At 33.5% G+C, this 72,089-nt stretch overlaps 3 protein-coding genes across 6 annotated transcripts in view; 1 reads left to right on the top strand and 2 right to left on the bottom strand.

Moving 5' to 3' along the window:
- LOC112492205 (disease resistance protein RUN1-like) overlaps positions 1 to 2,103 on the bottom strand; it is a 3,649-nt gene extending 1,546 nt beyond the window's left edge. Inside the window, exons 1-2 of one of the 2 annotated variants that reach the window (XR_009638396.1) lie at positions 1,501 to 2,102; positions 1 to 555 (exon numbers count right to left, since the gene is read on the bottom strand). The exon at positions 1 to 555 is cut by the window's left edge and continues 629 nt beyond it. Coding sequence is in view for 1 of the 2 variants with exons in the window: in XM_060815975.1 (XP_060671958.1) it covers positions 1 to 555; positions 1,501 to 1,982 (1,037 nt within the window). In the remaining variant the exon portion in view is untranslated. Of the gene's footprint in view, positions 556 to 1,500 lie in introns of both variants that reach the window. The other variant, XM_060815975.1, reaches the window with a different exon arrangement.
- Positions 2,104 to 33,397: 31,294 nt separating this feature from the next.
- Positions 33,398 to 35,261, top strand: LOC107422323 (protein VACUOLELESS GAMETOPHYTES). Of its 2 annotated transcripts, XM_025075959.3 has the most exons (3): positions 33,555 to 33,693; positions 34,091 to 34,728; positions 34,898 to 35,261. In XM_025075959.3, exons 1-3 carry the CDS (start codon positions 33,669 to 33,671, stop codon positions 34,988 to 34,990), a joined length of 756 nt encoding a protein of 251 aa, XP_024931727.1. In that variant the 5' UTR covers positions 33,555 to 33,668; the 3' UTR covers positions 34,991 to 35,261. The 2 variants fall into 2 exon arrangements, with proteins under 2 accessions (XP_024931726.1, XP_024931727.1); XM_025075958.3 differs by having other exon boundaries at positions 33,398 to 34,728.
- Positions 35,262 to 36,057: 796 nt separating this feature from the next.
- Positions 36,058 to 46,462, bottom strand: LOC107422313 (disease resistance protein RUN1-like). 2 transcript variants are annotated; one of them, XR_009638257.1, is made up of 5 exons: positions 45,926 to 46,462; positions 39,109 to 39,732; positions 36,828 to 38,014; positions 36,691 to 36,734; positions 36,058 to 36,540 (listed from the first exon to the last, which is right to left on the bottom strand). XR_009638257.1 is itself a non-coding variant. In XM_060815565.1 (4 exons), exons 1-3 carry the CDS (start codon positions 46,429 to 46,431, stop codon positions 36,844 to 36,846), a joined length of 2,301 nt encoding a protein of 766 aa, XP_060671548.1. In that variant the 5' UTR covers positions 46,432 to 46,462; the 3' UTR covers positions 36,058 to 36,734; positions 36,828 to 36,843. The 2 variants fall into 2 exon arrangements, 1 of the variants encoding a protein (XP_060671548.1); XM_060815565.1 differs by having other exon boundaries at positions 36,058 to 36,734.
- Positions 46,463 to 72,089: the final 25,627 nt, after the last annotated feature.

Here is a 72,089-nt window from a genome sequence, read left to right as displayed (position 1 = left end):
CCAAACCAAGTAGCTTTCTTAGCTAATACCTTCAGTTGGTCCAATGTGTCCACATCATCAAGAACAATGAGAACTTTCTTATCGTACAAACTACTCTTTATCATGTCCATGCCACTACGAACATCCGCTATTGTAAACTTTTCTTCTAAAATGTCTGAAAGAAGTTGTGTTTGCAAGTAGACAAGACCATTAATGTTCTCCTTCTTTTCACAAACATTTTTCACATTTCTAAGGAAGCTCTTATATTGAAAATTGTTGGATATCGATCGGTAATAAACTTCAGCAAGAGTTGTCTTGCCAATTCCACTTATCCCACAAATTCCAATAAAACGAACATTGGCCAAAGATTCACAAAGAGATGAATGAAAATCATTTACAAGCGAATCCATTCCGGGTAAGCGCTCTACATCTACAGCTTTTATCTCTTGAACGTTTTTGTTTGATCTCTTGGCTGCTTTTTCTTTCTTGATAAGTGAAGTTTTTGTCTCTACAACATCAGAAACTCTTTTCCATATTAACTCTGTTACTTCTTGTATGATTTTCCATTCTGGATCACTTCAAATTACAACAATAGAGTTTTTAAAATTCTCTCCACAATTAACTAAACTAAATTTAATAAAGAGTAAATTTAGCCCAATGAAAATCTCATAGACTAGGATACATTTAGCTAAAATAATAAATTTAAATAGATATAGTCATTGAAATACCTATTCACTCAAATTAAAATAGGTGAAATGGATGCTTGATGTTTGTAGCACACTTTATTTATAAATATGTTATTAGCGCATGATCCATTGACACAAATATGAGCCGTATTAAGATGAAAGAATTAAAAATTTCGACTTGCATATATAGATCATATGTCAAAATTTTTAACCATAAAGCACTTTATATATAAATATATATACATCTCTGTTGTTACAGAGCACGCCCCTTAAATAAGGTTAAGATTACTGTATAAAGTGATATGCATGGTACCTAGCATTAGGGAAATCAAATTAATGTAGCTTTCATATGTTCAAAAACACTTAGCAAAATTTAAGTGTTTTGAAGATTTTTCAAAGTTTCCACAATTTCTCTACCATAAAAACCAGACAATAGAAGATCTAATTATGTATAGACTAACTTGTTCATTAACACGGGACATGACCAAACTAATTTGACAGTAAGGTTAAGTACTGCAGGAACAGTCTGACGGCGAAATTATTATTTTTTCCAGTGGATACAAATCCCCTTCACTCACAAGATATGGGGCGGAAAAAAAAAAAAAAAAAAAATTGGAAGGACAAAAAAGTGAATACTGTATAATAAACCACAAGTAATTTGTTCTAAACAAAAATAACTAAAACGATCAGTTTGAAGGCACCTAAAAAGTTAATGCTCCTAGTGTTATTATTATTATTAGATTATATGTGATACATATAAGATTTTCTTAAGATAGAATCAACCAATTACTCTTAAATATATAAGACAAAAAAGTTAATTAATTGAAATGTTTACCCTCCACGGTGTATATGATATCCAGCTATATCTGCGATTATTGTTAATGCAATCCTCCATCTTTGCACCTTTTCCAAGTTGGACCTAAAACGTTCTTCGTGTCTCCGGAATGCTTCTCCAAAACTTCCTTTCTGGTGCCGTACATCAGATGGTTTGACATGATAGAAAATTGGAAAAATCAACTTTCTAGAGTCTTTCATGCATTCAACAATCTTTACAAGTTCATCCAAACACCAAATTGAAGAAGCATAGTTTTTCGAGAGAATGACAAGGGAGCACTCTGATTCTTCGATCGCTTTCAACAATGTTGAGAAAACGTCTTCGCCTCTCTCAAGCATTTCATCATCCCTGAAGGTGAGAATTCCTCTTTGGCTCAAAGCATGATAGAGATAACCTGTGAAACTGCTTCGGGTGTCTTCACCTCTAAAACTCAAGAACACATCATAAGTTTTAATGGAGTTGGAAGAAGAAGGATTTTCCATTTTTCTTGGGCAGGAGAGAGGCGAAGGAAGGAGATCGAATAATGGTCTAATATTGATGTCTAAGTCGTGTTGGACTTGGTCGGAAAGGCAATTAAACAAAACTCCTGAAAGCTTATAATATAAATATTGTAATTGTATATGTAGTCGACCCCTATATGTATATTCTATAATTTTTTGAAATTGTTCTTGATTTGATCGGAACTTCTAAGTCAAAGGAAAGGAATACTTATATCATTTAGCTAACAACCCCCCTTTGCTTTACAAAATTTTGCATTTGTGTTTTATAAAATTATAAAACAGCCCATTAAATTTCGTTGTTCTTGCAATTTCATTCTTTATATATATATGTAGGCAAACTTTTAAGATTTGTACATGTAATCTAGTTGAAATGGAAATGAGGAAAAAAGTAAGTTTAATTGATTAATTGATTACACAGTAAAAGTTCTATAGTACTCATGGCACTCTCAATAGTTATTAATTGAAAGGGACAATCCGCTTAGCAATAAATGACTATTTATTAATTTTAAAATTTTTTTATATATATGTTTTTTTTGAAAAGTTAAGTTTAAATTTACCAATATAAATATATATATATATATATATATATATATTTATCTCTATTTACCGAAAATAAATATTTATTACTTATAAATAAAAATAATAATAAATGCAGTAAAAAATTAATATGTACATAGATAAAAATTAATATTATATTTAATCGAGAAGCAATAAATACCATTATTGATGATGATAATCCACGTGGCAATTGTTTTTTACTAATTGGTTTTTCAAAATGTGCCTTTTATATTATAGCAACTTTAAACGATTAGTTGCTACAAAATGGAAAAACTATGTCAAATTTGATGTATGCATAACAAATAATAAAAATAAGACCAAACTTTGGTTTAGGTACAAAGAAGAAGTAAAAAACTTTATATGCATATTTTATCAGAAAAAAGAAAGCAAAATTGGAAAAAAAAAAAAGACTAATTAAGTAAAATTTTCTTCACATGTATTGTAGATGTTTATATATAAGTTTTTCATACAAATTTAATAAATTATTAATTTATACATCTGATGAGTCTTAAAGAATTTTTAAAAAAATTTATAATATTATACATTTAAAAAAGTTATTTATTTAGTATACTAATCTAATGGAAACCGGATAACTTTATTTATTTAGCCAGACAATTTGTTTATCCGGTTTTAATGTATATGGAAATATAACAATTTATAAATGTTAAAATTTCAAAAAATTTTAAGTTGCTTGCTCAAGGCGATCGGCTAGCTGTCAAAAGAATTTTATTTTATTTTTTCCTAATCAGCTGTCCAACGAACTTAATTAAACAAGTGTTTGTCAAACGTCACGCAAAGCAAAAAGATAAAAAAGCGATAAATTTGACACGAAATAATAAATGCTAAATAATCATTTACATGGGAGTGAGAAGATAAAGACTAAGAGATATTTTATTTCTTTAAAAAAAAAATACTTTTCTTCTTATTTAATCTATCAATAATTTAAAATTTCAATATGTGGGTGCAATCTAAAATAAGCGAGGGAAAATGTTATAAACAAATATAAAAGAAATGATAGTTTAGTTTTTATTAATTTAAATTTTTGATGAAGTAATAATTTAATTTGATAAATAACAGAACATAAAAAATGAGCTAAAAAAATACTGATATATATGTGAAGGAGAATATAAAAAAAAATATATATATAAAATAAATGATAGTTCTATTATTATTTTAAATTTTTGAAAGAAATAATATTATAAAAAAATAAAAAAAATGATAGTCTATTTTTTATTAATTTAAATTTTTTAAAAAAATAATAATTTAATTTAGTAATGGATTTATGAGTCTTAAAGAATTTTTAAAAAAATTTATAATATTATACATTTAAAAAAGTTATTTATTTAGTATACTAATCTAATGGAAACCGGATAACTTTATTTATTTAGCCAGACAATTTGTTTATCCGGTTTTAATGTATATGGAAATATAACAATTTATAAATGTTAAAATTTCAAAAAATTTTAAGTTGCTTGCTCAAGGCGATCGGCTAGCTGTCAAAAGAATTTTATTTTATTTTTTCCTAATCAGCTGTCCAACGAACTTAATTAAACAAGTGTTTGTCAAACGTCACGCAAAGCAAAAAGATAAAAAAGCGATAAATTTGACACGAAATAATAAATGCTAAATAATCATTTACATGGGAGTGAGAAGATAAAGACTAAGAGATATTTTATTTCTTTAAAAAAAAAATACTTTTCTTCTTATTTAATCTATCAATAATTTAAAATTTCAATATGTGGGTGCAATCTAAAATAAGCGAGGGAAAATGTTATAAACAAATATAAAAGAAATGATAGTTTAGTTTTTATTAATTTAAATTTTTGATGAAGTAATAATTTAATTTGATAAATAACAGAACATAAAAAATGAGCTAAAAAAATACTGATATATATGTGAAGGAGAATATAAAAAAAAAATATATATAAAATAAATGATAGTTCTATTATTATTTTAAATTTTTGAAAGAAATAATATTATAAAAAAATAAAAAAAATGATAGTCTATTTTTTATTAATTTAAATTTTTTAAAAAAATAATAATTTAATTTAGTAATGGATTTTTTCTTTTTTTATTATTATTATTTTTTGATGCCCTAGGCACCCCACCCAAGGATCGAACCCCGCATTCAGTGTGGGTTGTGGCGTGCCAGCCATTTGAGCTGCCACTGTGACCTTTAATTTAGTAATAGATATGACATAAAAAATGAGATAAAAGAATACTGACATATATGTGACGGAGAATATTAAAATAAAAATATAAACAAATGATAGTCCATCTCTTATTATCTTAAATTTTTGTATGAAATGATAATTTCAACTAATCTTGATATACTATACTAACACATGAAATACTATTAGAAAAGTATATTTATTGTATGAGCCATAAATATGTATAGATTAATTGCATTTTTATATATTTGACTTTAGAGTCTTGCAATTTAAATTTTTAAATTTCCACTCAACAATTAAACACTTGGTTTTTCAATTTGTTGTAATGTGGACGTATTTACTTTTTACTAAAGTTTAATAAGTATCACATGTGATTGATATTAAACTATATTAAATTTCAAACGAAAATATATTAAAGTATAAAATTTTAAAATTAATTTTAAAAATCTACATTTTTAGTATTTTAAAGTATAAAATTTGATAGACTTTAATACTAGCCAGGTAACTTGCACTAATTTTTTTTTTGTTAAAAAAAAAAATAAAGGATAACAAAGCGTAAAATGTTAAAGTTTTGATAATTTGCCCCTTTAATATATATCTTCTATTTTGAAAATTAATATCAGTCATATGACAAAAGTTACACTTTATAGTCAAAGTCAAACATACTCTAAATTGTAATAAATTGAAAAATCAAGAGCCTATATTGCTAAGTCTAAAGGTAATGAGCCTGAATTACAAAATCTTAAAAGTGAAGGTTTCAAAGTGTAATTAACTATATATATATATAGCTTTTTCTTCATCTAGGATATTTTTGTTTTAAAAAACACATATCCACTTGTAATGAAGTATGCAATGATTTGTATAATGCCTCATGTAGAGAAGCATTTTCTTGAATAAATCCCAGACAAATTGTCCTAGATAAGAAAAAACCTATATTTGTGTGTGTGATGGATACTGCATAGTCGCGTATATTATAATGGACACTTGTATCTAATTATATGTAACTCACAGAATATTTTATTTGGAATTACATATAACTGGATGGTAACACATATCATGATGTGGATAACAACATCTATTATAGCAAAATCAACTATTATATATTATAAATATGTACGCATATCGATATATATATATATATATATATATAAACAATTTTGATATGTTAGAAATATATTCATATGACCCGTTCCGAGAACCCTCCTAGAATTTCAAAGTGGTCCAATCTAGGAAAGTCCCATTAAGCAATATTTAGGGAAAGCCAAATGAAACTTCTCCTGAACCATGAACAACCAATATATGTGATATAAAATAACACATTCGCATAAAAAAATAGAGCCATAATAGCATGAAAGTCCACAATTGTTGTAACAGTCCAGCCCAGACCATCCGCATGCAGATATTGTCCTCTTTGGGTCTGGGGAATCCTCTTACAACCCAGCCCTCAAGGTTTTAAAAGGCCTCTCAGTGATTAGGGGGAATCCTCTTCCAACCTCTACCTGCCAGTCCCATTGGCCCGAACCTCCCTGGCCCAACCGAGATATTGTCCGCTTTGGAAGCTAGGTGGTGAGCCCAATCCTACTTCTCACGGTTTTACGTTCCCTCATGGGAACACCTCTTCAAGGGAAAGGTATCCACACACTTATAAGCCATGTTTTGTTCTCCTTTCCAACCGATGTGGGATCTCACAATCCTCCCCCCTTGGGGCCCAGCGTCCTCGTTGGCACACCGATCCGGGTACTGGCTCTGATACCATCTGTAACAGCCCAGCCTAGACCACCCGCATGCAGATATTGTCCTCTTAGGACCGGGAGAATCCTCTTACAACCCAGCCCTCAAGGTTTTAAAAGGCCTCTTCAAGGGAAAGGTATCCACATGCTTATAAGCCATGCTTCGTTCCCCTTTCCAACCGATATGGGATCTCACAATTGTGGTCAACAATTATAGCTCGTCACACTACAGACTATTATTACGTATACATACTAGGGTCATTAATGTGTCCATACTTTATATCAAAGTATTCTAAGAGTAAATATAAATATAGGTTATACAAATGATACAAATGAGTCTAAAAAGATAAAGACAAAACAAGAAAAAATAAAATACTACTGATGCTGTGGAGAATTACAAAAATGATAAATGATGTACGAGGGAGACTGTTTGCTAAATGCTTGGAGATTGGGGAATTAATTTAAAAACAAATAAAAGTGAGATAAAGATATCTTAGTTAGTGGTAATCTACAATTGGAAAATAATATTTTATTTTTGTAAATAATTTTCTCAAGACCTCTTATTCTACTTTTTTGAAAAGTTCCCATTTTAAAGTATTTCACAAAACTCAATCATGTACCTCAAATCAATATCATAAAAATGGCACTTAAATATAACAAATCAATAACCATTAAAACATTATAAATCAGATCAATCACGATTGACTACTGGACATAAAATAATATAAATATAATTTTACAAAGTAATTATGGGAAATCAATAAAACAAATCCACAAATATAACATAAAAACAATAATGTAATTAGAAAAATAAACAATATACAATACAGTATACCTAATATTGCCAAGTGATGCACCACGTCCTGGAATACTACCAACAGTAATGAGAGAGAAACATAAACAAAAATCATGGGGTGAATCCATCTCATGACCTTTAATGTCCCGAAGATATTATGACAAGATATAAACCATAAGAATAACCCAACACATGACCCTTAACCTCCCAAAGGCCTTATGAAAATAGAGGAGCCAAAGGAAGAAAATACTATATGGTAAATCATTTAAAAACAAAGTATAGAATTCATAAAATATTTTTTCAAAATCATAACTTTTCATTTTTCCAAACAATACTCTACTATAAAACATAATTTAATATTCAAATCCAACCATTTACTTAAATATTCCAAAATTTCCAAATCACCATTTCATATTAAAACATAAATATCAATAGTGGCATATATATCACCATAACCATTTTTAAGCACTTTAAAATACAAATCACGAAAACATTTAAAAATATACAGTTTGCAATTCACTTTCTCAAAATCAATAGTTTTTTAAAGTGATTAAAACATCAATTCAACAACTGAGAAATTTAAATACCAAGATTTTTATGTTCATTTTGAACTCATTAGCATTTGAAACTATTTAAAATTTTGTCAAAAGTCATATAAATGATAACACATACATGTAAACGCAGATATTCATATACACATAAAATAAACATTTAAATTAAACCATATATATATATATATATATATATATATATATAATATTCAAACCATATGAAATTTTAGTGTGTAGACATCCGCATCTTATTATAGTAAGGACCTCTTTAAAGATGATAGTTTTTAAAAAAACTGTCATCTTTGTATATAGTATTGACAATGATTTTAAAGAAAAAATTATTTTTATGTATAGTATTTATGACGGTTTCCTCAAAAACCATCATCTTTGAAAATTTCCACACCGTAACAAGATGTAAACCTTCGTACCATAGACAACCTCTTTAAACCATATATACATTATATTAATATGCTCAAAACCATTTAAAAATATAAACCACTCACATATATCAACCCCCCGATAATCACTCTTGTTCCGCCATAGAATTATAATAAAATATTTCTTAGGCTCTAAAAATAAAACTAAAGATATTGGTGTATACCAAATGTCTTAGAATAATTTATACAGCTATAAAATTACATATATTAGATATTGAATGGCCAAATTATACTACAAACTTTTAGGACCAGGACCAAGTATCTAAAACTGGGGTTTTTCACCGAAGGCCAATTTCGTGAAGTTGAACCTTCCAATTTTGTCCTAAATTTCTAAACATAGTATAGTTTTACCAAAAATTTCATTAATTGATCCAAAAAAGGAAATATATTCAAACAGTGTCTAAAATTCATAAATTATATGTTAATAAAAAGCCCACGGGATGAGGAATGCATTCGTGTGCTCATCTTGGTCCAAAAGTCTTACCGTGGCTAGAAACATCCTCAAAGTTTTAGCCAAACTTGATATTGATAAATTTCTCAAACCGTGAAAAATTTCAACAAATGGAGATCAGATTCGAGCTTAGAAGGTTCAAATTAGAGGTGTCAAGCTATAATGGCCAAAAAATGGTCAACCCGCTAGAAATCCAACCATTAGCCACTGCTGTCACGACCCATCCAAGATTTCTCATCAGAACCCTAGACAAGCTCTGATTCTAGAGAAACCCTACCAAACCCTCCAATGAAAAATCTGCAGCATCTCTTCTAAGAGTTTGACTTACCATAAAATTTTCTGCACAGAAAATATATTTCTAACAATGTCTCATTATTGTTCCCGCCTTACTACAAATTATTTTCACAAATTCATAGTACTTCAAAATAATAAACAGGGAATCCGTGCAATATTAATTAAATATATCCAACATATTATAAAATCATTTAATAAAATTTCTAAGTACAAGAGTTATTACAACATGAAGTACAAAGAAATATTACAAGATAGGAATTAAAGAAAGGAAGACTTCTTGGAGTTTTAGCAACAAATAAAGAAGTCGAGCTTGCTCCCGGTCGATCGATGTCTATTAACCTGGGCCTAGGGGAACGAATTTAAAAACATGAGATGTTAATTATCTCAGTGCGTGACCCAATCTACTATACAATAATAGTAATAATAATAAAAATATAATAAACTTGATTAATTAATAATAAATAAGTAAATAAGCAATTGAAAATAATGTTTTCCCTCAAAATTTTTACTATTCACTCAGTTGGAAATGTTTCCCTTTTAAAATATTTTCACAAAAGCCAATATTTGTATACGTCGAAAAATCAAGGAAATCCATAAATAAACAAAATGGAAATAGAATACAAATAATTTGGAATTTAAAATTTATGTTGGAAATACTTTAAGAACAATTTATTAAATTTATAATAAAATATCATAAGGTAAAATAAAATCATAAATAAACTTGTACTAGAAAAATTTGGCATAAAACAAAAATAAGCTTAATATATAAATTATAAAATTTGTTTATTAAATCAATGAAATAATCAAGGAAATATTTTTATTAGTTTTAAACCTCATTTTGAATTAGATTATGAAATTTAATAAAAATCATGTTAAAACCTCAAATTGAAATAAATAATAAAAACATAATAAAATGTATTTAAAGGATCAATATAAAATAAGTAGAATAAATTAATTAATTCATAAAAGAAATATTTAAATCAATTTAAAACATCTATTTGAAATAAATGGTAAAAATATAATAAAATCCATTTTAAATCGTCAAATCAATTTAAATAATAAAATCACAATAAAATTCTTTTTAAAAATATTAATCTGAATATATGATGAAAACATAATTAAATATATTTTGATTTTAAATGCTTTTTTAAAACATTTTTATTTTGGAAATTGTATATAGAAAACCACTTGATGCACCAAACTATTAATGGTGCCCGACGGTACTTAGCATCCCCACTTTCGCTTGACGGAGAAGTTAAAGAGAGAAATCAGCATACAGTCGCTTCGGCATTCTAAAGCGCTGCTGCTATCAAAAGTCATCCCAACCATGGAGGAGAGTAGCTGATGTGCACTCTGCATTAAACCCTACCATCCCTCAGGTCCACAGCATCTCATAGGACAACCCTATAAACCTGCACGCTAATCATATCCTCATATACAATATAGAACACCAATATTGTATGATACATCTAAAAACCAATAAAATCATATGTTTTCCGAATCTTGAAATCTCATAAATACCAATTTTCAAATCCATTAATCCACATCACTTTTAAACCCATAAAATTTCCACATTTCTGTTTTAATCATCATCATAAATCCATCACTTAAAGTCCATCAATTTCAAATCCATCAACTTAAATCTATCAGTATAAATATGCAAAACTTCTAATGGCATCAAACCAAACCCTTAATATTTAAATGCATAAATATATTTTTGAAACATAATAATTTAAAACAATATTTTTTTCTCAAATCCTAAAAATCAATTTAAATCAAAGATATCCTTAAAACCATGTAAAATTAATGCATAGTTAAATTCCACAATTCATCAATGCATAATAATTTTAAAATAAATAATTTCTTTCAAATCCATAAAATCAATCCATACCAAAAATAATGTTAAAACCTCATGAAATTCATAAATTATTAAAATCATATAAATACATTCATTGTGCTCATAAATTCAACACTAAACTTAACAATAATTCATTAAAACTTTAAATCCGTAATTCTTTTAAATCTCAAAATATATGGACAACAGCACATATATTGAAATTGTTACAATTTGGCAAGATAAATTATATAACATTTTTACTAAATATCCAATGTATAAAACATATTTTTCAAATAATCAATTAACACGAAATATATATAATTTAACATCCCAAAATAATTTTGAAGGTGGTTCACTCACCTTAAGCACATAAATCAACCAAGATCCTTCACAGGATCAGTTCCACAACTCACTTGTGGTCCTAAAATATCAATGCCACAAAAGGCCAATTAAATTAATATTTTAATCGGATAAATTACATGCGGGTACTAGGGGGAGCTAATAGAAATGTTGACCAAAATTCACAAATGATATAACGAAACAAAGCTTACAATGCAAGGATTACAAATTGAGTCTTACCTTTCGGAGATCGTATCCGTGGTGGATGAAATCTCACCGAAAATGTTTTGGACTTAATGTCCTTGAGTCTTATAATCCATCAAGAATTGAAAGAAAAGGACCTCGGATTTGGATTCAAAAAGGTCATATTAGTGAGAAAAGATAGGTGGGATGATCGAAAACTCACTGGAATCAAGTTTTCCGCTGAGCTGCTTTGCCCACTAGAAAAAGCTCACTGCCAGCAACCCATCCGGTGGCCAATGGTTGTGATATTTGGTGGGGGGGTAGATCGGAGGATGGGTAACTCAAAGAGACTGACGATGTCAAAAACAAGTGGCTGGTTTGGGAGAAATCCACAAGAGAAAGAAATGGCACCACTGACGAAAAATGCCTCGATCCAGGCGCTTGTCAAAGGAAGGTGGCCAGAAAATGGGTAACGGCGGTTGGTTCCCACTCTCTGACCTCTTTCTCTTTCTTCCCTCTCGCCCCGACCACTCATTTCAGCCAATGAAAAATGCTTGTGGGTGCCACTATGCACTCATGGGTTGGCCCAAAAACGTGACATGTGGCACAGTGTCATTGGGCACAATCCAGACACTTATATCAGTCCACCTTAAACGCTATCTTGGAAAAATTTCGCAGGTCTGTATCTTTATAACTAAAAGTCTAAATTAGTCATGCCACTAGTCTATGAACTCGTATTGATGAGTACTTTACAACCATAGTGAATCAAAGCTAAATTTTACAAAGTAAAAAGTCAAACCCGACACCTTCAGACAGTTGAGACTACATCTTGTTTTGCTTATAATTTTCAAACCGTAACTCCATTTTCGACGTGCTATTAGTTTATGAACTTGAGTCGACGTGTGCTTTTCAACAGTGCCTCGGTCAACATAGAATTCCATCTGGATCAAAAATTTAAAATGGAACCCATTTTATCAATGGCAGTCAAACTTGGTCAACGCGATAAAATTTGGGCATACTCCGGGATGGGGTGTTCTACCTTTCGGCTTCGAACGGTTGATCCCTGGCCCATCCGGTGATGTTCTGACCTGAAAATTAGTGAGTAAGGCTGTCGACAGGTGGGCTTTCATGGTGATTGACATGTGGCTTGAATGATGGTTAGTCAAATCGACTTGACCTGATTGGAGGGTTTATCTAAGGAGTCAACTCGGTTTGGATCTCTCTTGGCTCTATTGGATTTTTCAAAGTTTTTGGGACTTTTTAGTTGTTTTTCAAATTGGTTAATGAAGGCACACTTCCCATGGCATATATATAAGGCTTGGGTCACTAATAGACAAAAATATAATACTGGTTTGCACACTATTATAATATTGATGCTTAAAATTTATTAGAACTATAACATTTCATTTATAACTCGAAACTAAGTGTGTCATTGCTCCATGAACTTATATCGACGTGCTCTATACAATGGTGTACTGGTCAAACTCAAAGTTTGACCATACAAAAAATTAAACTCGAGACCGATAAACGGTCACACCTTGTCCCTAATCACATCAAAAATTTTCGCATTGATCGGTTTGACCGCCATTGACCAAGTGGGGTTAAATTTTGGGTTTTTACTCCGGTAGAATTTTGTATTGATCGAGGTACCGTTGCAGAGTACACGTCGAGCTTAGTTCATATACTAGTAACATGTCAAAAATAGAGTTACAATTTGAAAGTTATGAGGGAAATAAGATGCGGTCTGAATTATTTGAAGGTGCCAAATTTGACTTTTTATTTTTGTAAAAGTTTGCTTTGACTCATGTATGGTTGTAAAGTACTCGTCGAGAAAAGTTCATAGACGAGTAACATGCCTAATTTGGCATTTGGTTAAAAAGTTATGGACCTACAAGTTTTTCAAATATAACATTATTTTATGTGTGTAAAACATGTGCATAATGCCCGCCAACATTGTGCCACATGTCATCTTCTCAACCAATCCCATGAGTGCACAGTGACACTCACGGGTGTTGTTTTGTGTCTTCCAAATGGCTTAGGGAAGGGGGGGGGGAGAGAAAGGGGGGAGAGAGAGAAAGAGAGAGAGAGAGAGAGAGAGAGAGAGAGCCACAATCAGCCACCTCCGATTAGCCTATTTCTGGCCACCCACCTTGTACACACACTTGATGACCACCATTGACCCTTTATTTCCAGTCGGCCACCGATGAGCCCAGATCGACCGATTTTCCAACGATGGCCAACTTTCCTTTTCCAGCAGATTTCTCCCAAACCAACCACCCATTTTTGACACCATCAGTTCGATTGTCTTACCCATCCTCAGATTTACCTCTCCATAAAAAATCAGGGCCATTGGTCACTGGACGCGCCACCAGTGGTGAGCTTTTCCGGTGGGTTGATGATTTACTGGAAAACTTAGTTTCTGCGAGTTTTTGATCACACCACCTACCTATTCCCCTTAATTTGACCTCCATGAATCCATATCCGAGATTTTTTTCCCTCAATTCTTGACGGATTGTGAAATTTAAGAATATTAAATCTGGAACATTTTTGGCCATATTCCGACCACCACAGGTCCGATCTCTGGAAGGTAAGACTTAATCCGTAATTCTCACTTCCTAAGTTTTGTTTTGGTATATTATATGTGAATTTCGGTGAAATATTTAAAAAGATGCCATTTTTGAATAAAATGTTATTTTAAATGTGGGAATCTGAAAAATGTACATGTCTAATGTTTAAATATAATATTTTATTGATGATGACACATGACACTTTATAAGCATGACACATGGTGCATCCCAACTGGTGACTCATGGCACAAATCAAAGACTTCTTTGAATATTCCACTATCAGGTAAAATCAGTCCTGGAGAAAAATAGGTATAATTTTACAGATCTATAATTTTTCTACCGCAGATCCAAATTAAGAATGTCGCTAGTTTATAGACTCATATCAATGAGACTTTAATATATCATATAGGTCAACACTAAAATCTATGTAAATGAATAGTCAACTCCAAACTCGTTGATAATTCCAGAACGCATCTTTTTTTGACCATAACTTTCTATTCTTAGCTCCGATTTTGGCATACTACTAGTTTACGAACTCATGTTGATGAGTACTTTGTCACAGTACCTTGGTTAACATAAAATTCCACCCACAGTAAAAGTTCAACCATAGGATTCACTTGGTTAACCTTGGTCAACCTTGGTCAAAAATTCAGATTTGGGTTATTTTCTCTAGTCGGGGTGTGATGAAAATCCGCTCGAACCCGCATAATCGATAACCTGTCGAGGTGCTGATCCATTATGGATGAAGTCCTGACCAATCTCTAGGGCTCAAGCTAAAAGATTTAAGAATAACCTGGCTGCCTTTATATAAGGAGTATTCAATTCTCAAAAGGGCTTGTCCAAATCCGAAGATACAGAGCTTGTTTTAAGCATTCAAGTGGTGGAGACTGTTATAGACCCGGGTAGCTGTTTTAGTGCAAATATGGACTCAGACAGCATGGAATGGTTCCAACACTTCATGGATTCAATGAACATCACTAAGAGATCATGGAATCAAGTCAAGTAGAATCAAAAGCATCTAAAATGGGCTTGTGCACATAGAGGGAAAACATGGTTGGTTTTGTTGTATTACCTACTGGCTTTACTGTATTTTGCTGAGTTGACATTTTCTCTTTGTTCCAAGCAAGGGCAATGCGTGGGACTCATTAATAATCCTATTTGATATCCTACATGGCATATGGGAGCTGATTTGGAGCCTTTACAAGCTGAAAATTGGTCAAAGATACCTTAATGATCAAACTAGTCAATTAGTTTTCCAATTTGATTTTGACTTTTTTGTTTTAGAAAATTAGTCTTTTATTTGGTTTTTATTTATTTACCTACTGGACAAATCAACTTAGGAAATTTATTATTTTATTATTTCCATTGTAAATTAATTAATTCCTAATTCAAAATAAAAGAATTAATTAATCCAATTTAGAATAGGAAATGATGCAAATTTTGGCCATATTAGGAAACTGACATTGTATGGCTAGTTTTTGTCACTTTAGCCTATCTAAGAACTTATTTTTTAGGGAGAACACACCTTCAATAATATTCAGAAATTTATTTTATGAGAAAGAATTTTCTTTGTTCTCTTTGAACACCTAAAACACCATTAGAGAGTGAGTGTTTTAGTTTTGACTTATCAATAGGACATCCATAACCTATTATGGCGTCTTCGTTATACCAATATTTCTAATAACAAGTTGGTTAATGATTAAGGTTTTTCTATAAGAGCTTGAACTTAATTAAGATAAAGGCTAATATAATACGGGGTTTAGGCGTGAGTCGACCTAGGTTCGTATCAGGGTGTTACAACAACAATCTAATGTCCCTAATTGGATGAAAAGTAGATAAGACCACTTTAATGACAGACAGATTCTCCAACGAGGTGATGAAGGAATGGTGAAAATGAAATGGAGCAAAGTGAAAATGACTTGATCCATATTAGAGAAACAGAGGGTCAAGATTCAAGATCAGGAAATATGGATCAACGGTCAAGATTAATCCAACATAAGGATCTGTTATGATTCTCGATGAAGTGCTTGCTTATAAGGTGATGAACATTTCTAAAGGTTTTAAATGTTAAAGTGATGGAAGTCAAGCTTGTTTACTTTATCAATATGAACCATTTTATATTCATAAAGTGGTAGGGAATGGAGCGAGGGGCTAATCATATGGAAACATTAAAGAAAGAATGAATGAAAGAACCCTTTTGATAGGGAATCTTATTTGGACCATCCTATATATTTAGCCAAGTGGGTTTATTCACCTTAAAGATGGGTATTGTGATTGGATAAAAATATTAATTAACTTTGAAAAGGAAGCCTTGGTGAGTGGCTTAAGTTTTAGAATATTCCAACCTCTACCCTATTCTACCCTTCATCCTACTTTATCCCATGTTTTATTCTAACCAATTTTATGATAACATATGAAGTGATATAAGGAGGGATGAGTGGTCTTATGCCGAGTGGATTTTATTAAATATAGTATTCCAACCTATCTATTCCTATTCATACTTATGCATATATTCCAACCTTATTAGTCTATGCATGTATTCCAACCTCATTAATGTATTCAGTACTAATCTTATGCTTCATACAAGAAGGCTGCATCGACTGATTTTTTACACAATAAGTCATTAATATATGGAAAGATGCGAATTTTGGATATCAACTAATTGATTAAGGAAAGTTCTTCTTTCCTAAAAGTAATAAATATTGCAGATCAAGGAAGAATACTAAAGAAGGAAGAAAAGATATGTAATTAAGGATAACTTCCATTAAGTGAAAGAAAGAGTATTTATTTGGTCTAGGCCATTAATGTGAAGTCCCACATCGGTTGGAAAGGAGAACGAAACACTCTTTATAAGTGGGTGTGGATACCTTTCCCTTGAGAGACCTTTTAAAACCTTGAGGGCTGGGTTGTAAGAGGATTCCCAAGGCCCAAAGAGGACAATATCTCATGTGGGTGGTCTGGGCTGTCACAGATGGTATCAGAGCTGGACTTGGATCGGTGTGCTAGTGAAGACGCTGAGCCCCAAGAGGGGAGGATTGTGAAGTCCCACATCAGTTGGAAAGGGAAACGGAACACTCTTTATAAGTGGGTGTGGATACCTTTCCTTTGAGAGGTCTTTTAACCTCGGTAAGGGCCTTCCAACTCCTCCACGGAATACTACTTCTGGCAACCCTGGCCTCCTGAATGTAACTTCCTTGCTGAAATAGTCTATAGATGCATGGTTCCTTGCCAACCAATCCATGCCCAAAATTACATCAAGTCCGAACAGATCCAACAGGATCAAGTCCGCCTCCATCACTTGATCTTCGATGCAGAAGAAACATTCCTTGATTAACTGGCTAGGCCACAAGGATTCTCCTACAGGAGTGGCTATCTCTACTAGACATCCTAAAGGAGTAGGGGTCATATATTCAACGTACCTGCCACGACGTCCGGCGTAGCTAAGGCCTCCTGCTGCGTCATCGCAAACACTCGACCCTGTCCTGTCTGCTGGGGCCTCCGTCCTCTACCCCTGCTCGGCCCAACAGGCTGTGGGACTGATCCCGATGAACCTCCTACTGCATAACTCCCTCGGGAACTCTGACCCCGCGATCCACTGGCCTGATGTGATGGTGGGCTCGCCCCTAACACTCCCGCCTCTCCATAAGGACAATTTCTCTTAATATGTCCTGCCTGTCCACACTGAAAGCACACACCCTCAAACTGGCAAATCCCATGGTGTGCTCTATTGCAACGTCTGCAGAATGGCTTGGGGTTAAACCCAGAGTGCTGATATGAGCTCGTGCCGCCGCTGATAGAATGGCACGCTGGTTGGGGCATACGATAGCCGCCTCTCCTCTGAAATCTGCCTTGAGGGCTGAACCCACCACTGTCTGAGCCTGAACTATGACTCTTCTTAGATGCCCCCTGTCGAGGTACCCCGCTGTACGAACCTTTGAACGGTCTGCACCTCGAGGGTCTGTGTATCTCCGCCTGTCTCTCTAGCTCGAGCGCTGCATCCCTGGCCGACTGATAGGTGGGGTGTACTGACCCAGAAAGGGTGTAGCCGATGCTCTCGTTCAACCCGTCTATGAACCTCACCTTCTTCGCGTGATCATTAGGAATCAGGTGCATGCAGAACTCTGACAGCTCTCGGAACCTCTTCTCGTACTCTGTCACCGTCATGTTTCCCTGGCGCAGTCCCTTGAACTCTCTCCTTCTCGCCTCACGGTAGGCAGGAGGACAGAACTCAGTAGAGAAGGCAATCTTGAACTGGTCCCACGTATGCCTTCTGCGGGTCTTCTCCATTTGCCACCACTTCCGGGCGTCTCCCTCTAACATGAACCCAAAAATCCTCACCATATCCTCATCGGGGCACTGCATCCCCTCTTCCAAGATTTTCTCCATGCTGGATAGCCACTTCAAGGCTGCAGCTGGGTCTTGGCTTCCATCGAACTCCACGGCTCCTAAACGTCGAGCCTGATCCACGGATCGGTTACTAGAGCTTGAACCTCCTAAGGCTCTAGTTAGCTGAGAGACCAGATCTCTAAGGCTTGATCGACTCCCGGAACTCTCAGCCGAGCGTTCCCGAGTTCTACGTGTGTCCCGCCGACTTATCGTAGCAGATTCTGAGGAAACAAACAAGAGTTTAGAAACAGGGACACTTAAGCACGATTACGAAAGGAAGGAATTTACGGATGGGCTGTACAGCAATGCACAGTCCCTTAGGATTACAAGAACCTATGCTCTGATACCAACTGTCAGGACCCGTCCAAAGTTCCCCACCGGAACCCTAGACAAGCCCTGATCCCAGGGAAACCCTACCGGACCCTTCTGTGGAAGATCCGGCAGAACCTCCCCTAAGGGATGGACTTACCACAAAATTCCCTGCACTGAAAACACACTTCTATAATTGTCCCCTTATTCCTCCCACAGTACTACAAACTGGTTCCACAAATTTCAGCACTCCAAAATAAAAATACAATAATCCAGTGCAATACAAATACATAAGTGTCCCATACAGTATACAGAGCTTTGTGAAGTACTACAAAATACAGAATACAGCAAGAGTGAAAGAAATATTACAACTGCAGTAAAAGAAGAACGAGGTACTGCATGAACAAATACAGCGAGGAAGATCAAGTCCGCTCCGAGTGAACACCGACAACCTGGTACCTAGAGGAACAGAATTTAAGAGTGTGAGATGCTAATCATCTCAGTGAGCGACCCTACTACTATGCAATATAATACCACGGTAATAGGTATATAAATAATAATTATTTGAAAATAATATTTTCTCTCAAAACCCTTACAATTCTCTTAGTTGGAAAGGTTCCCCTTTTAAAACATTTTCACAAAACCCTTTATTCATATTCCCCGAAAACCAAGACATCAAATAAATATCCAAACAGTAAATATTAATTTTAAATCCAATACAGTTTTAAAACATTTTATTTTTAAAACACAATTCCGAAATCAGTTGATGCACCCACTATATACCAGTGGCGCCAACAGTACCCAGCGTCCCGAGGTACCGCCAGACAGGAGGTTATAGAGAGAAACCGGCATACGGTCGCTTGGCGTCCCACTGCGCCGCTGCTAACCTGGTGTCCCGGCCAAAGGGGGGTGGCCACCCTCTCCGATGGCATCCACAGGACACCCTCATAATATCACCTGCGCGGTACTCACACCCACCTGCGCGCTAATCATATCCGTGTGCACAATATCCATATCACATAATCAGAACACCAGTACGTGCACGGTGCATCTAAAAATCATAAAATCCATAAATATAAATCGTAAAACAAATTTCACATTTTTCATAAGCATAGCGGGCATAATCCATCCGCGTGAACCGGGAAATTCTCCACAATTTCCTTATAATCAATGCCATAAATTCCATGATTTTCAAATCCACCAACTCCCAAAACCCATCAATTCAAATATCCACATTTTCCAAGCATAAATAATTTCTTGAAATATCATAATCAAATCTCAAAAATATTCCATGGGCATATTTTATAAAAAATTGAAACCACCAACATAACCAAATATTTGCTTTGAAATATTTGAAAATCAAATCATACCCAATTTAACATTAAAACCACACCAATTTCAAAATCCTCAAAACCATGAAATAATTTCACATGGCATAATTTTGTAAAATGCCCATTTTCTTAAATCCAATAAATTCATAAATAATTCCACAATAAATCCAGTAAATATTTGGCACATAGAAATTAATTTCCAAATATTTAAATCACACATAATATATTCACCAATTAAATTCTCCAAATAAATTTGAAGGTGGGTCACTCACCTTATGCACGTATCTCAATCAAGATCCTCCGCAGGATCGACTCCGCTACTCGCACGTGCACCTAAAACATCCACAGTACCAAACCACAAATATTAATATTTTATTCGGGTAATCCCTAAATGGGTACCCGGGGAGCGAACACCAAACGATAACTAAAATTTACGAATTATATACCGAATCGAAGCTCGAGTGATGCTAATCACAGATCCGGTCTTAATTTTCGATGATCGTACCCGACGGGGTCGGAATTTTTATCGGGAAGCTTTTCGGGTTTCGGCTACGCAATTCTCCCAAACCGTCGCGAATTGGCGGAAACGGATACCGGATTCGGGTTCAGGAGGTCGAACACAGCAGACTGGAGCTGGCTGGAAAACTGGGTACTCGTCGGAACAGTATTTTTCGGCGAGCCGCCGCGGTCACCGGCAACCATCGCCGGCGGCGGCGCGTGCGGTGGCCGTTGGTCGTCAAATTTTTCAGTCTTGTAGATCGTGAGGAGAGCAATCCAACGGGACCGGCGGTGAGCAAAACGGAGGTCGGACGGCGGAGAAATCACCGTTTGAAGATTTCCGACCCCTCGCCGGAAAATGCTCCGATCCCGGCGCGTCGGTGGTCCGATGGCCGTGATTTTTAGTGGGTCGGCCGGACTTGAGGAGAGGATGATGGGTGTATGGCGCGTGTGGCCAGAAAATGGCCGGAAATGGGTTGATTTGCGGTGGCCTGCGGTGGAGGGGAAAAACTCGCCGCCGAACTTCGGACGTCCGATCCGGGCGCGTCCGGCGGCCGTTCACCGTGAAAATTGGAGGTTTTGCCAGAAATGAGGAGGGCAACCTGGCTGGCCGGTGTGTGTACAGTAACTAGGCCGGAAAACTTGAAAATCTCCGGTGGCCGGCGACTCTCTCTCTTTCTCTTTCTCTCTCCTCTCTCTTTCTCTCTCTTCCCCGAGAGTTTTAACAAATAAAAACCCCTGTGTGACATTGTTCATGCCACGTGGACCAATCAGAAGGTGACACGTGGCGTTACTGTGCACTTAAGCCAGATATATTAAAATAATACGGTACCCGGCAAATTTCAAACGTCCGTAACTTTTTAACCACACGTCCGATTTAAGCGTGCCGCTAGTCTATGAACTCATATCGACGAGTACTTTACAACCATACAAGAGTCAACTCAAAATTACATCACAAGAAAAAGTCAACTCCCGGCACCTTCTGGACAGTTTGCATTTCAACTTGTTTCGTCCATAACTTTCAAACCGTAGCTCCGTTTTCGACGTGCTACTAGTCTACGAACTCAGGGCGTCATGCACTTCACCACGGTACCCTGGTCAACTCGAAATTCCCACCGAGTCAAAAAGTCAACTTTTGACCCCTTGGGTCAACGGTCAACGATCAATGGTCAACCTCGGTCAACGTGCACGGATTCCGGTGCGATTCGGGACGGGGTGTTACACTCATTATATAACCAGGTCAAGGTATTATTACATAACCAGGTCAAGGTATGCATAGATTACGTTTATAGAGAACATCAACTTTATAAACAATATATTGATTTGAGCATTAGAGTGTCTTTGACCGGTACCATACTAATATATCAAGACTCTTCATATTTCTTATTGTTTTGTGGATAATCTCTTAGGAAGGATCCTTCAATTCACGTTAAGATCCCAACGAAAAATTTGTGCATCAACAAGTAGTAAAAAACCATTTATGTGGGAAGATAAATACTAAATAGATGCTTTATTTTGTGATACCTTATAATTTGAAAAGCAAATGAATTTTTCGTTTGCCAATCTTACTTCATATATGGTTTAAAAAAGTTAACTTTACCGGGTCAAGCACTACCCACGATAACATGCTTTAGTTAAATCATGAGGCATCTAAAAAAATTATCTATATTTAACTTTAGTTGTCTTTGCTTTCTCCATAATTTGTTTTATTTTTAATAAATTTAAAATACAAGACACTATTGCACAGTTTTACAAAAAAATTGTCACTTCATCAATGTAAAAAGGAAATTATATAAGGTTAACTAAATGGAAAGAAATTCAATAGTTAAGTGCATAACATGTGAAGAACAAATGGAATAATTAGTTATTTAATCTAGGGGATTTCATATGTATTGAGTAAATATTTCGAAATTTGAGACTCTTTAGTTAGTTTCATACTAGATTGAAAAAAGAAAAAAAAAAAAAGAAATAAATTAATACAAGTCATGGCGTCAGAATGTTATATAATTCATTAAGGGAAGATTTTATTTAGAATTTTGTGTTAAATATAATTAGACTCTACATTTATGAGAAATCCTCGTTTAGACCTTTATATATCAAATTTTTTCATTAGTTAATTTTAACAATTAAAAATAATAATTGTATTGTTATCGATTAATTTTAATAGTTAAAAATTATAATTGTATTTTTATAATATTATTTAACTATAAAATATATATTTTTAACCTTTTTTTGACCTTTAACTATAAAATTGAACTAAAAAAAATTTGACAACTAGATTTATTTTGATAGATGTAAAAATTAAAAAAAAATTAATTATAATTTTCCAAAAGTGCAGAATCTAAGTATAACAAAACTGAGGAATGTAAATGAAATTGGCGCAAAATTGATTAATCACGCCATGTTAACGTGTTTCATTCCCTTGGTGGTGTAATTTTTCATTCTACTTGCTCATCAATATTATAAGAGGATTTATTTTCCCATGTAGTGCTAAAGCTCCTTTTATTTATTTATTTATTCTTTGCATATTTGCCTATTCATTTAATGAAATTACAATTTAGTTCTCTCACAGTTCAACTATGTTTCATTTAACCCTCAATGGTTAGTCAATCTCTTATATAGATTTTGAAAATAAAATGATACTTTGACCCTTAATGAAATAATTCACTTGGCATAAGCATAATATTTGTCGAACTTTGTCATCAAATAAGGGTAAATTTTCATCAAATCTTTTGAATTTGTCTTATTTAAAATTTTACTAACCACTGGGTTTAAATAGGAGAAAATTTATCAAAATTTATCGTTGTTAAGGTGTGCATTGAAATAAAAAAAAAAAAATACAAAGGAAATAAATCTAAAGTTTTTTTTTTTTTTTGTGGTGAAAAATCGTAAATGTTGAATATAGGTACTATATTCTTTTTGAAGATGAGTATTGACAAGTGAGATTTTTACTCACTTATTTAGCCCTTAATGATTGATTAATGGCTTAAAAGCTCAAGCTTTATTTTAATTCTGATGCCTTTTGTTGAAAATCTTGAAGGAAAGCTTTAGATTGGAGTTAATGATATATTATTGAGGAAAATAATAAGTTTGGAGCAGTTTTGGCAAACATGGAATTCTCCACACTAAAAATGGAGTCCATACCAAGCTCCATGCTAGGATAGAGTGAACCCCTGTGCACGCCATGCTCCATGATAAGCTCCACACTAAAAACCTCACTCCATGCCATTTCACCCTCCATGCCACCCTTCACGCCAAGGTCCACACTGAGGTCCACTCCAAGGTCCATGCTAGTCTCCATGCCACCCTCCACGCCATGGTTCACTCAAACTTCTTGTCTTGTTCACGCCAACCAACAACTTTTCTTCACAGAGACAATGGTGTGGAGCCACACCAAAATGGTGTGTACCCTTAAGCTCCACGCCACATTTTTTATGCTTAAAGCATTTTTTTAGAGGATAAAAAAATGGATGATGATGTGTCAAAAGGGGAAGGGTTTTTGATAAAAAAAGAAAGGTGAATCTTCAATCTTGCTAGGGTTTAATGAAAGGAGCAGCCACCATTTTGAATGAGGTGAAAAAAAAGGTAGACACAAACACCAAGGAAGATTTTAGAGAGAGAAGAAAAAGAGCTAGAGAGAGAAAGCTTAGATTGAAGAGGATTGAAGCCTTTCAAGACACTGAAGCATCAAGATTCTTCAACCAAATTAGCTTTTTCTTCTCTTTCGTCTTTTGTTCTCTACTTTTTATTGGGTGTATTGTTGATTATTCAATATTATGTCTTCCTTTAGGGATTTTTCTTTGATTTTTGTTATGGTATTTAATATGAACATGTGTAGCTAAGTTTCTCTTTAGGATTTTGATGAAACCTCTACTTGGATGATATTTAATCAATGGGTTAATTTTTATTTTGCTTTTTATCCAATTTTCTTGTGTTAGTCGTGTATTTATTGTTCAATATACTCTTGCATTTGGGAATTTGTTTGGGTATTGTGTCAGAACCCATCCAAGATCCCTCACCGGAATCCTAAACAAGCCCTGATCCCAGGAAAATACTACCGACTTTCCAATGAAAAATCCGGCAGTATCTCTCCTAAGGGTAGGAGTTACCGTAACATTTCCTGCACAGAAATACACTTCTAACAATATCTCCTTATTCTTCCCACCTTACTACAATAACTTCCACATTTTACAGCACTTCAATATCAAGCTATCTATAGGGTACATGTATTAGAGTTTTTTTTTTTTTAAAACATGAAGTACATTTAATTATTCACGTCTGCACACACCACCTACTTAATGCCGTACATTTCAAATACGTTTGAAATATCGTTTGCCAAATATAACGATGCATAATATAGAAAAAAAAAGAAGTAAAACAATCATTACATCAACAGCAATAATAATAGCATTAATTTTAATGATAAAATTACTATTAATATAATTTGCTTGAAGGCGATATTACCATACATGCCCAAGAGCTGTCATATTTATTCAAAGGTAATCACTTATCCAAAGGTTATCACATAACCATAGTTGCCCCAAGGGCTATCTCACCTACCCAAAGACTACTACTTATCCAAGGACTATTATACTTGCCCAATGGCTATCTTTCTTGCCCATAAGCTGTCATATTTGTCCGAAGATTCTGTATGATAAGAATAATAATAATAAAAATGATTATAAACGAAATCATGATAAATAATAATAACAATATTAATAACAAGATTAATATTAACAATTATATTGACAATAAAAGCAATTAAATATAATGTTAAAAAACCAAATTATGAATAGTTAAGATAATATAATATAAGTAAAATAATATTTTAAAATTAAAAACATATTGTAAAATATATACTCGCATCAGAAGTACAAACGATACTCTCTAGCATGCTGAGCGATCCATGATTCTAGTTGTCTCTGGTAACTTCCTACCAATACAGTCCAGGATGGTTGCCTAGATTGGCCGTCCGATCCCTTTGACTTGTAGGCAACATAGTTACAAGGCTAGCTCTTCATGGACCACATCAGATCGCCTCCCCATGCGGTGTAATACATACAAACATAATACATATATATATATATATATATATATATATATATAAAGATATTTGATGCACATACTATATACCAGTGGTGTCCGACGGTGCCCAACTTCCCAAAGCATAGCCTGACGAGAGGTTAAAGAGAGAAACTGGTATACAGTCGAGTGGCGTCCTACCGCGTCATTGCTAACAGTCATCCTGGTCATGGAGAGGGGTGGCTAATACTCATTGTGCATTATACCCTGCCTAGTTTTGGTCCAATGGGAACCATATGACAACCCTATTAATAAACTTGCACACTAATCATATCCACCTGCGCGCTAATCATATCCACAACTATAGAAAACCGGTATATGTATGGTGCATCTAAAAACTCTAAATTTTTATAGTATTATAAAATAATGAATTTCGATAAAAGAAGATAAAATTAAATTTATGAATAAATAAATTAATTAATTGAGGCATAAATATATTTTTGGAAATACTAAAGTTCAAATAAATATTTTCTTCAATGCCATGAAATCAATTTACACCAAAACAATAATAAAAGATACATAAAAGTTCATATAGAATTTAAAATCACATAAATGCATTATTTATGCATCAAATTTCAACAATTAAATCAACAATAAATTTAATATAAATTAAATTATAATTTCACAAAATTATTCTCTTCCACAATAATTCAATTCAACACAATAGCATCTTCAATATAAATAACAATTATTTAAATATTAAACAAACACATTTTTCAAATTATCACACTAAAATAATAATATTTTATTCAAAAATAACATCTTTCAAAATATTCCACCATAATTTGCAAATGAGGTGCCTATAGAAAGCTAATAAGACAAGGAACATATTTCTAACCTCCATTGACCACAACCTTGCCGATGGTGGCCAGAATTTGACGGGGAAGTTCCGACTGAGCTTCCCCTCCACATATCTCACAAATGATTTAGATTTTGAGCAAATGGAGGTCATTTTTGGAACCAAAGGGTCAAAAACTAAAGGGAAGGACCGGTCTCAAGGTCGAGAACCACTGGACAGTGGGCCAACTGAAGGACCACCAGTTGCCGGCTTTGGATGGCCGATGCCGGCGCGCCCACTGACTGAATAGCCCAAAATTTGGCCACTAGCATCGCCCAACCGTGGGATGTCACACCGATCAATGCATGTCTCCTCTTGGTGATTGGAGGAAAAGAAACGGGCACAAACCCAAGAGGGAGAGGGAGGGGAAAGAGAGAGAAGAGAGGAAGAAAGAAGAAGAAGAAGAAGAAAGAGGAAGAAGAAGGGGACTTCTCTTTTCCACGTGCCCCAAAGGAAAAGAAAATAAAAAGAAATATAAAAAGAAATAATAAATAATAAAATAATAAAAATAATAATATTATATTATATTTGAGGATGACACATGGTGTATTATAAATGCAATACATGGTGCATCGTATTTGGTGACACATACCAATCTTAAAAGTCTTCGTTGAATATTATATTATACGGGAAAATCAATCTCGGGAAAAATAAGTATAATTTTACAGAATCATAACCTTTCAATTGTAGGTCCGATTTAAGCATGCTATCAGTCCATGAACTCATATCAATGAATACTTTTCAACCATGCAGGAGTGAAACCCATATTAAGCAAGAATCAAAAGTCAACTTCTACACTCTCGAACAGTTTAGATCTCAGCTTGTTTTGCTCATAGCTCCAAAACCATAGCTCCGTGTTTTACGTGCTACTAGTCTACGAACTCATAACGACACGTACTTTGCAATGATGCCTCAATCAACCTATTTTATCTAAATCAAAAAGTCAAAGTTTTGATCTCTTGATCAACGACGATCAAGCCCCGTCAACACGAGAAAATTCTGACGTACTTCGAGACGGGGTGTTACATATTTACTACTTTATACTTGAAAATGTTTAATTTGGTAAATTGGTCACTATATTGACCAACTTGAGCCCTAGTTAATATTGGAAAATTTAATTGGGGATTGGGTAGCCACAAAAGAGGAGGTTTAAGGCATGAGGACTTAGGAATTTCAGGAAGGAATTTTTAATTTTCATTAAGGACTCATAGATTCTAATTTCACTTTGGGAAAAAGGATTAGATTAAATTGGAATTTCTCTAGGCTAGAAATTGGGTAAATTTTGGTATTTTGTCAAACTAATGAGTTAAATATAGGAAGGATAGAGGGTACATCAAAATCCTAGGCTTTTAGTTCATTGTTATCCAATTTAAGTGTTTGAATTGTGCGTTTGTGACCTAATTTCTTTTCTTTTGTCATTGACTTGATTTTAGTTTATAATTCATTTTTTAATTTCTTGCTTTGCTTTTAATTTCAATTTTCTCATATAAATTGTGTGCCTAAAAAAAAAATTTAATCAATAATTTTGGTATTTAGCAAAGTTTCAAACATCAATCATCGAGGGAATGATACTCACTCATCACTTTATTACTTGTGTGACTCGTATACTTGCGGAAATAGCACAACAATTATTCTCGTTATTCTTGGAGTTATCCCATGAAATTAAAATCTGAGTCTCAAAAATATTTTTACAATTTAAAGATATTGTTGAAAATACTTTTCAAAATACCGTTAAAACTTTTCAGTCGGATTGGGGGGAGTGAGTTTCGGCCATTAAAAATTATTTTAAATAATTTTGGGATTAATTTCCAACACCCTTGCCCACATACTCACAATCAAAATGGTAAAATTGAAAGAAAACATCACCATATAACTGAAATTGCCTTATCTTTATTGGCACATTGTTTTATGCCTCTCATATACTGGTGGGATGCGTGTTCTACGGCTGTTTTCTTAATAAATAAATTACCAACAAAAATTTTAAATTTTAAATCACCACTTGAAAAATTATTTTGAAAATCCTTGGATTATTTTTAAAAATTTTTTGGATGTGAGTGTTATCCTCTTATCAGACCTTATCAAAATAATAAATTTTCTTATCACTCTAAAAGATGTATTTTTATTGGCTATAATCAAAATCATAAAGGATATAGATGTAACAGTCTAGGCCACTCACATGTGATATTGTTCGCTTTGGGCCGCGCCCACACTGGTTTAAAACGTGTCACAAGGGAAAAGTATCCATAGTCTTATAAGGCATGCTTTGTTCCCCTTTTCCAACCGATGTGGGATCTCACAATCCACCCCCCTGGGATCCAGCATCCTTGCTAGCACATTGATCCGGGTATTGGCTCTGATACCAACTGTAACAGCCCAGACCACCCGCATGTGATATTGTTCTCTTTGGGCCGTGCCCATACGAATTTAAAATGCATTACAAGGGAAATGTATCCATAGCCTTATAAGGCATATTTCGTTCTCCTTTCCAACCGATGTGGGATCTCACATAGATGCCAAAGTATCACTATGTGTAAAATATATATTACTCCACATGTAATATTTAATGAAAATGTATTTTCTTATTTTGATAAAAGGGTGGGTCCCACATTATTTCTAACTCTAGCAATTCTTTTCCTTCCTTAATTGTTTTAGTCCAGGGCAATAACCATCATTCAAGTCACGGGCCATCTTTAAATTCTCTTTGTTCAACACTTTTTCATCTTATTCAACACCAACTCCCTATGTAAGTCATTCTCATCTATTATTATCTGACATGTCACTTGCTCTTAATAAAAACCAAGAAACAGGGGCAATATCGCATCCTACAATTACCACCATGCCATTTCCTTCAAGAAGATCCAATATGTGTGATAGTACTCTATCAACTTTGATACCATATTAAATTATCATTAATTTCAAAAGCTTCAATTGGTAAAAAAATGAATTTTTATTTAATTTATATTTTTCTCTAACAATAAAGAAAATCAGTTGCACTAATGCTTTTGAACTTCTTCACAATCTTACAATACTCAAGTTCTTGAACTTTCCTTTTGGCATCAATACCTTTGGAACTTCATAAAACAATGTAGTTCTAGTCCTTCAAACATTATATTTTAGCTCTTCTAAAATAACTTTTTTGGCCCCTTGCAAATTGCTTGAACTATTTTTTTTTCCAACTATTACTATTATTATTGTAAGTCTATTTCCACCTACTATTGTCAGCCTTTAACATTTAAAAAAAAAAAAAAAAAAAAGGCCTCCAAACTAAATAGACACAATATTTAGAAATTAGAGAGTATTGTAACTGCATTGTCTATGTAACACCATTTTTTTACAGCAATACTTACATATCATGATCTTCACTTTGACACCCCCCCCCCCCCCCCCCTTTTTTTTTTTTTTACAAAATCGTCCCTCCATTGACAAAACAGTACGCCATTAGTCTTTTTACCATTTATTGCTTGCTTGTTTTTCAATTCTTTCATTTTTAGTTTTCAAATTTTCTTATACAAAATGGATTGTGGGATTTTGTGAGACTTATACTATGTTATCTTTAAGTCTACGAGGGAATGCTAATTTTTGTTTAGCCAACTTCCAAGTTTTGGGTTCTTTTTCTTCAGTGTTCCTTGAATGCATCTTTGGTGGGGTTGGAAAGATGGAATTTTATTTAGTTGATGGATTTCTAAAAAGGTTGCTGTTTAATTATGAATTTTCGGTTGGGTTTTCCACGATACCACTCCAGGGGTCCCTTTCAGACATCCAAGGGGTCTCTTCTAGAAATAGTTCTACCAAATTTTTTGCCGAATTTGTCAAAATTTTGGCAGAATTTTCCTATAATTTAGACATAACTTCAATTGTACCAGTGGATAATAACAATTCTAATACGGTTAAAAAATAACAACCTTATTGGTAATTACAACTCAATCATCACAAAGAAAAAAAAAAAAAAAGAAGAGTAATAACGGGTTATGTATATTAGGGCTAGTCCACTATAACTGTTCTAGGAGTACAAGTATTTGATACAAGATATGAGAATATATATATATATATATATATATATATATATATATATATATATATATATAAGTACAAGTCCACATAGTAGCAAAGAAATATATATATTGGCAGCATAAGATGGATGTGATGATGATACCTGGACGTGTGGTGTGGTACCTGTCAGCAGTAGCTTAGGCGAATAGTTGAAAACATATAAAACATGAAACAAGATCAGTGAGTGAATATCAGTGTATAAGAAAATATATATGCATATATATATATATATATATTTAAAAATTCATTTTTCTCAAAACCTTATTTCATCTCTTTTAAAGGTTTTCTTATTCTGGAAAATACTTTCATAAAACCCATCGAATATTTCCTTAAAAATAAAATATAAAAAATTTTGAAATCATTGAAAGCCATAGAATTCCATAAAAGTTTTGAATGTCATAGAACATTATCAAAATTTGTAAAGACATTTTAAAACACAGAATATCACTGAAGCCCATAGAGAATCCAATCCATAATCATATAAATCCCATGTATGAACATATAATCCATCCATCTTATATGTGAACATATAATCCGTCAATATCATGTACATACATATGCTCCATCCATCTCAAATATAACCATACAATCCATCTATTTTATGAAATTTGTGTACCATGTTATATACCAAGTGCCATCACATGATCTTTAACTTCCCAAGGCTCACAGATTGGAGGGGCAGGGGAAAACATCATCATGACCCTATAGTGTTTTAAAAGAATCATGGCAGTACCTCATTATCACTGATTACAATTGAGGATGGCAACATATATGTATGATAGCCATAATCAATATATAATATCCAATATACTCACTGATATTACATAGTACACTAAACCCAGCCAAAACCTATCTCATTATTTAGCCTTTATCCATCTCCATTTTCCATAAAAACATATCAAATATATATATATATATATATCAAAGGTAGATGTATCACTTCACAAGTTCTTTAATCAATACCATTGAAATTCATAGCTCCTTAGAACAATAAAACATGCTAGAAAACCATGTCAAACTGTATATTATATAAAATATTCATCACTTGTTATAAAATCAGAGCTTTATACATACATATATATATATATATATATATATATGTATATGTATAAATTCATGTTTTTCGAGACATAAATATAATGATAGAAAAGCATTTCATAATCCAAAATAATTTTGAAAGTAAATATTCACTCATAAATAATAGCTCAAACTTGATTCGCAGCCAATAGATCATGTTTAATGCCAGCCCAGGTGCCTAAAAGGATATCAAACTATTCCATTAAATCAAGAAAAAATACATTACTTATTGTTTGTGTACTCAAGATCCTAATATTGCTCTCGCAACCCTCAAATTCTAAATTTACATACTAATTCCTCCAAAATCTTACACAAACCCATTCTTATCATGGCCCCAAAGTATGCATTTTCCATATCTCCACAATTCTTTGAAATTGAATTATGGGTTTTCTTCCATACGTTACAAGGAACCTACATCAACCAATAATTGCTATCAAAAACACTGCATAGCTTAGAGCTCGTCATTCATTACTGCATGGCTGTAAATGAATGAAATGTAACTTAAAAAAAAAAATAATAATAATAATAATAATAATATGTAAATGTAATAGATATTCAAAAAATAAAGATTTATAAAAAGAAAAATGTAATTAATTATTTATAAAATCTAAAAGAAAACCTTGAAAAAAGTATTTTTATAAAATATGTTGTTTTATCTATTACATGTAATTTTTCATATTTACATTTATTATTTTAAAAAAATACTTTTAAGATTTCTATTATTTATTATTTTAGAAAAATTCAGTTTTCCAAAAAAAAAATGATTTATTTAAAGCTTGTTCGAATTTTTTATTGCTCTTCATTTTTTTTTATATCTATTTATTATTTTTATTAAGTTCATATAATAATTTGTACATATCATAAAGATTCTAGATTTAAAAAAAAAAAAAGAAAAAAAAAAGAAAGGGAAAGGCCCATTAAAATGTATTTATAAAATTTAAATAAAATAGAAAAATTATTATTATAAAATATATTGTTTTATTTATTACACTTATTTTTATATCTATATTTATTATTAAGGAGAAAGATACTTATAAGATTTTCTAATATGAATTTTTTTATATAAATTTTTACTTTTTCAAAATTTTTTTTTAATGCATGTTCAAATTTCTTTGGTCTTTATTTGTTTATTTTTTTAGGATACTTGTTATATAAGAATATTTTTATTTTTTTGTTTAGAAAACCTTAATTTTTATTTATTTTTTATTCTTTTACAAACTTAAATAAAAAATTATGGTATCGTTTAATAATTTCTTTTAATTAATTTTTTTATTTAGAAATGCTTGCTTTACAAAATTTCATTTTGCACCCCTCAATTTTAATTCCATATGTCAATCATGTAAGCTTCTGTTAAAAATTAATCCCAAAAAAAAAAAAAAAAGAAGTAAAATTCAAAGTACATAATGCAAGAAAAAAATAGAATGCTAAATGTCATTTTGCAATACAGTTGAAACTAATATAAATATATTTCAATATAATATTGCATATACCAAACGAGTTCAAAATCTCCCCTGATTAAAAGTGGTAGCCAAGTTAACTTTAGATTGTAAACCCAGTTGTACATCGTATTACACTGTAGTTTATAGCCCATATAGAATTTTCAACCTTGGCCAGCCTCCAAATTAGGCCTCTAATTTAAAATCTATGAAATTCAAGGGTATTGATATTAAAGACAATATTTCAAGGACTAAACTGCAAATCAATCATGAATAGTTTAGGGAATGGGTAAAACGAAAACCCAAAAAAACCAAATTATAATTCTTAAAAATCTATAGACAGATATACAAAAAGTGTAAAATAAAAGGAGCTATTCTAAAATTTAGTCTTATTATTATTATTATTATTATTATTATTATTATTATACAGTCTTCTTTTGTCTTTGCTTGCCCTACAAAAATAATTGACTTTGAATTAACAATAATGTTCAAAGTCTAGATGATACATTTTTTTATTGCCTGGTTAGATCTGCAATGAATTTCGTTTATCTCAATGAAAAACAGAGCTAGCTAGCAAGTAAAAGTCAACATCTTTTAACCGGCTGGCAGGAGATCAGGATCGGAACTTGGTCGTAGTCATCGGAGAGAGATGAACATCGATGAGATAGTACATCCGGGCCACAATCATCCCTTAAGCTTGTGTTCAAACGTAGGATTCACATCAATTAGGGACAAAGAAAATGCAAAATGCCATGGCTGCAACTGCTTCTTGGTAAGCAAGAGAAACCCTTTCCATACCTACTTATATGAATGCAAAATACAAGGATGTAAGTATTTCCTAGACTTGCACTGTGCCAATTTGAAAGATCTATCTCACATAATCCACCCTCTACACCCACAACACCCCATCACTCCCCACTTTGACTTTCCAAATGACCGTGAAAAGCTTAGAGAATTTGCATGCAGCTTCTGTCAAGAAATCAAAACATCAGGCTTCTTCTATCATTGTGATGAGTGTGATTTCTACCTAGATATTGTTTGCTCGCTCTATTTTGAACGAAACCCTGTTTTACTAAGAAAATATGAGTTCGAATTCCTTGATGATTATGAAAAGCATTTCTTGTCTCCTCATGTAATACCCCAAACTAGTTCTTTGATTGAATGTGTAGAATGTGAGGAGGAAATACCATATGGAGCTAGAGCCTTCAAATGCACTGACTGCAGCAACTCATTATGTTCATTCTATCTCCACCCTCATTGTGTACGAAAGCCGAAAGAGACGGAATATCCTTTCCATCCAAATCACCCTCTTACTACCCTTCTACAGATGCCACCGATTGATGAGTCCGAAAAGCTCCAATGCATTGCATGTTGCAGGCGGATCGATAATGTATTCCTCCTCCACTGCACCGAATCCGAGTGTTCCAATATTAATCTTGACATTGGATGTGTTTTTCGAAAGCCCGCCGTCAAATACCAACGCCACGATCATCCCCTTGTGTATTTTGAGAAGATTTATCTCCATGGTGCTCGTTGCTCTGTCTGCAATCTCCTCTGCGATGAAAATCTGTTTCGGTGTTACGCATGCAATTTTAATATTCACCCTGAATGTCTTTTGAAGCCACTTAAGATTATCTTTGATGATCATGTTCATCCTCTGACTCTTACTAGCTTATTGATTGAAAAAGAAGAACAGAATGGATATTATTGTGATAATTGTGATGAGATAACAGACCCTCTTGCAGATGTTTATTGGTGTAAACATGAAAATTGTTGGTTCGGTGCCCATATTGACTGCATTCCTCAGGTTTGTATGACAATAATTCCTTGTCCATAGATAGCCTCATCAATTATATAATCCAGGCGTTTACAAAAAATAAATTGTTAACTCCTTGTATTTATTAGTTATTAATAGTTGTGCTTTCTGAAAAATCGATATAGTGAATTGAATTTTGAAAATATTTTGTGTTTATTAGGAAAGAATTACAGAAGTGGTTGAGGCTTCCTCACCTCAAATTTTAGAAGAAAACTTGGCCGCATCATTGACCAAGTTAATGCTTAGAGATTGAGGAAGCTGGAGACTCTTCAACGGTGGCAGAGAGTTGTTTCAGTTAAGAGATCGATTGTTAGACTATTGAAAAAATAGTTCTTTAATTTTGTACGAAGAACAGCTGGGAAAAGCCTGTAGAAGGAGTGCAGTTAATAAATATGTATGTATATGTAGCATTATACAAAATTAGAGATTTCAGGGATTAAACCTGCTATTTTGCACAATTTGTGTTGCATTAGAATTCAATTGTCTAGCTTCTCTGTTCATTTGATTAATTTCATTAAATTTAGCAGTCGAATGTATTGATGGACTTAGTTAATTAACTAACAACAAAATAACAATTTAAGATGCAATATAAAGATTTGCCAAAAAAAAAAAAGAGGTTAGATAAAGATTTATTTTGGCTTATAATACACAAATTCTAAAAAAAATGCCAAATATGTTGTAGTTCATAGGCAAATAGTTGCACTTTTTCTTTTTTCTTTTTCTTTTTTTTCCTGTTTAAATGCTCTAATTGTAGTAAGTGACAAATTACAAAACCTTATGCGGAACTAGTATTGTTTAGAATTCTGAAAGGGTTGAAAAAGCCACTTTGGAGCCTTTTATTTCAGGTATTTTGGAGAAATTGGATTGATTGCTACTTGGATTTATGATTTTCGGGTTTGTGATAGCGAATTCAGGACCTTGAGCACACTCACACCCCTTATAATATATTCTTGTAAGAGCCTAATCAAATATTTTGGTAATATTTTAGGCGTATCAGGTGAAAATGAAGGCAATTCTATCATGGATCAGACTTAGCTATTATCTACAACTAAATACGTACTTTCAAATTTGTTTTGAAGATAATCATAACTTGTATTATTATGTTTGTACTTTTTCGATATATGGATTTATATAGTTTTGTAATACATGATGAGGGATTTATATGCAATAAATCCCTCATCATATATTGAAGTTCATGATAAAACAAAGGTTGTACTATAAGATTCAATTGATTTTGCTGTTGTCATGCACTTCGTATTAATTTTTCTTTCCCACCTTTCCCCACCCTAATGGTGTGCCTCTGGTTTCTCTGCATGAACATTTTGTTGATACATATAAGAATCATGATATTGATTTTTTTTGTTTTTCTAGTTTTTTTGTTGTATTTATTTTGAAGAAGAACATTGAGTTCAATGAAAATTTAAGACACTTTGAGCTTGAGTGTTTAGAGGATAAACCCACAAGTTGGCGCATTTGTCCACAAAAATTTAATATGAACTCAGAGGACTTTCCAGTCTTAATGGTCTGAGGGAAAAAAAAAAAAAAAAAAAGAAAGCACGTCTCATACAGGACTTGAAGTCTTAAGCTAGTATCCAAACTATAATAGGATAAAACTTAGCCACTTCACTTTCCAATAAGGCAAAAAGAATCCAAGATACTGGAATTTTGGAATCACAATTAGCAATAACTTGATTTTGAAATGAATGGAACTCAAAGCAAAGATTTTGCTGAATGCAGGTCCTGAAGATGGTATCTGTTGAGAGTTCTTTATAGAAATGTTGGTAGCATCATCCAAAGCTTCTCCTTTGCACGTGAAGGAAAGAAATTCAATGAGAAAATTCAATCTAACACTTGATAAACTCTTCTTAATTTGAGGGAAAAGTGATAGACATTTTTAGAAGGATAAGAGGATGTAAGATTTAGATTGAAAAATTCTTGATAATTGTAAGTTACCTTCTAGTTAAAGACATTACTATGCCATCGTCTTAGACTGTTCCCTACCAAAGTAAGATCGAAGAATATGCATTAAGTGAAATAGTATCAAAACAGCAACATGAAAAGATATATTGGTATATTAGCTTAGTTCTTACCATTTTGAGCTCTAAACTAGGGGCAAAAGTGCAAATCCCATAGCCTGCTTCGTCCTTCAGGTTCCTTCCGACATTCTTTTCGAACAATTTCCTGGCCCATCTCTTGTATCAACTCGTGCATCCAAAGTGTGTTATCATTCTGATCAAGTCTTAGGAGAGACTTGTCAATAAGAATTCTTATCCCAATTCTTGCTCGGAAACCACTGTTTTCCATAATTTGCATAACATAATTTTTATCATATCCATTGAAGAAATAAGCAATATCGAGGAAAATATGTTTCTCTAGCTCCTCCAATTCATCGAAGCATATTTGAAGTATATCATCAATCTTTAGCACTTTTTTATAGTAATTTTTGAGCCTATCCAATGTATCTGCCCATTCTCTTTTATCTTTGGTCCATAAGAAGGAACCCAATAGTTCAAGAGCTAATGGAACACCATTGGCATACTCTATCAATTGTCTAGACAGAGTGATGTAATTCTCTGGAGGATAAATACTCTTGAAGGATTTCCAAGCAAAAAGTTGAAGAGCTTCTCTACGATCTAGTTTATTGACTCTGTATAACAAACTTCCTTTATACACTTCTTCTAGCAAACTTTCATCTTTAGTTGTTATGATAATTATGCTTCCCGAACCAAACCAACTATCTTTCTCAGCTAGTACTTTTAGTTGGTCCAATTTGTCCACATCGTCAAGAACAAGAAGAACTTTTTTATGGCATAAACTATTCCTTATCATGTCTATTCCATTATGAACATCCCCTACTGTTATAGACTTATCTTTAAAAATCTCTGAAAGAAGTTGTGTTTGCAAGAAGACAAGACCATTTTCCTTCTTTTTACTAACTTCTCTAACATTTTTAAGGAAGCTTTTACCTTCAAATTTTTGGGATATCAACTGATAATAAGTTCTTGCGAGAGTTGTCTTGCCAATTCCACTCGTTCCGAAAATTCCAATAAAACGAACATCAGCTGATGATTGACAAACAGATGAATGAAAATCATTCACAAGTGAATCCATCCCAGGTAAGCCCTCTACAGCTACAATTTTTATCTCTTCAACATTTTCTTTTGATCTCTTGGTTGCTTTTTCTTTCTTGCTAATTGAAGTTTTTTTGGCTACAACATCAGCAACTCTTTTTGATACCATTGCTGTTATTTGTTCTATGAATTCTGCTTCACTCTTTCTTCAAACAACAATAGAGCCATGTGAGTGAACACGTAACATGATTTCTATGTCAATAGTGCCAAGGCTACTAAATTTTGTTTACCACATAATATACTGTCACATCATTTGATAAACAACATTTAATATACAAATAGCAATACCATCAGAATATCCCAATAGGGAAAATGACTGTATATATAGACACTCACGTGACTACTTATATTAGTAACTAACCGTTTACAGATAACTCTAGTCCAAACATTAATCACAAATGCTTTAAGCTAACAATTCTCTTTATTTCAGAGTAATTGATTGATTTTGATATTATCATAATTTTGTACCATCTTATATTTATCACAATCTTGTCCCATCTTATATTTAGTTAAGTCCTGTCTAGCATGTATGGAAAAAGGATGTGGAAACTTCAAAATTCAGGTAAACAATATTTGGTAATTGGTATGCAAATAGCATTACCATCAGTTTGTCAATTTTGAATAAATGTTATATACTAATTTTGCCATGTTTTATTCCCCGACTATCCCACATTTTTTTTTTGGATAAGACAAATTACTAATATACATACTATAAGTCTGTTTTTCCACAAGATCTCAAATTACATGTAATAAGAGGTTTTCCAAACAAAAATTTGTTGAGAATAGGATAAAAGAAAATTCATATTTTTATATATATATATATATATATATATATATATTTATACATACAGTTAGGTTGAGAGTTGAAAATATATTTGCAAACTATAATATGTTGAAATAAAAAAATAAAAAAAATAAAAAAGCAAAGTAAATCGTGCATCATAAACTAATATAAACTTTAAATATATCTCAACCTTGAAGTAATTCATATGATAAAAAATATTTTATTGATGTGCCGATAAATGAATATTGTATGAAATTATATATATATATATATACATACATATATATGGTTTGTTATTAACAGCTTGATTAATTACTTGTTAATCAAAAGAAACACATTCCACTTAGTATCGCTCTCAAGAATATTCTGATTCAGATTCTTATAATAATAATAATAATAATAAAGAACAATAGGAAAAAGAGTAGAAATTAGTAAGTTAACTATTAAAATATTTACCTGCTATAGCCGTCTATTAGCCATCCAGCTATATCGGCCACCCTTCTTAATGCATACCTCCAGCTCTGCACCTTTTCCAAGTCGTGGATAAAACGTTGTTCATGTTTTCGGAAAACTTCTCCAAAAGTTCCTCGCTGATTCCTAACTTCAGCTGGTGCTACATGATAGAAAATTGGAAAAATTTTCCTGCCCGAGATTTGCACGCACTCTATAATCTTGACGAGTTCAGTCAAACACCAAACAGAAGAAGCATAGTTTTTTGAGAGAATGACAATAAAATACTCTGATTCTTCAATTGCTTCCAACAATGTCGACGAAATGCCTTCGCCGTTCTCCAGTTGTTTGACATCATCCATGTAGGTCAGAATTCCTTCTTCGCTCAAAGCATAATAGAGATGACTCGTGAAACCGCTGCGGGTGTCTTCGCCTTTAAAACTCATGAACACGTCGTACGTTTTTATGAAGTTGGAAGAAGAAGATTGAGAAACAGATGAATCAAAAGTAGTGCTGTCTATCTCTTCTACTTTTTCTTCTGATCTCTTGGTTGCTTTTTCTGTCTTCCTAAGGGAAGTTACTCTTTCGAATATCTCCGCTGTTATTCGGTGTATGCATTTGGCTTCATCTCTTGTTCAAACAACAATTGGAAATGTGTGAGTGAATTCATAACATGAATTAATTTTATATTTGTGATTGCTTCATTAAAATAATTTAAACACTAATGACCATTTGGTTGGTTGAATCATTTTTTTATAATTAATTAAATTAATCATATCATATTAGTAATCAATTTCACTAAAAACATATTGGTGATTACATAATAAATGAACACAGCCAATCAGTATTATTGTTATTTTGTGTTGAGATAATACAAAAGTAAATGATGACAACATCTGCGAATAGTTAAAATTACAGAGAAGGGTGATAATTCCATATGATATAAGATAAAAGGATGAAAAAATAAAAATAAAAATAACCTGTATATGCCGATTATGTCAAATTTTTGAACCATAAAATTAAAGATAATTAACATCACTATAAAAATGATACTCAAAATCAATTTCTCCATTACTAATGTACGTAATTTTAGGGAAATCAAACTCATGCAGCTTTCATCTTACAAAAATAACAATGCTAGAAATACCACAATGTTAACCAAATTTATTTAAATATCATGGCAGATGATGTCACAATTTGTAATTGCTTTATTATCATACTATCAAAAATTTGACCCCTTTTACTTGATAGACTTGATTGACCTGCTTGCTTAGACAATAAAGCATAAAAGTATATCTATGAGAAATCTAGACAAGTTAGTCTAGTAATTCCATTTTTTATGTTTATTTAAAGTATGCAAGTATGCGGTTTGAATATAGATGCATGCAACCTAAGCATCTACCTTGTCAATGCATTTAGTATCTTAGATTGTTAGTCATATCTCGTAAATATCTTTAGTAGCTAATACAAACTGATTTAGTTAAAAGAAATCAAATAGTGATGTGCAAAGGGAATTGTGATTGGCGTAAATTATCCCACAAGGAAAATTCTGATTGATCAAGTGATTCCACATGGCACTTTCATGAGTGCCACCGAACATGCCACCTAGAATGCCACATAATTAAGTAACGTTAGCCCTATTTTGAAATGTATTAGCCTCCATTAAGCTTGATTCCATTTAAGCTTGATTCTACTAAGCTTAAAGTTAAGACTTGTCCATTAAGCTTGATTCCACCTAAAACATGCGTCCAAACATACTTGAGCTTCAAATTGTTGACTTGAGCTGGTTGAGTTCTCACAAAAAATCATTCCGAAACCAGCTCCATAAAACGTAAGTGAAATTCGTCAAAATCAAAATTAAAAGCTAACGCTTCAAAGAAGGCTAATTTTCCTTTAACAAAATATTTGATTCATGGATTATTTGAAGTGATTCTAAGAATGTTTTAGCTACTGTGGCTTATGTTAGTAGTAATTCAATATTACAAATTAAAAGAAAATTTGAAATTTAGATCAAGAAATCAAGATGATATATAAGAAAAATAGTGAAAAGAACTTTAGACAGCTTGTAGTTTAGGTTCCATAGGTTATGGTATACTTTGAATCTGATTATGAAATTTTGACACAAGAACCTAGAAACACACAATGTTCTGTAACTTAGGCTTTTTAATAATTTGAAAAACATTAATATTCATTGGTTTATGCCATGTATAAGTTAAATCTAGGATTCTGTATGAGAAATATAATTTGTTTATTTTCTTTGATTTTCAATTATCAAGAATGTGACGTACAAAGTTTTATTTAGGCTGAAAATATTTGTAGTTTTTGCTCAAGCTAGGTGGTTAATATCAATTCCTGAAAGTTTCAAATTCATACCCATTGTACGAAAATTACATTGGATTTTATAAGTTATTTTCCACAACCTGAAATCCTAAAAATTTACTTTTACCTGATTAAGTGGTAGACAATATTAACCTAGGTTAGGATTGCTAAATGAAGTTATCAAACTTTAACTGTTGGAAAATAGACATATATGATTTCCATAGACACCTGAAATACCTCCTTTGAGCAAGAATTTAATGAGTCATGTCAGGACCGATCCAAGATTCCTGTCAGAATCTTAGACAAGCCCTGATCTTAGGAAAACCTTACAGAACCTTCCAATAAAAAATTCAACAGTATCTCCCATAAGGGTTAGATAAGCTACAAAACTCCCTACACAAAAACACACTTCTAAAAACACCACTTTATACTTCCTACCTTACTACAAATAATTCCACAAATTCCAGCATTTTATAATAATACAATACAATGAACATGCATAACATTACTTAAATAAATATCCAACACATTATACAGAACATCGTAAGGTTTACAATTAAATAGGAAATTTAATATAACATAAGATAGGAGGAAATATGACAAGATTAGAAGAAAAAGGAAAGAAAAAGGCTTTGTGGAATTCAGCAACGAACAAAGACATCGAGTTCGCTCCCAGACACTCAATGCCTACTAACCTAGGCCTATGGGAACAGATTTAAAAATATAAAATGCTAATCATCCCAGTAAATAACCCCCACTACTACATAAATGATAATAATATAGGTATAATAAAATAAAGGCGATTAATAATAATAATAATAACTAAATAAATAAATTAATAAATAGTTAGAAATAATGAATAGGTAAAAATAAATTTTTTCTCTCAAAACCCTCATAATTCACTCAATTAGGAAAGTTCTTCTTTTTGAAACTATTTTCACAAAACCCATTATTTTTATACCCTAAAATCAAGGAAATAAACATTAAGTAAATTACAAATAAGATACAAATAATTTCAAACATAAATTAACAATAAAAATAATTTAGTAACAAATTATTAAATTTTGAATAAAATATCACAAAATAAAATAAAATCACAAATAAAATTTGTATTAGAAAAATCTAGTATAAAGCAAAATTAACCTCAATATAAAATTTATAAAATTTTGATTTTATAAATTTTGATTAATTAAATCAATGAAATAATAAAAAAATATTTTAGTTAATTTAAAATCTCAATTTGAAATATATATTAAAATACAATAAAATTCATGTTAAAATCTCAAATTGAAATAGATAATAAAACATGATAGAACACAATTTTAATACATCAATTTAAAATAAATAATAATAATAAAATGATAAAATACATTGTAAAACATCAATTTGAAATAAATGATAAAAATATGGTAAAATACATTTTAAAACATCAAATTAAAGTAAATAATGAAACATAAGAAAATGCGTTTTAAAAAACCACAATTTTAAAATAAGTAATAAAAATATGAAAAATTTCATTTTTAACAAATTTTGTTTGAAAAACATATCAAGAAAACCACTTAATGCACCACATTATATACCAATGGTGCTAGGCGGTATCCAATGTTTCAAGTACCACTCTGATGGAGAGGTTGAAAAGAGAAACTTGCGAAGGATTGCCTTGGCGTCCCAACAGCACTGATGCTGATAAACAATCATTCTGGCCCTAGAGGCGAGTGGCTGATATTCATTGTACATTATACTTGTCAGCCCTCAGATCCATGGAATCCCTCAGGATGACCATACATACTTGCACATTAACAATAAATACAGTATAGAATACCAATATTGTATGATGTATCTAAAACCATAAAATCATAAATTTCATAAAATGCAACAAGTTTAGTACAATCTTTTTAAACCCACAAAATCTCACATTTCCTTTTAAGTCATTGCCATAAATTTATCAATTTAAATACATCAATTTTTACCACAATGAAACCAAATCTATAAATATTTAACTACATGTATACATTTTTTAGCATAACAATTTAAAATAAATATTTTTCTCAAATCCTTAAAAATTGATTTTATACAAAAATCACATAAAATTCACATATTCTTAAATCCACATAAATATATTTTATTATGCACAATAAATTCAACAATAATAACTTAAAACCATAATTTCTATAAACCCAAATATATAAATTCTATGCAACACATATTTAAATCAACATAATTTTGGCATCATAAATTTAAATAACAATTTTCTTAAACATTAACTATATAACATTTTTTTAAAAATTTAAATAACATAATATTTATATTTAACAACCCCAAAATAGGTTTTGAAAAAGGATCACTCGCCTCAATTACGGGGATCACTCGAGATCCTCTACGGGATCAAGCCCATGATTCACATGTATGCCTAAAATATCAACAACATACAATACCAATTAAAATAATATCTTAATTGTGGATAATATATACGGGGTACCCGAGGGAGCCAATACAAATGTTTTCTAAAATACACAATCATATACCAAAAAGAAGCTTGTAACATGAGGATTACAGATTAGGTCTTATCTCTCGAAGATGGGACCGGTGGTGGTCAGAATCTAATCGGGAAAGGCCGAAAACTAAATATTCTCGAATCTCTCAATCCATTGTGATTTGAAGGAAATGGACCTCAGAATTGGGTTTAGGGAGGCCAAAATAGGAGAAATCAGTTGGTGGTCTCATCGGAAACTCATCGAATCCAAGAATTCCTATAAACCACCATGGTTGCAGATAAACGTCGGGGCGATGGCGAGTTCGACAGCCACTGGCAGTGAAATTTGGTGGAAAGATAAATCGGAGGGTGAGTAATACGGTGGTGTGGGCAATGTCAAGAACGAGTGGCCGAATTGAGAGATTTCAGCTGGAGAAGCAAATGGCACCATCACCAAAAAAGCACGCTGATCCCAACCTGTCCTCGACGTGGTGAACTTGGCCAGTTGCCCAATTTCAAAGCCGCAAACCTATTGGTCCGGCACATGCAATCCGACGGTGGCCAGACCACGTGGGTACCATTGTGTACTCACGGGATTGATTAAGGTCTTAACACGTGGAACAATTTCACTAGGCACTGTGGACACATTTTCACACACACAAATTGGTATATGGTAATGCAGTCCCCAAAAAATTTTATAGGTCCATAACTTTTTAACCAAATATCCAAATTAAGCATGCTACTAGTCTATGAACTTATGTTGATGAGTACTTTATAACCATATATAATCAAAACCAAATTCTACAAGAATAAAAAGTTAAACACAACACTACTTGGACAATTCGGACCACAAGTTGTTTTGTTTACAACTTTAAAATTGTAGCTCTATTTTCGATATGCCACTAGTCCACTAACTTCGATCGATGCTTACTTCGCATTGGTACTCGGTCAACATGAGAGTTCATCCGAAACAAAAAGTCAATGCGGATCCCACTCAAATAACATCATTCAATTCGATCAAACTCGATCAATGTCAGAAAAATTTCATTGTACTTCGAGATATGATGTTACAAATCATGACTTTCCAAAGTTAGGATTTGTCTTGCTATCAACCCTTCTTAGAAATGACTTGAAATTTTGTAAAGGGTTAAGGAAACACCTATTTACATATGTGATCTGGGAATTTATAGCTACATTTAAATTTCCTATGATGATTTTTCAAAGTTAGCTTCTTGAAACAATTTTTGTTTGAATGATAATGTTTGTAAATCTAGGTCAAAGATTCATTTGGAACATCTAGGAATCTCAAAAGAATCGAAGATTTATGGAGCACTATCTTTACATTGTCTTCAACTCTGCAAAATTGTAGGCTTAGATCCTTATCCAATTTAAAAAGGCTACAATTGTTATATCAATAGACCATATATCAAAAGTTAAAGGTTTAGTTAACGATTGCCCCCAAAAAAAACAAAAATTAGTATATTTATTTATAAATGTAACATTAATAAGTTCGATTTGGTAAAATAAATTTTGCTTAAGCTAAAACTTTTTTTTTTTTTTTTTGGGGATAATAGTTTTAAACCATCGAGCTATAATGATAATTTGCTTTTAAGTTTCACATTTTCAAAATTGGTCTCACCTATTTATCAAGGGCATAAAGGTCCTTTTACACCTAAATATTATTTAAAGCACTACTTGACACTAGATCTTAAAAGTTTTATGCAATAACTAACAGCATCCAAAGGGATTATATTGTACTTTTCGGACAGTTTAATTGACAATAACTTTTGAATTTTAAATTTAAGACCTAAAAGACTTGTTGGAGGACCTAATAAAATTTAATATATATATATATATATATATATATGCTTTTTTTTTTTTTTAAATAAAGAGATCATTTGGAAATTGAAGTGCTCTAATAATCTTATAATCTTTATATCTATTAGATCTCTTAATTTTCATATATAAGATAAAATCAATGAAAAGATAAAAGAAAAAAAAAATACAATAAGTAATTAATGAAATGTTTACCTTGTATGGTCTATATGCCATCCAGATATGCTAGCAAGCCTTCTTAATGCATTCCTCCAGCTCCAAACCTTTTGGGTATCATCGCTAAAACGTTCTTCATAAAACGAGAATACTTTTCCAAAACGTCCAGTCTGCTTCCGCACATCAAATGGATTCACATGATAGAAAATGGGCAAAATCATCTTCTCCGTGCCTTCCGTGCATTCGATGATCTTGACTACTTCATTCAAACACCAAGTTGAGGAAGCATAGTTTTCTGAGAGAACAACGATATATGACTCTGATTCTTCTATTGCTCTAAAAACTGCTGAGGCCATGTCTTCACCTACCATCTCTTGTAGTTTGACATCCATGAAGGCTAGAATTCCTTTGCGGATCAAAGCGGAATAGAGATGACTCGTGAAACCATTTCGGGTGTCTACACCTCGAAAACTTAGGTACACGTCGTGAGTACTTTTGATGGAGTTGGAAGAAAAAGAAGAAGAGCTTGAATAAAAGTTTTCCATTTGTCTTCGACGAAAGAGAGAGGCCAAAGGGCATTTGAATAAAAAGGTGCATATAGCTAAATTGTCTACAACCAAACACCTAAAAGCTTATAGAAAACTAATTTATTAAAATAAAATTATTATTAAAAAAATAATAAATGCAATATGTAGTTTTTAAAAATGAAATAGAAAATTAAGTTGAGAGGACACGTGCCTCCCTGATTCTTGGCCTGCATCCGCCATTATTGACTAGGTCAAGCATATGCGCAAATCACGAGGTACCCTTAATATGAATGATTAACTCCATAATTTGTTTATTAATATATTTAAAAACGACACTAATATATGGTTTTAGAAAAATTTGTCTCTTATCATCAATGTGAAAAGGACATTATGGTAAACTAAATTAATATAAAATATAGTAATTAAGTGCATAGCATGTAAATGTGGATTAACGAGTTCTTTAATCCAGGGGATTTCATATAGACAGTTGAATGTTTTTCCGAAAAAATATAAACTAATAAAATATTTCGAAATGTGAGAGTAGTTATTTTTTATATAGCAATGAGAATATTTAATTAGTTTAGCAAAAGGTCAAAAGATAAGATAAATAATTTAGTACAAGTGGTTTTTTTTTTTTTTAATTTTTTGTTTGACGTAGTGATCTGCAATGTAAGGAATTTTTTTGGCCAATCTATGTTTTTTTTTTTTTGGGGTGAAAATTTTTTTTGCCCAATTATATAATATTAAGGTTACATTATATGATGAGAAGTGTTTTTTTTTACAATTTTAAAATAATTCTATACAGTTTCGTTCTTTACATATTACTATTTAAATATATAAAAATATAAAATTATTTTATATCGTATTTGTAATACTTAAAATACCCACAATTCATAGAATCTTAACTAAACTAAAAAGCTAGGAATTTTTGGTTCACAAGTCGCTTACAAATCAAACACCACTCTATCAAAACTCTTCACAATGTTTTTCGATGAAACTAATAATGATAGAAATTTCACAAGATTTTCCTTTTGGTTAGAAAACTTTTGGTCAGTGGAAAGATATATTCGTTACAGTATTTAGTCTCAAAGTTATCAACGTTCCTAAAGATGTTTGGTCATATATTTCTGAACATATTTAAGATATTTAGTCACATACTTTTGAACATATTTGAGATGTTCGTATCTAAAGACATTTAGTGACATACTTTTGAATACATTTATAATATTCAATCGCATATTTCTAAATACATATTAGACATTTATATTTAAAAATGTTCGATAGCATATTTTTCAATATATTTAAGATATCGAATCACATATTTCTAAATACATTTGAAATATTCAATTATATACGTCTAAATACATCTTAATAGTAATTTTAAAAGAGGGTAAAAATAAAAATTTATAATAGAATTGTAAAAAGTTCGTTTGATAGTACAAATAGAGATTCTCTCATATAATTCTCTTGAATTGAGTACCAATTTGAAAAATAGCTCATTTATTTTATGTTTTTTACTTATTTTCCTCTTTATTTAATGAAAATTATTATTTATTCCTCTTACATTTCGTATGTTTCAATTTACCCTCATAGGTTAGTCAATCTATTTCTATTATATTTTATAAAATAATAATAAAATGATATTTTTGTCATTATTTAATGAAATAATTAATTCATTTGGCAAACAAAAAATTTCAAAATATTTCGTCAAATTTGTTAAATTTGCTCAATTTAAAATATCACTAAATAAAAGATTTAGTTAAATAGGGGTGAATTTATATGAATTTATAAGCAGATTTAGAATCTCAATAGTTGACTAACACATTTGAAAAAAGACACAAAGATCTATCCTAGTAATTACTAGGCTGGAATAGTCTATAATCTAAGGGAATGGATATACTCCAAGATCAGCAAATTGATTAGGGAGTATTATAACTGCATTGTATATGAAATTCAAGGGAATATGGGCACTAAAAATAAAATCAAGAACCAAAGTGCAAATCAATCATGAATAGTTCAAGGATTTTGGTACCAAAAAGAAATCCAAACTATAATTTTCTAAAACATAGAGACACACCTACAAAAAGTGTAAAACAAAAGGGGCAATTATAAAATATACTCTTATAATTATTACTATATATATTATTCTTTTGTCTTTGCTTAATTATTTTGAAAACACAACTAACAACCTCTGTAAAATTAGTTGACTTTGCATTAGCAATAATGTTCGAAGTCTGATATATTTGTCTATGGATTTATGAATCTGCTATTGATCGGTAGCTATCTAGCAAAAGATCAGCATCTTCCTCGGTTGGAGAGGCATTGGAACTTCGTCGTGAATGGAGAGAGATGAACATCGATCAAATAGTGCATCCGGCCCACAACCATCCCTTGAGTTTATGCTCAAATGTAGGCTTCACAAAACAAAGAAAATGCAAAATGCCATGGCTGCAACTGCTTCTTGGTAAACAAGAGAAACCATTTTCCATACCGACTTATATGAATGCAAAATACAAGGATGTGAGTATTTCCTAGACTTGCACTGTGCCAATTTGGAGATTTATCTCACATAATCCACCCTCTACACCCACAACACCCTATCATTCCCCACTTTGACTTTCCAAATGACCATGAAAAGCTTAGAGAATTTGTATGCAGCTTCTGTCAAGAAACCAAAACATCAGGCTTCTTCTAACATTGCGATGAGTGTGATTTCTACCTAGATATTGTTTGCTCGATCTATTTCGAACGAAACCCAGTTTTACTAAGAAAATATGAGTTTGAATTCCTTGATGGTTATGAAAAGCATTTCTTGTCTCCTCATGTAATACCCCAAACTAGTCCTTTAATTGAATGTGTAGAATGTGACAAAGAAATACCATATGGAGCTAGTGTTAGAATTTGTGGATCCAAAACATACATAATAAATTCTATAAATCATGATTACTAACCTCCAAATGCAACCATTGATAAATTAAATCTTTAATCCTTTAAAACAGAAAACAATGTAAAGTAGTGCCTATGGATACACTACTCTCAAACCACTCTTAGATATTTGAAAATCCTAATATCAAAATACTATATAGCATTTGTTTGCTTGCCATAGACCTTTTATAGTCTCTGCAAGTCACACTTACCCATTAATTTTAACACACAAAAAATACTAGTAATTTAATAATATAATAATACTAGAAGAAATATGGGTAAGTCAATGTGCTTATAAAGAGAGTTGGTCCTCCAGTCTAATGGGCCAACTGGAGTGTTATAGATAGTGTGTGACCAAGGGCCCTACTACAAAATATTAAAATAAGTCAGTCCCATTAATGGCATAAATAGGCCTTGTAAGTGAGTAATTGATTATGCTAAATTCACAATTATTAATTTATTTAACATTCTCCTACTTGGACTGCATAATCATCACCATATATATATATAATCCAAACTCACTTACTACAGAATCTACCGAACCATAATTCCATTTCATCTAAATATATAGCATACCGACAGGGCATAACAGTATACTAGACTAGGCAGTAGAGATTTTCTCAGTAAATCTCCCACAACATGATACCATTTCAACTGAGCACTTTGCATGCCATAAACTCAGTCTAGGTAGTAAAGATTTACCTAACCACGTGCAATCCCCCAACACACAAATACCATTTCATCCGAGCACATTGTGTATTGACAGGATACAATAATATACCCAAACTAAGTAGTACGAACTCACCATAGCACCTGTGGATCAACATACACATATACATAGACTAATAATCTCAACAAGCCTGTAAATATAGGAGCAATAATATGTGTAATAAATCATCTCATAAATAAATAATGATCCACATACATCAATGTATCAAAATACTCAAAGCTATAAATAATACTCAACATGGATATAACTCCAGAAATTATAACAAACTCCCACTGACCCACAGCAGTCTCAGCTGTCTAACAATTCTATACGGAACACATGCTCCTGAAATATGTCTACTGGTAAGGCCTTGGTCAGTGGATCTGCCACCATGCTATAAGTGGGCATGTGAACAAAATTAATGAAGCTTTCTTCAACTTTCTCCTTAACCACAAAATACTTAACATCAATGTACCTCACACCAAGGGTACCTTTTAAATTATTGGAGAAAGAAACTACTACAGTATTGTCACAATACATCATAATAGACCTCTCAATGGAGTCAACCACTCCCAAATCATGAATAAAATTCCGAAGCCAAACTGCATGATGAGTAGCCTCATAACATGCAACATACTCTACCTCTATAGTCGAGGATGCTGTCATTAACTGTTTGACACTCTACCAATATATAGCACCTCCTACCATGATAAATATATATCCAGTGGTAGATTTCTAATCATCCACACAGCCTTTATAATCTGCATCACTATAACCAACTACATCAAGGGAGTTGGCATGTCGATATGTCAACATATGATCTTTAGTATTCTAAAGATACCTAAAGACCTTCTTAACTGCTTGCTAATGAATAGGACTAGGATTGCTCATAAATTTACCAAGCACACCCACAGCAAAAGCTATATCAAGCCATGTACATACTTGAGCATACATCAAACTACCCACTGCTGAAGAATAGTAAACATTTCTCATCACCATCCTCTCTTTATCATTCTTGGGATATTGATCTTTAGAAAATCTTTCACCCTTTATGACCGGTACATTTTCAGGAGAACAATTATGCATATCAAATCTCTTAAAGATTCTATCAATATAAGCTCTTTGAGACAATTGCAACACATAATTAGTCCTATCTCGAACAATCTTGATGCCCAAAACAAAAGAAGCCTCACCAAGATCTTTCATATCAAAATGGTTGCACAACATCTGCTTTGTCTCAGCCAACAGGTCAGTGTCATTAGTAGCAAAAAAGTATGTCATCAACATAAAACAGCAAAAATATAAAACTGCTCCCATTGACCTTTATATATATATGCATCTATCAACAACATTCTCCTTAAAGCTATTTTTTATGATAACCTTATCTAACTTAAGATACCATTGCCTTTAAACCAGCTTAAGACCATAAATAGACTTTTTAAGCTTATAAACCAAATTACCATTCCCTGTTTGCGTGAAGCCAATTGGTTGAACCATATACACATCTTTAAATAAATCACCATTTAGAAAAGTAGTTCTGACATCCATCTGATACAACTCTAGGTCATAATGTGCCACAATTACCATAATGATTCTAAAAGAATCCTTTGTGGATACAGGAGAGAATGTCTCTGTGTCATAAATTCCTTCCTTCTGACTAAACCCTTTAGCTACAAGTCTAGCCTTATACCTCTTTACTTGACCATTAGAGTCTCTTTTAGTTTTAAAAACCCATTTGGACCCTATAGGCTTGCTATCCAATGGTAACTCAACCAATTCCCAAACACCATTTGATGCCATGGATTTCATTTCATCTTCCATTACATTCAACAAAAAATTTGAGTGCGAACTGCTTATGGCTTCCTCATAAATGACTGGATCTGAATCATCACTTATATCAAAATCATGCTCCTGCAAGTAAACCTCATAGTCATCAGGAATAGCTGACCTCCTAGTCCTTTGTGACCTTCTCAAAGGCACATCAACATCTACAATAGCTGGAATATCTTGTTCCTAAATAATGGATTCATCTTGACCAACTACTGGTTCATTAATTACTGGATTAATAATATCTATATCAGGAACTACAACACTGGGAATGAATACATTTTCTTCTCTAAATTGAGGCTCTCTTGAAGCATTACTATCATCAAACCCAAAATCATCTTCAAAATAAATAGACCTGTCTTACTCTACAATTCTGGTGGTGTGAGATGGACAAAAGAATTTTGAACCCTTAGATTCTATACAATAGTCAACACAATACCCACTTATAGTTTTAGGATCCAACTTCTTAATTTGGGGACTATAAATTCTTACTTCAGCTTTGCAACCCTACACTCGAAAATGATGCAAATTAGGCTTTCTTCCTGACCACAACTCAAAAGGAGTCTTAGGAATGGATTTACTTGGAACTTAATTCAAAATATAAGCAGCCATCCTTAAAGCCTCTCCCCATAAATAATCTGGCAAGCTAGAATTTTCCAACATAGATCGCACCATGTCCAACAAAGTGCGATTTCTTCTCTCAGCTATGCCATTTTGCTGAGGTGTACCAGGCATTGTATATTGCGCATCAATGCCACACTCGCGTAAATAAATTGTGAATGGCCTTGGGTTCCATCCAGTCTTATCATATCTGCCATAAAATTCACCACCTCTATCAGATCTCACAGCCTTTGTCTTCTTATCCTTTTAAAGCTCCATCTTTACCTTAAACTCCTTAAAAGCAACTAAAGAATCTGACTTTTCACGGATAAGCTCAACATATCCATAACGAGAAAAATCATCAATAAAGATAATAAAATACCTATAACCATCCAAAGTAGTTGGTGTAAAAGGTCCACAAATGTCAGTATGAATTAATTCCAAAACATCTCCACACCTTACTATCTTATCCTTTCTAACCTTAGAAGTTGATTTCCCTTTCACACATTCAACACAAGTTAACAATTCCGAAAAATCAAGATTGGGAAGTATTCCATCCTTTACTAATCTTTCCAAATGCTTATGCCATAACATTGAGGAATTATCATTAACTTTTGAACGTTTAGAAGCAAAATAGGGGCAACAATAGAATTAATAGAATAATTAGGACTATTATTAAATAAATCATATCTATATAAATTGCCACATAAAGTTCCAAAACCAACAACTTTATCATCCTTATAAAAATCTCAAATTTATTATTCCCAAACAAAAAACTAAAACCTTGACTATCCAAAAGTGAAATAGATAACAAATTCCTCCTAATTGAGGGTACATATGAAACTTCTTGTAATTCTAAAACATATCCAGCAGTAAGCTTCAACTTGATTGTTCCCATGATATCTACTTTCACTCTTGAGCTATCTCCCATGTAAACATGCTGGTCAAGATTAGTTGGCCCCCTTTGCCTTATCATCCTTTACAATGAATTAGTAACATGAATTGTTGCTCTAGTATCTAACTACTAAGAATTCAAAGGCACATCAACAATATTGGTCTCAATCATTAAAATATTATCTTTCTTCTCTTGCTTTCCCTTTAAATTCCAACACTCTATCTTCTTGTGTCCAACTTTATTGTAGTAACCACACCTTCCATTGAAGTACTCTTTCATTTCTCCTATGTGATAAGCATCATCATACTTAGTATTATTCAAAAGGTCCAAATAATAATGTTTCTCCTTCATATCAAACTTGATAAATTTCTTTCCTATCTCCTCAAGAAGTTCCTTTACATTTTCCATCTTTGGAATACTTGCATAAATTGATTCATCCATATGATTCTCCATCATCATCATGCAGCACTTATTAGAATGTCTCCAATCCTCATAAAGTTTCTTATCTGCTGCACTACTCTCATCAGTTGGTATCTCTGGTGGATCTATCTCCAAAGCCAAATCCAATTTCATAAAGATCAAATTCATAACTAAAATCTTTTTCCATGTCTGATAGTTTGTCCCATCCAATTTTATCATAGCAGTTATAGGCAGAATATTCAGGGTGCTACTAACGATGAAAATAGTAAACACAACAAAGCATTTAATATATATAAAACCATAACTATTTTCCAGCCCCTTATCACGTAACATAAAATCAATATCGCTAAAGTCTTTGTAGCACTTAAGATACCTTTTAGCGGGCCAAGGACAGTCAACCAAAAAACGACAATCAAATGCATTGAACTTAATCACCAACAGGGTAACTCAGAACCTGCGACTCATGGCATTCAATCAACTTCTACTACCATTTCAAGCGTCATACAAAGTAACTAAAACCACCAATAAGGTAGCCTAGTTACCCGTATAGACCTTGATTAATAAGTGGGAGATAACAACATATTGGCAATTTCATGAAATATGTAAATATAAAATATCCCATTCACTATGCCAACATACATTACATTGGTACACATAATGCAAACAAAATAAGTCTCACGACAGGTGAGTACCTAAAATTCCACACTACTATACCAACTAGATACAAAGCCTCTTTAGGGAAAGCTAACTTGTTCCAATTCCAAACATATATATTTAATTTTAATTCAAGCAAATTGGAATAAAATAATTAAGCAAATAAACAAATGAACTAATTACCAATAAACAAATAAATAACAAATTTTTATATATTTTTTTATTTCATAATAATAAAATAAAAACAATAGATAAATAAATAATTAATCAACAATAAATTAAATAAATGACAATAAATATAAGTAAGAAAACAAGTTTTTTTTTTTTAGCCGCTGATGTCACCATGCTGACGTCAGCAAACGACATGTCGTGCTGATGTCATCACGCTGATGTTAGTAGGCCATCCAAAACTACATGTCGTATGTTTCATCTTTTTCAGCTAACCGGGTCACGGGAGACCTGGTTCCACTCCAAACGGATCACGCAACCCGCTTATTCGACCCACCTGGAAATTTCCTTTTTGGCAATCATTTTCTATAATTTTGGTGTTGTTTGATTCCTCTTTTCTTGGGAAATGTTTTCCAAAAATCAATTTCAATGCTTTGGCAACCAAAATCAATGCCCAAGAAAACTTAATCGATCGGCCAAAACCGGGTTTCTCAATTTTTTTTTTAATTCAAAAAAACAAAAGGGTTTCCAGCCCAATTAAAGATGTTAAAGAATGCAATTCATAACAACAACCTATTTTTCCACTGTGCCGAGATCTTAATTCGAACTAAAACAAAAAATTCACATAATTTGCACAAACTCAATATAAACCCGATATTACACAAGAGAAAAGAAATTAATCAATAAAATTCAAAATTAAAATTTGGATCTCCAAACAATCAATTGTCGCAAACACAGATGAATATCACATATTCGATTTCAGAAAACAAGCATGTAATAGCAGAATCATGAGGACGAGAGAATAATTATAAAATAAATATCATGTCATCAATATACACGATCAAAGTTCAATGGCCGCATATCAATATAACAATAAATTTCAAAATAATTTATTATGCATATTAACCATGTGCTCTGATACCAATTATTAGAACTTGTGGATCTAAATATACATAAATCATAAATTATTAACCTCCAAACGCATCCATTGATAAATTAAATCTTTAATCCTGCAAAATAGAAAACAATGTAAAGTAGTGCCTATGGACACACTACTCTCAAATCACTCACGGATCTTTGAAAATCCTAATATCAAAATACCGTATAGCATCTACTTGCTTGCCCTAGATTTTTTATAGTATCTGCAAGTCACACTTACCTATTAATTTTAACACACACAAAATACTAATAATTTAATAATAAAATAATACTAGAAAAAATATGGATAAGTCAATGGGTCTATAAAGAGAGTTGGTCCTCCAGTCCAATGGGTCAACTGAAGTTTTACAGAGAGTATGTGACCAAGGGTCCTACTACAAAATATTAAAATAAGCCAGTCCTATTAATGGCATAAATAGATCCTGTAAGTGAATAATTGATTATGCTAAGTCCACAATTATTAATTTATTTAACAGCTAGAGCCTTCAAATGCAAGAACTACAGCAACTCACTATGTTCATTCTCTCTCCACCCTCATTGTGTTCGAAAGCCGAAAGTGATGGAATATCCTTTCCATCCAAATCACCCTCACTACCTTTCTACAGATGCCATTGATTGATGAGTCTGAAAAGCTTCAATGCACTGCATGTTGCAAGCGGATCGATAATGTATTCCTCCTCCACTACACCGAATCCGAGTGTTCCAATATTAATCTTGACATTGGATGTGTTTTTCGAAAGCCCACCGTCAAATACCAACGACATGATCATCCCCTTGTGTATTTTGAGAAAATTTACCTCCATGATGCTCGTTGCTCTATCTGTAACCTCCTCTGCGATGAAAATCTATTTCAATGTTACGCGTGCGATTTTAATATTCACCCTGAATGTCTTTTGAAGCCACTTCAGATTATCTTTGATGTTCATGTTCATCCTCTGACTCTGACTAGCTTATTGATTGAAGAAAAAGAACAGAGTAAATATTATTGTGATAATTGTGATGAGATAACAGACCCTCTTGTAGATATTTATTGGTGTAAACATGAAAATTGTTGGTTCGGTACTCATATTGTGAGATCCCACATCGGTTGGAAAGGAGAACGAAGCATGCCCTATAAGAGGGTGTGGATACCTTTCCCTTGAGAGGCCTTTTAAAACCGTGCTGGCTGGGCCCAAAGAGGACAATATCTCATACGGGTGGACTAGGCTGTTACAGATTGTATCAGAGCCGGACCAGGATCGGTGTGCCAGCGAGGACGCTGGGCCCCAAGGGGGTGGATTGTGAGATCCCACATCAGTTGGAAAGAGGAAAGAAGTATGCTTTATAAGAGGGTATGGATACCTTTTCCTTGAGATGCCTTTTAAAATCGTGCGGGCTGGGCCCAAAGCAGACAAATATCTCATACAGGTGGACAGGGCTGTTACACATATTGCCTGCATTCCTCGGGTATGTATGACCATAATTCCTTGTCCATAGATTGCCTCATCAATTATATAATCTTGGCATTTACAAAACATATATTGTTATCTCCATGTATTTATTAGTTAATTAATTACAGTTATGGTTTCTTAAAATTGGGTTCAACCAATTGATATATTGACTTGAATTTTGAAATTTTTGTTTGTTTATTAGGAAAGAATTACAGAAGTTGTTGAGGCTTCCTCGCCTAAATTTTTAGAAGAAAACTTGGCCGCATCATTGAGCAAATTAATGCTCAGAGATTGAGGAAGCCGGAGATGCTCCAACTGTGGCAGAGAGTTGTTTTAGGTAACAGATTAATTGTTGGACTATTGAAAAAATAGTTCTCTAATTTTGTAAAAACTGCTGGGAAAAGCCTGTAGAATATATATATATATATATATATATGTCTATATATATATATATACACCATAACACAAAAGTAGAGACTTATGGGATTAATCCTGCTGTTTTGCAAAATTTGTGTTGCGTTAAAGTTCACTTGTCTAGCTCCTCTGCTCATTTGATTAATTAAATTTATAGGTCTGATGCATTGGTGGACTTGGTTAACTAACTAACAACAAAATAACAATTGAAGAGCCAATATAAAGTTTTGTTAAAAATAAATAAATAAAATAATATTTCCATTATACATGGCATTTTGTGCCCTACAAATCGCAGATTGACTATCACAATGTATACTTATTACTGACACATGTTTTAGCCACCTTGGAATGTCTTCCAAAAATTGGCGTAGCCATTCTGCGTCTTCACTACATTTATCTAATGCAATAAACTTAGATTCCATCGTGGATCGAGCAATCATAGTTTGTTAATCACAGTTTGTTTTGAGGACTTCCATGTTACAGCTGCACAGTATATCATAAGTACCTTAGTACTCTAACGATTCCTATCCAATGATCATCATTTAGATTACCCATGTATCTACTCGGTCTACTTATAGCGTAGGCTATGTCTAGTCTTGTACAATTCATCAAGTACATCAGACTTCCAATCACTCTTGCATATTCCACTTGAAATACACTCTCTCCTTTATTCTTGGATAAGTGTAAACTCACATCTATGAGTATTCTGGCTATACTAGTATCATCTTTACTAAAATTAGTCAATATTTTATCCACATAATGCATTTGACTAAGAATGATTCCATTCGAAGTCCTCATGATTTTCATTCCTAAAATCACATCTGTAAGCCTCATATCTTTCATGTCAAATCTAGATTTTAACATGGCTTTTGTAGTTCGCACCCGATTGTTATCACTACCCATAATGAGTATGTCATCTACATATAAACAAAGAACGACATATCCATTCTCTATATCTTTTACATAGATACATTTGTCACACTCATTTATTTTAAATCCATCACTTAGCATAGCATTATCAAATTTTTAATGTCACTGCTTTGGAGCTTATTTCATTCCATACAAGGACTTCACTAGTCTATAGACTTTCTTTTTTTGTCTTGGTATGGAGAAACCTTCAGGTTACTCCATATAGAACTCTTCATCAAGATTTCCATTAAGAAAGGCTATTTTAATATCCATTTGATGTACTTCAAGATCCCGCAATACTATCATTATGGAATTTATTCTCGTTACTGGAGAATAAGTATCAAAATAATCGAGGGCCTCTTGTTGCTTGTACCCTTTAATTGCAAATCTTGCCTTGTATTTATCTATTGTTCCATCTTCTTTCATCTCCTTTTTAACAATCCATTCGTAACCCAAAATTTTACAACTTGAAGGAAGATCTACTAACTCCCAAGTGTGATTTTGCAATATGGAATCAATCTCACTTTTTACAGCTTCTTTCCATAAATTCCCTTTAAGATAATTTATAGCTTCTTGGAAGCTTTAAGGTACACTTTCTAGCATATAAGTAAGAAAATCTGAATCGTAGGATTTTTCCATTCTTACTCTCTTGCTTCATCTTAGTTCAACCTCAGTCTCAACTTCAGTCTTTTGATCTTCATCACTATCACTATCATGGCTATCTTCACTGATAGCATCATAAGTTCATTTAGACAAACTTGGTCCTTCTTCAAACTTATATGAAAAAATATATGTTCGAAAAATGATGCATTTCTCGATTCCATTATTGTGTTCTTACATGAGAAACTGATATGCACTACTATTCTGTGCATATCCTATAAAGATGTAATCAACTGTTTTAGGACCTATCTTCACTCTTTTTGGAGTAGGTACCACAACTTTGTCTAGACCCTCCCCCTCAACACTCGTAAGTATTTATAGGAAGGTTATCTTCCTTTCCATAGCTCATAGGGTGTCTTCATCTGATCCTTTCGAGGCACTTTGTTTAAAAGGTTGTTCACCGAAAAAATGGCTTCCCCCCACACGTTCTGAGGTATTCCAGAACTTATTAGCATTACATTCATCATTTCTTTCAAAGTTTTATTTTTTCATTCAGCCACACCATAAGATTGTGGCGAATATGGTGGAGTAACTTCATGTATAATGCCATGTTTAGCACGATAATCTCCAAACAGAGTTACATACTCTCAACCACGATTAGTTTTATAGAGAATAAATTTATCTACTAACTCATCCTAGCTTTTAAGCAAGTATATACAACAATATTTCATGCTATTATCAATAAAGGTGATAAAATACTTATTACCACCTGTACTCAATGCGAACTTCAAATCACATACATCACTATCTGTTAAATCTAAAGGTTCATTATATCTTTCAATCATTTGATAAGATAACCTCATTGGTTTTGCTTGTACACAAGTTTCACACTTATTTTTTGAATCAATCTCAAACGTGGGAATATGATTCAAGTTAATTAACCTCTGTAGAGAATTAAAATTAACATGATCTACTCTACCATGCCATAAAACGGAATACTCAAGCAAGTAAATAGAAGAAGTACTAGCTTTATTAATATTCTTTGGCTTTACAGTCATTACAATTAGTTTGAATAAATCACTGACTACATAGTCCTTTCCCACAAACATCTCATACTTGGACAAAATAACATTGTCTGACTCAAACACTAAGCAAAAGCCATGCTTGCTTAGCAGCGATCCAGACACCAAATTCTTACGAATGTTTGGAATGTACAATACATTATAGAGTTAGATCCTTCCCAGAGGTCATCTTAAGGACTACTTTGCCCTTCCCTTGGATTTCTAAAGTGGCGGAGTTACCCATGAGCAACTTCTCCCCAATTTTCTTTGGTTCAAAGAAAGTGAATATGTTTCTATCTGAGCACACGCGGCGGGTCACACCAATATCTATCCACCACTCGCTTGGATTAGATCCCACTAAGTTCATCTCAGAGATAATAGCATTAAGGTCAATCTCATCAACCTCTCGAGTGATGTGCCCTATCATCTCTGCCTCTTTGTTCTTCTTTCTTTTCAAAAGTTTACAATCTGCCACTCTATGACCCATTTTGTCACAATTAAAACATTTCCCTTAAAACTTGGCCTTCTTGGAGATGCCTCCTTTAAGCTCCAACTTGGAATTTCTCCCTAGTTTCTTCTTATTCTTGAAGCTGCTCCCATTCTCCACAACATTGGCCTTCACCATGGTCTTCATGGATCTTTTGTCAAATCTCTTGTCATCTTCGATATGAAGCTTGCTAACAAGAGCCTCCAAACCCATTTCTTTTCTCTTGTGCTTAGGATAATTTTTGAAGTCTCCCCAAAAAGGAGGTAGATTCTCAATCATAGCAGCTACTTGAAAGGCTTCATTAATCATTATCCCTTCAGTAAGAAATTGTTGGATGAGCATTTGCAACTCATGTACTTGACTCATCAATGGCTTGGCAACCACCATCATGCAGTCCAAGAATCAGCCTACAACAACCTTTCCGGACCTAGCATTCTCAGTTTTGTACTTTTGATCTAAAGTTGTCCACAACTCATTTGCTCACTTCGTGCCACAGTACACTCCATACAAAACATCAGATAGGCCATTCAGAACATAATTCCGACACAAGTAATCGGAATGCTTCCACGCATCCACCGCCCTGAGTGTTTTTTTGTCACTTTCTTCATTACTAAGTGGTGCGTCTTCAGTTAGGAACCTCGTAAGGTCTAGCATAGTCAAGTAAAATAACATCTTCTGTTGCCATCTCTCAAATTTACTCTATCAAACTTCTCTGGTCTTTTTGCATGATTTACGAAGGAGACACTTAAATCAAAGGAGTCTGAGTTGGCACTTGTGCAACGGCATAGCCACATTATCTCCACTCGCCATTTCTGTAAAAATCACAAAAACCAAAAATCAATTGGTTGTTATTTTCTATATCAAGAAACCAATTACTTTCAATTTCCAATAGGAAAAACAAAAAAAAAATGTTATTTTATAGGGTTTCTGTATACACCACAATTTCTGTATACCCCCACAAAATTACTATGTACAACCATAAAATTGTTGTATACACCCACAAAATAACTTTATACACCCCCAACTGACATCATCAATTACACAATGATGACATCATCGTTGATGTCCTGTTGAAGTGTGACTGCACTAACGTAGCACGTGCTAATGTGATAATCAGCTGACCTGGCAGTGACACTCGACGACAGTCATGTGGCACCCTGTGTTGAGGTGGCATTTGCCATGTGGCACACCAGGTTGATGTGGCACCTGCCACATGTCCATGTGCTGACATGGCCTACCACCATGTGGCACCATTGCTGACGTGGCTAGAGCCACGTGGCAACCTACCCCTGATGTGGCTGTAACCATGTGGCATTGCATGCTAACATGGCACCGAATGTGTTGGCTCACATCACATACATAGGCCACATGGCCTCACCTAGTTCCGACATGTGTTGCCCATCAAGGCCGATACATGTCACCTGTATTAGGTTGACACGTGGTGTCTTTTTAGTTCAATATGTGGCGCATGTCAAAGGCTGAAACATGTTAGCTGTCATAAGTCACCTTTCATAGCACAACATGTGGCATCACGACTAAGTGACACATGGCCTTGTTACTATGTAACACATTGCCTTGCCACTATGCGCTACTTGACATCCTAGTCGTGCCTCATGGCACTCTCGTATCGATTGCGCCAGGGTCTGATCTAGACTTGGGTCTTGGTCTAAATAGTAGCCAGGGTCTGATCTGGACCTGGGTCTTAGACTGAATAGTAGCCTATTCTAACCATGGGCTGGGCTTTGTAACTGGACCAGATCCAATAAAATTTTAAATTCAAGCCACTAACCCAAAATCCAGCACATACCTCTTTTTTTGGACCCATTAACTCATTTTTTGACACTTCTTCAACCTCTGGCCGGATTTTCTCGATCCGTTTCTCTAATAAAAGGGTCTGTCGACCTGGTTCAATTTTTTCTTCATTTTTTCACCATTCCAACAATGGAAAAATATCAAAAAAATAACAAAAAATTCATAAGATCATGGGCAAGCAATTTTATGGAAAAAAAATGATAAAATAAATAATAAATATAAGCCCACCCACAATATTACATATGGATTCTTAAAAAAAATATTTCTTTTTCCTTTTTATTTCCAATACCGAAACATTCAAATCAAGAATAAAATAATTTCAAAATATACATCAAACACCCAAAGAAATCATAAAAACATTGGCATATAAAAAAATGATTAAACATAATAACACATGCCCAAACAAAAATTACACACAAGTAAGAATATTTTTTCCTTTTTTACAACACATAGGTCAAACATAAACGAAAATACAAATAATCACATATATATACATATTTCGGAGATTGTCTTAAGATTGTTAAGAAAATAATACATATATATTTTCCCTCAAAACACACATATCGTAATAAAAATAAAATACACATCTCCACATATATAAACATATACCGGAGTTAGTCTTAAGAATGTTAGAAAAATATATTTATATGTGTATATATGTGGAATAACAAAAAATAAATAAAACGAGAAATAGAATTGGAACCTATATGTCTTAGTTATTGGTCATCTGTTTCTAATAACTTTATCCAAGACCTGTGTGGTACCATTGTCTCTTTAAGACTATTCTCCTCCCATAGGTGCAGATGTTTTCTGATGGTTGTCTTACAGGATATAACGGATTGCTTAAGTCTTGGTCTCACACCACCAAGAACTTTCCCTCGAATCTATATTGTAACACTGTAACACCCCGTCCCAAACCACATTTGAATTCGTGCGCGTCGACCGAGGTTGATCGTTAACCGAGTGGGTCAAAAGTTGACTTTTTATTTCAGTTGAAATTTCTAGTTGACCATGGTACTGTGGCAAAGTGCATGATGCCCCGAGTTCGTAGACTAGTAGCACGTCGAAAACGGAGCTACGATTTGAAAGTTATGGGCAAAACAAGTCGAGGTGCAAACTGTCCAAAAGGTGCCAGAGTTGACTTTTTATCGTTGTGTAATTTTGCTTTAAATTTTGTATGGTTGTAAAGTACTCGTCAATACGAGTTCATAGACTAACGGCACGCTTAAATTGGACATCTGGTTAAAAAGTTATAGATGTGTGAAGTTTGCCGGATACCGTAATATTTTATTATGTCTGGCTTAAGTGTACAGTAACGCCATGTGTCGACACCTGATTGGTCCACGTGGGTGAACAGTGTCACCCACGGTAGCTTTTATTTAGCAAAAATGATGGGGAGGAGAGAGAAATAAAGAAAGGAGAGAGAGAAACGATCGGCTGCCAGAATTGTCAAATTTTTCGGTCGATTCTTTCTACACGCACCGGCCAGACGAGAGTGCCTCCCCATTCCCGGCCAAACCCCAAAATTTCATGACCACGGGTCACCGGACGCGCCCAGATCGAGCCAGCGAAGCTCGACGGTGATTTTTCCCCTCCACCACCGGCCACCGCCGTTTGATCCATTTCCGACCATTTTCAAGCCACACGCGCCAATGACCCTTCACCACCTCCTCATTTTCGGCCAGCCCACCAAATTTCACGGCCACCGGACCTCCGACGCGCCGGGATCGGAGTATTTTCCGGCGAGGCACCGAAAACCTTCAAACCCCGATTTCTTCGCCGTCCGTCCTCCATTTGCCTCATCGCTGGTCCCGTTGGAACCCTCTCCCCTTGATCTATAAAACATCCAAAAATCTTAGCCATCGGCCACCGCATGCGCCACCGCCGGTGACGGTTGCCGGTGACCGCGGCGGCTCGCCGGAAATCATTGTTCCGGCGAGTACCCAGTTGCACGGCCAGTCCCTCTCCACTGATTCCAACCCCCTGAATCCAAATCTAGGGTCCTTTTCTGCCAATTCGCGATGGATTGAGAGAATCGAAGAGTTGAATCCCGAAAGTTTTCCGACGAGATTTCGGCCACCACCGTTCTGATCTCCGGGAAGTAAGACCGGATTTGTAATCCTCGTCGCTCAAGCTTTAATTCGGTATATTACTCGTCAATTTTGGTCGTCGTTTGTGTTCGCTCCCCGGGTACCCATTTGGGAGTTATCCGATTAAAATATTAATATATTTGGTTTGGTGTATTATGGATGTTTTAGGTGCACGTGCGGGTAGTGGAGTCGATCCTGCGGAGGATCTTGATTTATATACGTGCTTAAGGTGAGTGACCCACCTTTAAATTATTTTGGGGTGATTAATTATATTTATTTTGTATTAATTTGATATTCAGAATTATACTCATGTGGTGGAAATTGAATTTAATTGTGGGAAAAATATTATTTTATATGTATACATCTGTTTATTGCTGTTAGATGAAAAGTTGGGTTGGAAATGAATTTATGATTTTATTGTGATTTAATTGTATTTATCACGCATGAGCAAGATGGTTTCAATTAATTAATTATATTTGGATTTTATATTATTTTTGGGCATGATTTGATTTTCAAATATTTCAAGGAAAATATTGTTTATGTTGGTGGCTTCAATTTTTATAAGTATGCCCATGGAATATTATGTGATTTAATTTATTATATTTCAAAAATATTTATGCCATTGGAAAAATTTGAATATTTAAATTGGTGGATTTGGGAGTTGGTGGATTTGAAAATCATAGAATTTATGGCAATGATTGTGGAAAATTTACGAGTTTAATTGGATGGAATAAACCCGGTATGTTTATGGAAAATTTGAGATGTATTAGTTTATGATTTTCAGATGCACCATACACGTACTGGTGTTCTGATATATAGATGTGATTAGTGCACACATGGATGTGATTAGCGCGCAGGTGGGTGTGAGTAGCGCGCAGGTGATTTATGGGGTTGTCCTGTGTTTGCCATCGGATGAGGGTAGGCCGCCCTTCCATGGCCGGGACACCTGTTTGCAGCGGCGCGGTGGGATGCCACGCGACCGTATGTCGATTTTTCTCTATAACCTCCTGTCTGGCGGTACCTTGGGATGCTGGGTACTGTTGGCGCCACTGGTATATAGTGGGTGCATCAAGTGATTTTCAAAACTGGGATTTTAAAATAAATATTTTGAAATTGTATTGGAATTAAGAATATAATTAATACTGTTTTTATTATTTATTTGAATGGGGATTTTAAATTGATTTAATTTTCCCTTTACTTAATTATTCAATAAATTAATTTCTTTTAATTATAAATTTTGGATGCTTGACTTATTATATTTTATTCGGTATTTAGTTGAATAAATTGATGTCTTGGTTTTCGGGGAATACGAATAAAGGGTTTTGTGAAAATGTTTTAAAAGGGGAACTTTTCCAACCGAGAGAATTGTAAGGGTTTTGAGAGAAAATATTATTTCAAATTTATTATTATTTATCTACTTAATTATCGTGGTATTATAATTGTACAGTAGATAGGGTCACTCACTAAGATGATTAGCATCTCATATTTTTAAATTTCATTCCTCTAGGTACCAGGTTTTGTCGGTATTCATCCGGAGCAGACTTGATCTTCATCGCTGTCTTAATTCGAGAAGTACCTTTGTCTTCATTTATTGCAGTTGTAATGTTTCTTTCATCCTTGTTTTATTCCATGTTTAATAGTACTTCATGAAACTCTGTATACTGTCTCAGACATTTATGTATTAATTATGCACTGGGTTACTGTTATTCTTTTGGAGTGCTGTAAATTTGTGGAATCAACTTGTAGTATTGTAGGAGGAATAAGGAGATGAATATACAAGTGTATTTTCAGTGCAGGAAATTTATGGTAAGTCCAACCCTTAGGGGAGGTTCTGCCGGATTTTCCATTGGAGGGTCCGGTAGGGTTTCCCTGGAATCAGGGCTTGTCTAGGGTTCCGGTGAGGAATTTTGGACGGGTCCTAACAAACATCCCATCCCAAAGTACAACGGAAATTTTCCAACTTTGACCAAGGTTGACCGTTGATCCTTGACTTTCACCATTGACAGTCAAAAGTTGACTTTTTGACTCAGATGGAATTCTAAGTTGAATGAGGTACCATTACGAAGTACATGTTGGCACGAGTTCGTAGACTAGTAGCATGTCGAAAACGGAGCTACGGTTTGAAAGTTATGGGCAAAACAAGTCGAGATTCAAACTGTCCAAAAGGTGTCGGAAGTTGACTTTTTATGGTTGTAGAATTTTACTTTGACATTTGTATGGTTGTAAAGTGCTTGTCGACACGAGTTCATAGACTAGCGGCACGCTTAAATTGGACATCTGGTTAAGAAGTTATGGACATGTGAAGTTTTTCGAATACCGTAACATTTTATTATATCTGGCTTAAGTGAACAGTGATGTCACGTGTAGATATCTGAGAGGTCCACGTGGGTGAACAGTGTCACCCACGGCGGCTTTTATTTTGGCAAAACGGTCGGGAAGGAGAGAGAAAAAGAGAGAGAAGGAGAGAGAAAACCACCGGCCACCGCCACTCAACCGTTTTCCAGCCACCCTTTCCCCACACGCTTAACCCCACTGCCTCTGCCTCGCGGCCAACCAGCCGGTAATGCGCCGGGATCAGAGCATTTTCCTGCGACGGCCATTTTTCCCCTCCACCACCGGCCACTGCCGTTTGACCCATTTTCAGCCATTTTCAAGCCACACACGCCATCCAAACCTCCCACCTCCTCATTTCCGGCCAACCCCCAAAATTTCACGGCCAACCGACCGACGATGCGCCCGGATCGGGACTTTTTCCGGTGGCGGTGCCGCCACCTTCAAACCCAAATCTCTTGGCCATCCGGCCTCCGTTTGCCTCACCGCCGGTCCCGTTGGAGCCCCCTCCCTTCGATCTACAAAACCCCCCAAAAATCTCAGCCATTGGGCATCGGACGCGCCGCCAGCGACGACGGTTGCCTGTGACCGCAACGGCTCATCGGAGAAATCACTATTCCGGCGAGTTCCCAGTTGCACCGCCGATCCCTCCCCACTAATTCCGACCCCCTGAATCCAAATCCGATGTCCTTTTCCTCCAATTCGCGACGGTTTGAGAGAATCCTGAAAGCTTTCCGGTGAGATTCCGGCCACCTCGAGTCCGATCTCCGGAAAGTAAGACCAGATTCGTAATCCTCGTCACTCAAGCTTCGATTCGGTATATTATTCGTCAATTTTGGTTAACGTTTACGTTAGTCCCCCTGGGTACCGGGTATTATTTATCCAAATAAAATATTATTCTATTTGACTGTGTGTGAATTGGTGTTCTAGGAGCACGTGTGCGTCCTGGAATTGATCCCATGGGGAGGTTCTGCCGGATTTTCCATTGGAGGGTCCGGTAGGGTTTCCCTAGGATCAGGGCTTGTCTAGGGTTCCGGTGAGAAATTTTGGACGGGTCCTGACATATATGCACCTTCACTTTACCACACTATCCAGGAAAACTACTTTTCACTGTTGATTAAAAAAAAAAAAAAATCCACTTTTTCCTTCTTTTTCCTTTTCCTTATTCCAAAAGCCCAAAATGGAAAACAATTAAAGGAATGCAATTAAATTCCATTTAATGCTATTAAAGGTCCATTAAAGCCCACAACCTTAAATCATTCAAACTTAATTAAAAAAATGTTAAAAAACATTACACTATATTGGGTAGGGCCTCCTCGTCCATAATACTCCTATCCGAGGGCCAACTTTACATCACCTGCTCTCTCATCAAACTGGGTAGTTGATTATGGTGCTTCTTACCATGTTACCACTGACCTGAATAATCTTTTCCTCCATTCTAATTATGAAGGACCCGATGAGATCATGATTGGCAATGGTAGAAATTTACAAATCACTCATACTAGTAGTACATCTCTTCATTCTCCCTCTCATTCTTTTACATTATCAAATATTCTTTATATTCCTCAAATGAAGCAAAACTTATTCTTTGTTTCAAAACTTTACTCTACTAACAATGTTTCACTTGAATTGTATTCCTCTTATTAATGGAAGGCAAGAAAAGAGGTGGTGTTTATGAATGGTCATTTAAAGGGTCTTAGTCCATCTGTCAATCTGTTGGCTTATCTAGTTTCAAAGTTCCATGTCAAGAGTGGCTTAGTTGCCTTGGTCATTCGTCTATTAAAATTTTATGTCATATTATTAGTACTTTTAATTTTCTTGTGTCATCCAAAAATTTCACAATCTGTAATTCCTATCATTCTAATAAAATGCAACAATTGTCTTATTCTATTTCTTCTCCAAAAAGTAAATCCCCATTAGAACTTGCCTATTTTAATGTGCATGTCCCACTCCAATTCAATTTATTGATGGATTTCAATTTTTTGTAATCTTTGTTGATCATTTTACCAAATATATTTAATTCCATTCTTTAAAGCAAAAATTTGAAGTTTCTTTAATCTTCTTCGCTAAATTTAAGGCACTTGAGGAGACATATTTCCTCCTTGTCCCATCTAGCAAATGAAAGTACATCAAGACAGCATAAATATTATGATCAACAATATAATTATATGTGCATTTCATGTGTATATATGATCAACAATCGATTTATGCACATGTCATGTTTACCAACAATATAACATATTTAGCATGGACTTATTCATCAACACATTTCTAGTGCAGTTATAATAACTGCAACTTTATAAGTTAGAAATTAAAGGTGCAATATTAATCTACATATGATTTTGAGATGATAGGTGCATCTTGAAATACTATTTTTAACAATTAACAAAAGTAACATTCAGTTTTGATAACTGCATTAAACTAGATTAAATTGTTTATGCAATAAACAAGATTAAATTGAAGTTCATTATAAAACAAAGATAGTACTATAAGATTCAATTGATTTTACTGTTTTCATGCACTTTGTATTAATTTTTCTTTCCCACCCCTCCCCCCAGTGGTATGCCTCTGTTTTCTCTTTATGAACATTTGGTTAATACATATAAGGGTCATGAGATTGATTTTTTTTTCTAGCTTCTTTGTTATATTTATTTTGAAGAAGAACATTGAGTTCAATGAAAATTTAGGACACTTTGAGCTTGAGCGTTTAAAGGATAAATCCATAAGTTGGCTCATTTGTCCACAAAAATTTAACTCAGAGGACCTTCTAGTTTTAATGGTCCGCCTGAGAACCCAAAAAAAAAAAGGAAACAAAAAACATCTCATACAGGACTTGAAATCTTAAGCTAGCATCCAAACTATACTAGATAAAAACTTAACCACTTCACTTTACAATATTGCAACAAGAATTCAAGATATTGGAATTATGGTATCACAATTGGCAATAACTTGATTTTGAAATGAAAAATTAAAAATGTCAATTTTTTTTTTTTAAATTTATTCAAAAACTTTCATTAGAGCAAGCTTTTTGATAATTTGACCAAGAAGATGTGGAGACTAGTATCCATACTCTGTGATGTAAAACATGTTAATATCTAACATAGAAAAAACCAGCACAGATGCACTATCTAGGCACATGAATGGAACTCAAAGCAAAAATTTTGTTGAATGCAGGTCTCGAAGATGGGATCTGTTGAGAGTTCTTGATGGTAATGTTGGTACCACCATGCAAAGCTTCTCCTTTGCACATTCAAGAAAGCAATTCAATGAGAAATTCCATTCCAACACCCGATAAACTCTTCTTAATTTGAGGCAAAAGTAATACACATTTTTAAAAGGATAAGAGGATGTGAGATTTAGATTGAAAAATTCTTAGATAATTGTAAGTTACCTTCTAGTTAAAGACATTACTATTCCTTCGTCTTAGACTATTCCCTGCCAAAGTAAGATCGAAGAATATGCGTTAAGTGAAATTGTATCAAAACAGCAACATGAAAAGGTACATTGATATATTAGCTCAGTTCTTACCATCTTGTGCTCTAAACTAGGGGCAAAAGTGCAAATCCCATAGCCTACTTCGTCCTTCGAGTTCCTTTCGACATTCTTTTCGAACAATATCCTTGCCCATCTCTTGTATCAACTCGTGCATCCAAAGTGTGTTATCGTTCTGATCAAGTCTCAAGAGAGACTTGTCAATAAGAATTCTTATCCCACTTCTTGCTGGGAAACCACTGTTTTCCATAATTTGCATAACATAATTTTTATCATATCCATTGAAGAAATAAGCAATATCGAGGAAAATATCTTTCTCTAGCTCCTCCAATTCATCGAAGCATATTTAAAGTATAGCATCAATCTTTACCACTGTTTTATAGTACTTTTTGAGCCTATCCAATGTACCTGCCCATTCACTTTTATCTTTGGTCCATAAAAAGGAACCCAAAGTTCAAGAGCTAATGGAACACAATTGGCATACTCTATCAATTGTCTAGACATAGTGACATAATTCTCTGAAGGATAAATACTCTTGAAGGATTTCCAAGAAAAAAGTTGAAGAGCTTCTCTACGAGCTAACTTATTGACTCTGTATAACAAACTTCCTTTATACATTTTTTCTAGCAAAATTTCATCTTTAGTTGTTATGATAATTATGCTTCCTCAACCAAACCAATCATCTCTCTCAGCTAGTACTTTTAGGTGGTCCAATTTGTCCACATCGTCAAGAACAAGAAAAACTTTTTTATGGCATAAACTATCCTTTATCATGTCAATTCCATTCCAGGTAAGCCCTCTACAAGTAAATCATTTACAAGTAAATCCATTCCAGGTAAGCCCTCTACAGCTACGGTTTTTATCTCTTCTTCATTTTCTTTTGATCTCTTGGTTGCTTTTTCTTTCTTGCTAAGTGAAGTTTTTTTCTCTACAACATTAGTAACTCGTTTTGATACCACCGCTGTTATTTGTTCTATGAATTCCGTTTCATTCCTTTTTCAAACAATAATAGAACCATGTGAGTGAACACATAACATGATTTTTATATCAATAATGCTAAGGCTACTAAATTTTGTTTAATACATAATATACTGTCACATCATTTATAAACAAAGTTTAATATAAAAATAGCATTACCATTTGAATATCGCAATAGGAAAATAACTGTGTATATATATATAGATAGACACGCACCTGACTACTTCTATTAATGACTAACCATTTACAGCTAACTCTAGTTCAAACATTAATCACAAACGTTTTAAGCTAACAACTCTTTTACAACATCAACTTAACATATTTTCCTCTTTATTTCAGAGTAATTGATTTTGATCTTGTCATAATCCTGTCTAGGCTGCATGGACAAAGGATTGTGGAAACTTCAAAAATCAGGTAAACAATATTTGGTAATTGGTGTACAAATAGCATTACCATCAGTTTATAAATCTTTTATAAATGTCATACCAATTTTGCCATGTAGTATACCCGGACTATCCCACAATTTTTATTTTTATTTTTAGGATAAGATAAATGGTTAATATACATACTATAATTCTCAAATTGCATGTTATAGGAGGTTTTCAAAACAAAAATTGGTTGAGATTCAAAGATAAGAGAAAATTCATATATATAGCCAACATTTAAATTATTTGAAAGATTGAGATTTAAAAACATATTTGGGTACTATAATCTAGTTAAATTGTAACATCCCATCCCAAAGTACATCGGAATTTCTAAAATTTGATCAAGGTTGACCAGGTTTGATCGTTGTTGACCGAAAAGGGGTCAAATGTTGACTTTTTACTCCTGATGGAATTTCGCATTGACTGAGGTACTGTTAAAAAGTACACGTTGTCATGAGTTCATAGACTAGTAGCACATTGAAAATAGAGCTACGGTTTGAAAGTTATGAG

Source organism: Ziziphus jujuba, chromosome 3 (genome assembly GCF_031755915.1).
Source record: "Ziziphus jujuba cultivar Dongzao chromosome 3, ASM3175591v1".
NCBI classification, from domain to species: domain Eukaryota; kingdom Viridiplantae; phylum Streptophyta; class Magnoliopsida; order Rosales; family Rhamnaceae; genus Ziziphus; species Ziziphus jujuba.
The sequence above is the reverse complement of the archived record's forward strand: the minus strand, read 5'-3'. Positions and strand labels throughout refer to the sequence as shown.

Bases quoted from the DNA above. Each gene is read 5' to 3' on its own strand.
- LOC107422323 (XM_025075958.3), top strand. From the start codon at position 33,571: ATGAACATCGATGAGATAGTACATCCGGGCCACAATCATCCCTTAAGC. The intron at 34,729-34,897 runs GTTTGTATGACA...TGTGTTTATTAG, and splicing joins ATATTGACTGCATTCCTCAG to GAAAGAATTACAGAAGTGGT.
- LOC107422313 (XM_060815565.1), bottom strand. From the start codon at position 46,431: ATGGAAAACTTTTATTCAAGCTCTTCTTCTTTTTCTTCCAACTCCATC. The intron at 39,733-45,925 runs GTAAACATTTCA...TGTTTGAACAAG, and splicing joins TGGCATATAGACCATACAAG to AGATGAAGCCAAATGCATAC. The intron at 38,015-39,108 runs GTAAATATTTTA...TGTTGTTTGAAG, and splicing joins CTAATAGACGGCTATAGCAG to AAAGAGTGAAGCAGAATTCA.